The 72,089-nt window shown below is 42.4% G+C and overlaps 1 protein-coding gene and 2 pseudogenes across 1 annotated transcript; 1 reads left to right on the forward strand and 2 right to left on the reverse strand.

Annotated features, from left to right (window-relative positions):
• Positions 1-25,041: 25,041 nt before the first annotated feature.
• Positions 25,042-26,150, reverse strand: LOC119921658 (annotated as a pseudogene).
• A 6,599-nt stretch (positions 26,151-32,749) lies between these two features.
• On the reverse strand, positions 32,750-38,502 carry LOC119921693 (annotated as a pseudogene).
• Positions 38,503-42,332: 3,830 nt separating this feature from the next.
• Positions 42,333-43,247, forward strand: LOC119921694 (olfactory receptor 10AG1-like). The gene has a single exon (XM_038741769.1). It carries the CDS (start codon positions 42,360-42,362, stop codon positions 43,245-43,247), a length of 888 nt encoding a protein of 295 aa, XP_038597697.1. The 5' UTR covers positions 42,333-42,359.
• The last annotated feature ends 28,842 nt before the right edge of the window (positions 43,248-72,089 follow it).

Raw genomic sequence — 72,089 nt, forward strand, 5'->3', positions numbered from 1 at the left:
GGGCTCCAGGAGGGTGACCAACACCAACTTCCTCGAAGCATCCTGGAGCTTCTACTAGTACTACTAATAATAGTAATTGTGGTATTTGTTAAGCTCTTACTACGTGCCAGACACTGCACTAAACGCTAGAGTGGGGACAAGCAAATCAGGGTGGAAACAGTCCCCTGTTCCGCATGGGGCTCACAGTCTTAATCCCTATTTTACAGATGAGGTAACTGAGGTGCAGAGAAGTGAAGTGACTTGCCCAACGCCACAGAGCAGACAAGGGGTGGAGCCGGAATTAGAATCTATGATCTTCTAACTCCCAGGTCCATGCTATATTCATTCATTCATTCAATCATATTTATTGAGTGCTTACTGTGTGCAGAGCACCTTGGCTTCAAAGACCCCATCCTCTCCTGGGTCTCCTCTTATCTCTCCGACTGTTCATTCTCAGTCTCCTTTGCGGGCTCCTCCTCCCCCTCCCATCACCGTATTGTAGGGGTTGCTCAAGGGTCAGTTCTTAGTCCCCTTCTGTTCTCTATCTACAATCACTCCCTTGGTGAACTCATTTGCTCCCACGGCTTCAACTATCATCTCTACGCTGATGATACCCAAATCTACATCTCTGCCCCTGCTCTCTCTCCCTCCCTCCAGGCTCGAGACTTCTCCTGCCTTCAGGACATCTCCACCTCGATGTCTGCCCGCCATCTAAAACTCAATATGTCCAAGACTGAACTCCTTATCTTCCCTCCCAACCCCTGCCCTCTCCCTGACTTTCCTGTAACTATAGACGGCACTATCATCCTTCCCCTCTCACAAGCCCGCAACCTTGGTGTCATCCTCGACCCCTCTCTCTCGTTCACCACACACATCCAATTCGTCACCAACCCTGCCGGTCTCACCTCCACAACATTGCCAAAATCCGCCCTTTCCTCTCCATCCAAACCGCTACCTTGCTGGTTCAATATCTCATCCTAACCCGACTAGTCCCTTCTAGACTGTGAGCCCATTGTTGGGTAGGGATCGTCTCTATATGTTACCAACTTGTATTTTCCAAGCGCTTAGTACAGTGCTTTGCACACAGTAAGCGCTCAATAAATACGATTGAATGAATGAATGAATGAATGACTGGATTACTGCATCAGCCTCCTCTCTGATCTTCCATCCTACTGCCTCTCCCCACTTCAGTCCATACTTCACTCTGCTGCCTTTATTATCTTTGTGCAGAAACGCTCTGGGCATGTTACTCCTTTCCTCAAAAATCTCCAGTGGCTGCTTGTCAACCTACGAATCAAGCAAAAACTCCTCACACTCGGCTTCAATGCCCTCCATCCGCTCACCCCCTCCTACAGCACCTCCTTTCTCTCCTTCTAAAGCACAGCCCTCACCCTCTGCTTCTCTGTTGCTAACCTCCTCACTGTACCTCATTCTTACCTGTCTCAGCCCACGCTCTTCCCCTGGCCTGGAATGCCCTCCCTCCGCACATCTGCCAAGCTAGCTCTCTTCCTCCCTTCAAAGCCCTACTGAGAGCTCACCTCCTCTAGCAGGCCTTCCCAGACCGAACCCCCTTTTTCCTCTCCTCCTCCCCATCTCCCTAACCCTACCTCCTTCTGCTCCCCACAGCGACCGTACATATACTTGTACAGATTTATTACTCTATTTATTTTACTTGTACATATTTAGTATTCTATTTATTTTGTTAATGATGTGCATATAGCTTTAATTCTATTTGTTTTGACGATTTTGACACCTGTCTCCATGTTTTGTTCTGTTTTCTGTCTCCCCCTTCCAGACTGTGAGCCCGTTGTTGGGTAGGGACCATCTCTATATATTGCCAACTTGTACTTCCCAAGCGCTTAGTACAGTGCTCTCCACACAGTAAGCGCTCAATAAATAAAACTAACGAAGGAATGAATAACAGAGCTTTATGAAACACCCATAGCTGAGAGAGGAAAGTTGACACAGTCTGATTTAGAATACAAGCAATTGGACCGACTCTGACTAGGACAGATTTTAAGAATTTCTTGTCTGATGCTTTGTCCTCATGAATTCGATTAGTCTTAGAAAGTGAATCTGTGAACCCCGAAGCTAAAGATAGATTATTGACAACATAAGAAATTTTGTTGAGCTTTTAGCTTATTGGTCTTAAAAACTTCAAAATCTTTATAAATTGTATTGTATTAATTATATTGTTTTCTCTGTTCATTCAATCATATTTCTTGAGCACTTACTGTGTGCAGAGCACTGTACTAAGCGCTTGGGAAGTACAAGTCAGCAACATATAAAGACGGTTCCTACCCAACAACGGGCTCACAGTCTAGAAAGTTCTTTCTGAACTACTTTTCATGCCTTTGAATTCTGTTACTTTATGGCTCTCTGGCTCTGACCTCGTCTCTGTCCATCTGAGATTCTGTTTTTGCCTTTCTGAATCCCTCTGTGACTCCATTTAGGCCTCTCCTTCCCCTTGCTTCCATGTTTGTGTGTGCTTTCAGTGGCTGTGTGAGGCTTTGGGGAGGTGTACTCTTACTTCCTTAGAAATCCCCGATCCACCAACCCCTTATTGCTGCCAACTTCTGTCATAGTGTAGTTGATAGAAAATGGGCCTGGGAGTCAGAAGGCTCCAACGCCTGTCTATTGTGTGACTTTGCACAAGCCACTTAGCTTCTCTGTGCCTCAGTTATCACATCTGATCCTAATGTTTAGGGACTTTGTAACATTCCTGTCTTTTCCCCATATGATCATAACTTTCCCTCTAGTGTAACCAATTATGAATGACCTGTCTACAAATTGATTCAAATCCTTCTTAAAGCTCCCAACACTCTGTGTCTGTACAACGTCCTGTGCTCAACAAATGTGCATCAGTTGCTGCATGAAGAAGCATTTCGTCTGAGTTGTTTTGAACCTAGCACCTTCATGCTTTGATGGGTCTCCCCACATCCTGGATTGAGGGATTTAGTAAATCCCAAGGAGAAGAGTAATGAGAAGCAATGTGACCTAATGGACAGAGACTGGGTGTCAGGAGATCTGTGTTCTAATTCTGACTTTGTTATGTTTTTTTATGGTATTTATTAAATGCTTACTCTGTGCCGGGCACAGTACTGAGTGCTGGAGTATTTGCAAGCTAATCAGGTTGAAACCAGTTCTTGTCCCACCTGGGCCTCACAGTCTTAATCCCCATTTTACAGATGCGATAACTGAGGCACAGAGCAGTGCAGTGCAGAGAAGCGGCAGAACTGGGATTAGAATTCAGGTCCTTCTGACTCCAAGGCCCATATTCTATCCACTAGGTCACACTGCTTCTCATGTCTGCTGTTCCACCTTCCCCTATCTAGAATAGAGACTGTGACCCGCCTAATTATCCTGTATTTACTAGCGGAGTGTGCGACACATAACCATTATTATTTTTATCATTATTATTAAGTCATGCAGGTTTCCTTTCTGGTTGGTGTTAGATTTACAATTCAAGCTAAATTTTTAGGAGTCTTTTTAGAACTCTCGTAAATATTAGTCATAGGGTCCATTTCTGGAGCCACAAATGCCACAACTGGCCACAACAGGCAGGTAAGAGAACAGACAAAAGGGAAGTTTGTTTTCTATGGAAAGGACTCTGATGTGAAGGCTACTGTATGTTATCAAGTTGACTGTATTTCACAGTTCGTCCAGGAAGGTCCTGATTTTGGATGCTTCCTAGCTGTCCCGTTTAATTGCTGAAGGATATCAGCAAGTTCTAGCAGTACCTGCAAGGTTGGGATCTGGAATGGGTTATTTTCCAACTGAATTCAACTCCAAATTGCATGTTTCTGGGAGGAAAGAGACCCAAGAGTACCCTCCCTACTGCCTTGATCCAGAGAGGAAGGCAGGATAAAAACGGACGGTCTCACACTCTGAATCCCATGATTTTGGGAGGGGGTGCCATAAGGCCACACCTTCCTGAATTCACAGTCCCTGAGACTTTGTAAAGAAATTAAATCCAAGAATATGAACATTGAGCTGGATTATGGTGAGCTGGCTTTAATCCCCACTTTCAATAGTGGCCCGTTGGACGTTGGTAAAAGACCATGAGCAGAGAAACAATTATCTAAATATTCCAGTGTGAAAATGACCCCAGCCCTTACAACTATACTTGGCATATAGTGAGCCCTTAATAAATACCATGATTAACAAGCTAGGAACAGTAAAACCAATCTTGAGGAGAGCTTATGGAAATTTGAACTGCAGTGGTTGAAACAAAAACTCCTCACTATTGGCTTCAAAGCTCTCCATCACCTTGACCCTACTTATCTCACCTCCCTTCTCTCCTTCTACATCCCAGCCCTCACACTCTGCTCCTCTGGTATTCACCTTCTCACCGTGCCTCCATCTCGCGTATCCCACCATCGACCCCTGGCCTGGAACACCCTACCTCCTCAAAACCACCAATCACTCTTCCCCCCTTCAAAGACCTACTGAAGGCTCACCTCCTCCAGGAGGTGAAAGCCCTCCTTATCCTCAGTGCCCCTTCCCTTGTGTATCACCTTGATTCACTCCTTTTGCCCTTCCCCCGGTTCTCATATCACAGCACGTATGTGTATATATATGTGTTTATCTGTACATCTATAATTCTATTTATATATATTGATGCCTGTTTAATTGTTTTGATGTGCATATATCTATAGTTCTATTCATTTATTTTGATGCCTGTTTACTTGTTTTGATGTCTGCCTCCCCCTTTCTAGGCTGTAAACTTGATGTGGGCAGGGATTGTCTCTCTTCATTGCTTAATGGTACTTTCCAAGCGCTTAGTGCAGTCTATAATTCACTCTGCTGCCCAGATTATCTTTGTGCAGAAACGCTCCGGGCATGTTACTCCCCTACTCAAAAATCTCCAGTAGCTGCCTGTCAACCTACGAATCAAGCAAAAACTCCTCACTCTCGACGTCAAGGCTCTTCATCACCTCGCCCACTCCTACCTCACCTCCCTTCTCTCCTTCTACAGCCCAGCCCGCACTCTCCGCTCCTCTGCCGCTAAACTCCTCACTGTACCTCGTTCTCACCTATCTCATTCATTCATTCATTCAGTCGTATTTATTGAGCGCTTACTGTGTGCAGAGCACTGTGCTAAGCGAATGGGAAATACAAGTCGGCAACATATAGAGGTGGTCCCTAACCAGCAATGGGCTCACAGTCTAGAAGGGGGGAGACAGACAACAAAAAAAAACATGTGGTCAGGTGTCAAGTCATCAGAATAAATAGAAGTAAAGCTAAATGCACATCACTGACAAAATAAATAGAATAGTAAATATGTACAAGTAGACTAAATGAGGTAAAAAATCTGTACAAACATATATACAGGTGCTGTGGGGAGGGGAAGGAGGTAGGGCGGGGGTGTTGGGGGGGAGAGAAAAAAGGGGGCTCAGCCTGGGGAGGCCTTCTGGAGGCGGTGAGCTCTCAGTCGGGATTTGAAGGGAGGAAGAGAGCGAGCTTGGCGGCTGTGCGGAGGGAGGGCATTCCAGGCCAGGTCTCGCCATCGACCCCTGGCCCACGTCCTTCCCCTGGCCTCGAATGCCTTCCCTCTACACATCCACCAAGCTAGCTCTCTTCCTCCCTTCAAAGCCCTACTGAGAGCTCATCTCCTCCAAGAGGCATTCCCAGACTGAACCCCCTTTCATCTCTCGTCCTCCCCATCCCCCCCGCCCTACCTCCTTCCCCTCCCCACAGCGCTTGTATATATTTGTACAGATTCATTATTCTGCTTATTTTACTTGTATGTATTTCCTATTCTATTTATTTTGTTAATAATGTGTATATACCTATAATTCTATTTATTCTGATGGTTTCGACACCCGTCCACATGTTTTGTTTTGTTGTCTGTCTCCCCCTTTCAGACTGTGAGCCAGTTGTTAGGTAGGGACCGTCTCTATATTTTGCCGATTTGTATGTCCCAAGCGTTTAGTACAGTGCTCTGTACACAGTAAGCACTCAATAAATACAACCGAATGAATACATGAATGAATGAAAGTGTTTTGAGTTCCTTTATGAAGCGTCATTTAATCATCTCAAGACAAACCTAACAAGGATCATCGTTCTGTTTACCAAATCTGCAGCTCCTACTTGTGAACTTATTGCCTACCTCGAGCTGATGGATAATGAAACCAGTGTGAGAGAATGCATTCTGATGGGACTCACACAGGATCCAAAGATGCAGAAAATTATCTCTGTTGTGTTTTTAATAATCTACATCGTTACCGTGATGGGAAACCTGATTACTGTGGTACCCATAGCTTCCATTCAGACTCTGGATTCCTCCATGTATTTCTTTCTGGCTCATTTGTCGATCATTGATGTCTGCTATTCCTCAGTCAATGCACCTAAACTGATCATCGACTCCCTCTCTGAGAAGAAAATCATCTACTTCAAAGGCTGAATGGCCCAGGTCTTTGGAGAGCATTTTCTTGGTGGGGTTGAGATCATTTTCCTCATGATGATGGCCTCTGACCATTATGTGGCGATATGCAAGCTGTTGCACTACGCAGCCATCATGAGTAGACATCTCTGTAGCTCACTGGTGGCCATGGCCTGGGCTGGAGGCTTCCTTCAGGCCACAGTGCAGATTCTCTTCATGGTGCATTTACCATTCTGTGGCCCCAGTGTCATCGACCATTTCATGTGTCATTTATACCCCTTCCTGAAACTGATCCACTCTGTTACACACACCTTGTGCCTGCTGGTTGCTGCTAACGGTGGTGGCATGTGCGTGTTAATCTTTTTCCTATTGATGATTTCCTATGCCTTCAACTTGCACTCCCTGAAGACCCACAGTGCTATGGGTAGCCTCCAAGCTCTCTACCTGTGCCTCCCACTTCACTGTTGTCATCTTCAGCTTTATTCCATGCCTATTTGAATATGTGCAACACACAACTACCTCATCCATTGACAAGGCTGTTGCAGTATTTTATACTCTGATATCCCCCATGTTAAATCCCTTCATCTACACGTTGAGACGTGCAGAGTTAATAAATGCCATTAGAAAGCCAGTGAGCAAAACAGTGACCTTTTGCCTCAAATAAGTGGCAATTTAGGGAAAGGGTTATTAATACAAATTAGGAAATCAGCTGCAGAGTGTTCTTCCCCTCTTTTTTGGAGAACACACACTGTGTTGATCAAGGGAAACTTGCTCAATGGTTTTCATTGATTTTAGGTCAGAGGTCAAATGAACATCATTCCTTTGATAATTTGGAAATCTTCCAGTTTTAGATGTTGTTTTACCACCCTCCTCTGGCAACATGTCGTTCATTTATAGCCTTTCCTAATGCAAGAATAGAGAATAAAGGAGAGGAGTGTCATTAAAGGATGAGGAGTATGGTCTAATGGAAAGAGCAAAGACCTGGGAATCAGAGGAAGTGGATTCTAATCCTGGCTGTGCCAATAGCCTATTGTGTGACCTTGGACAAGTAACTTAATGTCTGTTTCCTCATCGTAAATTAGGGGTGAAATATCTGTTCTTCCTACTACTTAGGCTGTGAACTCCATGTGATACAGGGACCGTGTCCAATTCGATTAGCTTCTGTCTACCTCAGCACTTAGTATAATAGTTCACTCATAGTAAGCACTTAAAAAAAATAATAATGGACACTGCGGGAACTACTCTGACAAAGTATTTATTGAACACCCATTGAGTGCACTCTACTAAACGCAGTTCACTGTGCTAAGTGCTTGGGATGGGAAAATGTAAAGAAGCCTTCCATGACCACTGGTACCATATATTCTAATTCAGTGAGAGATGCACATTAATGTGGGGGTGGCTTTACCCTATTGTTTTATGCTGTCGAGTCATCTCCAACCTATACGAACTTCCAGATCGTCTCATCTCTGTCTGCAATCGATCTGGTAATGTGCATAGGTTTTTCTTGGTAAAAATATGGAAGTGGTTTACCATTACCTTCTTCTTCACAGTAAACTATTCTCTGCCCTTGACTCTCTCCCATGCTGCTGCTGCCCAGCAGAGGTGAGTTTTGAGTTGTAGCAGATTGCCTTCCACTCACTAGCCACTGCCTAAACTAGGAATGGAATGGGTATGCCTCTGCCTGACTGTCCCTCATTCATTCATTCAATCATGTTTATTGAGGGCTTACTGTCTGCAGAGCACTGTACTAAGCGCTTGGGGAGTACAAGTTGGCAACAGAGACAGTCCCTACCCAACAACGAGCTCACAGTCTAGAAGGGGGAGGCAGACAGCAAAACAAAACATGTGTTCACTTGTCAAGTCATCAGCGTAAACAGAATTAAAGCTAGATGCACATCATTAACAAAATAAAATAAATAGAATAGTAAATATGTACAAGTAAAATAGAGTAATAAATCTGTACAAACATATATACAGGTGATATGGGGAGGAGAAGGAGGTAGGGCGGGGGGGATGGAGGGGGGAGAGGAAAAGGGGGGCTTTGTCTGGGAAGGCATCCTGGAGGAGGTGAGCTCTCAGTAGGGCTTTGAAGGGAAGAAGAGAGCTAGCTTGGCGGATGTGCGGAGGGAGGGCATTCCAGGCCAGGGGGAGGACGTGGGCTGAGGTCGACGGCGGGACAGGCGAGAACGAGGCATAGTGGATACGTGCAGTAGTCCAGTCGGGATAGGATGAGAGATTGAACCAGCAGGGTAGCAGTTTGGATGGAGAGGAAAGGGCGGATCTTGGTGATATTGCGGAGCTGAAACCAGCAGGTTTTGGTGACGGATTGAATGTGAGGGGTGAACGAGAGCAGAGTCGAAGATGACACTAAGGTTGAGGGCTTGTGAGATGGAAAGGAAGGTAGTGCCATCTACAGTGATGGGAAAGTCAGGGAGAGGGCAGGGTTTGGTAGGGAAGATAAGGAGTTCAGTCTTGGACATATTGAGTTTTTGATGGCGAGCAGACATTCAGATGGAGATGTCCTGAAGGCAGGAGGAGACACAAGCCTGAAGGGAGGGAGAGAGAGCAGGGGCAGAGATGTAGATTTGGGTGTCATCAGCGTAGAGATGATAGTTGAAGCCATGGGAGCGATTGAGTTCACCAAGGAAGTGAGTGTAGATAGAGAACGGAAGGGGACCAAGAACTGACCCTTGAAGAACCACTGCAATAAGGGGATGAGAGGGGGAGGAGGGTCCCGCAAACCCTCCCATAGCCGAAGTTGTTAGAGTAATGAAAATTCTCCAGATGCAAGCATAAGAGGGTGCTTTGCCCTATAGCTCTACTGAATAATGGTTCAGAGAAGGTTCCAAGATCAATCAATATTATTTACTGAAGGCTTACTGTGTGAAGAATACTGAATTAAGAACCTGGAAAAGGACAATACAACAGAATGGGTATACATGATTCCTGTCCACAAGGACTTTACAGTCAATAAGGCGAGACAGACATTACACTTGTAGATGAGGTCACTGAGGCATAGAGAAGTTAAGTGACTTGCCCAAGGTCACACAGCAGACGTATGGCAGAGCTAAGATTATAACCCAGGTCCTCTGATTCTCAGCCTTGAGCTCTTTCTAGGAACCACTTCTCTAGGATCCACTTGTCAACAAACTGTTGTGGACTAGCAATTAATTTTAAAATCAAGGTTATTTAACACCCTACATACAAACAATAATCTCCAACAGTGACAGAGACCTACATACTGACCCTCAATTCTTCACATCCTTAATCAATCAATCAGTCAATCAATCGTATTTATTGAGCACTTACTATGTGCAGAGCACTGTACTAAGCGCTTGGGAAGTACAAATTGGCCTTAAATGATGCAAAATTAGAAAAAAAGAAGTAGAAAACAGAATCAAGACCATTAATGCTTACTTTAAGAAGTGGGAGCCTAAATGGCAACCAGATCCAAAAGAATCGGAAGGTGGATAGAGGTATTACAATACAGCAACTACTCGCCTGTCCCGCCGTCGACCCCCGGCCCACGTCATCCCCCGGGCCTGGAATGCCCTCCCTCTGCCCCTCCGCCAAGCTATCTCTCTTCCTCCCTTCAAGGCCCTGCTGAGAGCTCACCTCCTCCAGGAGGCCTTCCCAGACTGAGCCCCTTCCTTCCTCTCCCCCTCGTCCCCCTCTCCATCCCCCCATCTTACCTCCCTCCCTTCCCCACAGCACCTGTACATATGTATATATGGTTGTACATATTTATTACTCTATTTATTTATTTATTTATTTTACTTGTACATTTCTATCCTATTTATTTTATTTTGTTGGTATGTTTGGTTCTGTTCTCTGTCTCCCCCTTTTAGACTGTGAGCCCACTGTTGGGTAGGGACTGTCTCTATGTGTTGCCAATTTGTACTTCCCAAGCGCTTAGTACAGTGCTCTGCACACAGTAAGCGCTCAATAAATACGATTGATTGATTGATTGATTGATTGATTACATGAAAGAGACAAACCGCATGGTCTATTGGAAAAACCATGGAGCTGGGAGTCAGAGGATCTGGGTTCTAACCCCAGCTCTGCCTTTTGCCTGCTGTGTGACCTTGGTCAAAGCACTTAACTTTTCTGTGCCTCAGTTCCCTCAATTTTAAATAGGGATTCCATGCCTGTTCTCCACGTACTTTGACTGTGAACCCCATGTGAGGCAGAGACTGTTCCTAATCTGATGTCTACCTACCCCTGTGCTTAGAACAGTATTAGACACATAGTACGTGCTTAACAAGTACCACAATGAACAGATGCCACATCTGACTTCTAGAAAAGTTCCCACAACCCTGCCTATGAACCATACTTAGTATCCAATGACAAGAACGGGTCACAAACAATGTAGTCCTGGAAAACAGGCAATCCATCCGTATCAAAGTATCACACTCTAACAAACGCTTACCACATTGCTCCTTATGTAAATGCTCGATAAATACCACTGAGTGATTGATCAAAGCGATTCTGGTCCCTTTGTTTTTTTTCACTGGGTCGGACTTTGTAGGAAAATGGATGACCCAAGAAACCCAAACCGCTGCTCTTGGGTGAGCTGAAATAGGGTAACAATAAGCAGGGTGGGCAACAGAATCAATCCATTAATCGATCGATCAGAAGTAGAAATGATTTCAAGATCAAGTGAAAATCCTCACTATTGGCTTCAAAGCTCTCCATCACCTTGTCCCTTCCTACCTCACCTCCCTTCTCTCCGTCTACAGACCAGCTCCGCTCCTCTGCCACTGACTTCCTCACCGTGCCTTGTTCTTGTCTGTCCCGCAGTCGACCCCTGGCCCACGTCCTACCTCTAGCCTGGAATGACCTCCCTCCACACATCTGCCAAACTAGCTCTCTTCCTCCCTTCAAAGCCCTACTAAGAGCCTACCTCCTCTAGGAGGCCTTCCCAGACTGAGACTCCCCCCTTATCCTCTGCTCCTCCTCCCCTCCTCACCACCCCCACTCCCTCCCTCTGCCTTACCTCCTCCCCACAACACTTGTGTATGTTAGTACATATTTATTACTCTATTTTATTAATTATGTGTATATATCTATAATTGTATTTATTTTTATCATATTGACACCTGTCTGCTTGTTCTGTTTTGCTGTCGGCCTCCCCTTTCTAGATTGTGAGCCCGTTGTTGGGTAGGGACTGTCTCTATACATTGCGTAACTGTAGTTTCCAAGCGCTTAGTACAGTGCTCTGCACATAGTAAGCCCTCAGTAAATACGATTGAGCAAATTAATTAATTAATTAAGAAAAAACTACATTGGAGAGCCGAGACTTTTGCTGCTGGCTTTGGTTGTTGTGATGAGCAAGTTGCCAGTCATAGTAATGCTGTAAACGGCTAAAAACACTACAGATATTATTTTCTGCATCTCTGGATTCTTTGTAAGTCCCAAAAGAATGAATTCTGTCATACTGCTTTCATTCTCCTTTCAGTCTAGGGGGATAGTGAACACACTGATGAGAGTCACTTTTCCTGCCAAGAAAACACAAGGATAATCAACATCCTCACTATTGACATCTAAAATTTATATGAGCTACTTGTCCATGGAGCATTAGATCAGTCTGTCCTGCTGTAATCTAGCTCAAATGCTCCATTAGTGGCTAATCGAGAGAGACAAAATTACCTCTGACCCCTGGTGGGCACTCCTTTCATCAAAAAACAATAATGACAATTGTTTAATATGTGTCAAGAACTGTTTAAGTATGATCAGGTCAATATCAATATGATCAGGTCAGACGAAGTCCTTTAACCCATACAGCACTCACAATTTAATTTGGAGAGAGAACAGGCACTTAATCTCCATTTTACAAATGAGGTAACTAAGACACAGAAAAGCTAAATGATTTGCCAAAGGTCACACAGCAGGCATGTGGCAGAGATGGAATTAGAACCCAGGTCCTCTGACTCTCTGGCTGGTGCTCTCCTAATGCTTAGAATCATGTCTGGCACGTAGTAAGTGTTTAACAAATACCGTAACTTTAATGATTATTTTTTCCACTAGGCCGTGCTGATCCTCAAGCTGTGCTAATCTTGATTGAAGAGACCCATGGACAAGGACTGTGTCCAACACTATTACCTTGTATCTAGCCCGGCTCTTAGAACAGTGCTTGGCACATAGTAAGCACTTTTCGAACATTATTATTATTATTATTGTTATTATTATTATCCATACACCAAATGCATGAAACAAGGCTGCAGTTTGATCAAGTCTCAATCAAAATCTCTTCAACCGAAGATAAGGTACTCATGGTCTGGGAACATGTCATCAACTCTGTTATTGAGAAGCAGCATGGCTAAGTGGAAAGAACCCGGGCTTGGGGGTCAGAGGTCATGGGTTCTAATCCCAGCTCTGCCACTTATCTGCTGTGTAATCTTGAGCAATTCACTTAACTTTTCTGTGCCTCAGTTCCCTCATCTGTAAAATGGGGCTTAATACTGTGAGCCCCGTGTGGAGCAACCTTATTACCTTGTATCTACCCCAGTCCTTAGAACAGTTCTTGGCACATAGTAAGTGCTCAACAAATACCGTTATTATTATTATTATCATTATCATTATTATTATTGTTATTATTACTCTCCCAAGCACTTAGTCCAGTACTTTGCACACAGTAAGTGCTCAGTGAATATGATTGAAGGGTCTTGAGCAGCTGTAGCTGAGGTTCCCACCAGATCCAGTACTGGCTGCTAAGGCTGTAGAGCAAGTAGAGCAGTCAGATAGGGCAGACACCAAATCCTCAACCTCTCGAGCCTCCAGCCTTACGTTTAACAATGCTCAGTCTTTATGATAATAATAGCCATTATGGTATTTGTTCATTCATTCATTTATTCATTCAGTTATATTTATTGAACGCTTAATGTGTGCAGAGCACTGTACTAAGCGCTTGGGAAGTATAATTCAGTAACAGAGACAATCCCTGCCCACAACAGGCTCACAGTCTAGAAGGTGTTTACTGTGTGACAAGCACTGTAGTAAGCACTCGGGTATACATAAGATAATAATAATTATTATTACTATGGTATGTGTTAAGTGCTTACTGTGTACCAACCACTGTTCTAAACGCTGGGGTAGAGACAAGTTAATTAAGTTGGACACGGTACCTGTCCCACATGGGGCTCACACTCTAACCCCATTTTACAAATGTGGTAACTGAGGCACAGAGAAGATAAGTGGCTTGCCCAAAGTCACACAGCAAACAAGTGGCACAGCCAGGATTAGAACCCAGGTCCTCTGACTCCCAGGCCTGTGTCCTCTCCATAGATCATGATGCATCAACATCCTTTCTTCAAATCTACCCAAAGGCAGTGACCAGTTACTTAGCCCATCAAAAGAACTGAGTGTAGCTACAAATGGCAAAATGTGTACAGCCCAAGCCTGGGAGCCAGAAGGTCTTGGGTTCTAATCCTGACCCCTCCACTTGCCTGCTATGTGGCTTTGGGCAAGTCACTTACCTTCTCTGTGCCTCAGTTACCTCAACTGAAAAATGGGAATTGAGCCTGTGAGCCCCACATGGGGTAGGGCCGGGTTCAACCCAACTTGTGGGTACCCACCCCAGCGCTTAGTACAGTGCCTGCCAAAGAGTAAGTGCATAATAATAATAATAATAATAATAATAATAATAATTATTATTATTATTATTATCTACGGAACAAGGAGGGTCAGGTTTGCAGACACATCAATGCCCACTATTTTAAAGTGAAGCAAGACCAGCATGTTTCAAAGGTCAGCCCAGCAGTGAACCATGTGGCACCTCCTTCCCAAGCAATTTCTCTTTGCTGACCCACCAGGTAGTCTGGGGACAAGGGAGCACTTACTTGGCCACAGATTATGTCAAAGGTCTTCAAATAAAACCAGCTGTGTTTGGGGTCAGATAACATTGAGAATTATTCTGTGAATTTATACATAATTACATACTGATTGGGTTGCTCCAACTGGCTGAAAGATTTAGTCCTTTTTTCAAGGATGAAAGTTATTTTTTTACAGCAAATTTTTTTATTAAATTTTTTTTTTTACCTACAGCAAATTATAGCTTCTCCATAATGAGAGAATCCCTCCAGGTCAGGGTGTTGCAAAGAATGTATAAGCAACAGAAGGATGCAAAAACATTTTGAAATTCTACATTGAATAAATTGTTCTGTTCTCCCTATTCCCTTGTTTTATATAAATATCACCACTCGTGAATTTTTTTTCAAAATCAGATTTATTTTTTGAATCTAGTATTAGTACTCAGCATTTAATAGAAGTGGCACTGTACTTCTACAAATCATGAGACTGTAAATCATAACATTTATTCAATGCATTTCTGCAGCCATGATGTAGGATGCAACGAGAAATCTGGATGCAAGAATTTGAACATGCCTCCACTCCTCGGAAAAACTCTCCAATCTCGACAGATTTTCAAGAGTATTGCAAGTCCTAGAGATAATTATTCAGGAGCTGCAGCATATCCATGACTGTACCCTAGAGTTTCACACCCAAGAATGGAAGTGAAAATGATTGCAAACCACTTCTCCAAATCAATCTGACTTTCCAGATTGATAATCGGATACAGCATGAGCCTGGGAGTCAGATGGTCATGGATTCTAATCCTGGCTCTGCTACTTGTCTTCTATGTGACCTTGGCAGTCAATTCATTTCTCTTTGGCTCAGTTACCTCATCTGAAAAATGGGGAATAGAGACTGTGAGCCCCACATGGGACAGGGACTGTTTCCAACCCTATTTGCTTGTACCCACCCCAGTACTTAGTAAAGTGCCTGACACATAGTAAGCACTTAATAAATACCAGAGTTATTATTATTATTATTATTATCAACCAAAGGCTGAAGAAATGTGAGGTAATGTATCAGCCTGCATCATATTATTTGAACGTACAATCAAAAATCTACATTGACGACCTAGAGGTAAAAACTATATCCCAGAAATCCATTACCTAGACTGTACACTGCCTAAAGCTTAGAGAGCAAATAAGAAAGTGGAACAATAGAATCTACTGTTAGTGTGGAAAAAATGTGGTATCAGGCTCCAGACCAAACTAAAGGTCTTCAGAGCCATAATATAGTCTAACCTTCTCTACAGCAAGGATTCCCACATCACTCATGTTTATGTGGATATGACCTGGAGATCAAGTACTGGGTTTTCTACCTCCTTTGTAACTTCTTTAACAGTGTGCATTACGTACAATGCCAAATCTCCCTAAGTCAATGAGTAAAAAAACTACAGGTTTACAATGTCATGCACGTCAATGTCTACCTATCAGGTTGTCTCTCTACCACTCCTAATGCCCCACACTCCTTCCTTTCCCCTCTACTTGTGCTTTTTTAAATCACTTTAACCCCCATCATGGTTTGTTGCTACAGCACTCATTCATTCATTCATTCATTCAATTGTATTTATTGAGCACTTACTATTTGCACAGCACTATACCAAGTTCTTGGAAAGTACAATTCAGCAACAAATAGAGACAATTCGTGCCCACAATGGGCTCACAGTCTAGAAGGGGGGGAGACAGACATCAAAACAAGTAAACAGGAATCAATAGCATCAATATAATCAATATAAATAAATAGAATTCTAGATGTATATATATATTCATCATTAATGAAATAAATGGAATTATAATTATGTACATATATACACACAAGGGCTGTGGGCCAGGGAAGGGGGTATAGCAGAGGAAGGGAGTTGGGGAGATGGGGAGGGGAGGAAAGGGGGAGAAGAGGAAAAAGCCTTTCCTATTCCAATAACCTTGATTAGACACAAAACACACACACACACACACACACACACACACACACACACACTACTCTTTACCTGCCTCTCTGGTCAGTATAGGCCTCAGGGCTTGCATATTTAACAGAAGAGATGAGAGTTATTTGGGGCACAGGCCTGATACAAATTCACCTGCTCCACTAATCTGGGTGACATCTCTGAACCAGAGTGCTCAGAGACACATTCTACATATGCTCTCTCCACTTTACCTCTATGACTGTACTGAATACTTGAAATATTGATGCACAATCATCACCAACTTTCCCAAACCAATACTAAAAAAAAAACCAAAACCCCAAAAACAGAGCTTGAGTGTAAGTGATATCTGGGAGAGTTGACATAAAATGCCAAAAGGTTGGAACACTTACAGAAGCTGCATTTCTGGATGCTGATTACACCCACTGATTTGGGGAATTTTTCCATCCCTGTAAACCTTTTGAGAAAAAAGACAGAACTCAGCTTAGAGGTGGGTAGTCTGGATGACGCTATGAAGAGGCTGGGAAGTTGGCAAGTTGTCAAGAGGTTGGCCAGTGCTGGAATTCTTTCCATTATAAAGCACGTTTTGGAAAATCATTCCACATCCCATTTTCTGGAAACTTGCGTTCAGCATGGAGATGAGGAGAACTCACTGATCTCTTTTGCATATTTACAACCACAGAAAACAAGAGCATAGGGTAGGAAACCCCGATGAGGTAGCAATCTCTAGTACCATCTGCTCCTACATGGCATGTGTTTTTTCTCAGGCTACTGAGAGCTATTAAAATTGCGTTCTCTTAAAGGTCAGGAACCTAGTGCAGTGAACTGCAGCTCTATAGCTCTGAGGAATTACCTTTCTCCTGCATAGCTCTCAAAAAACCCCCACACGCAGCCTGTGTTAATTTGGCCAATTGTGTGGGGAAAATATCTGGACCAGTGCCTAATTGGTTTCTTTCATTTTGACCTGATAACACCTTCCAGTCTTTGTCTGAGAAAGCTTCATATCAGGTAGAATATAGGGCACAAGGGTCAGAGGCTTAGCACCCTATGGATATATTTCGAATAACAACATATGGGTTTACATCACTGGAATGTTCCCAGTGTGACCCGAAGTGCATTCAGTCCCCCAATGAATTTATCACCTTTCCGGACGTGAATCTGCCAGGGTTTCAGTGTCACTAGATCCACTTAGAGGTGAATTAACCAGCTGGATGAATAGGATTCTTTACCGTGGATAAATATCTACAAGCAGGTAGTCCAACATGAAGTTCACAAAGGAAGTTCATTCTATCCTTATACCTCCCGCTAAGGGATCCTAATACAGCAGTAAATCTCAGAATATTTACTGGAAAAGTTGTAGGGTGAGTAGTGGTCCAGTTTCGAGCCATCAGGTTTCCACCTGGTCTGCCTCTGGGTCCCTATTTGTATATTAAGCAGCTGCCCTTTCTATTTCAGCTTTTGCCACTGAATTTTGCAGCTCGGAAGTGGCACCCAGGTTTTGAAGACTCTTAGAGGGGAATTAACCAACTCTAGATGAAATGGATGGGTTAGGGGGTCCCCCATCCCCAGGATAAATGTGGCATGTTCAGGTGACCTTGGAAAAACTTCCTCAAAATGGTACATAGGACATCATTATGTTAACCTGCATAAGGGATGTAACATCTTTTGGGTATCTTTGTCTACCATTCACGAGGGTCATCAGTGGCCACCCTAAAAAGGGAAGTTTTCAGGAAGTACATGAGGGGGAATCTGGAAATCAATGGTCTCAGTGGAGGGGAATTAGGTCTTGAAGGAGGGAGAGATGTGGTTGAGGTGGCAGGTAAAGAGATTATGAGCAGAAGGGGCAATTCAGAGCTGGAGGGGTAAAGGATGGAATTTAGGACAGCAACGCTGGTGTGGCATCGGGCAATTAGAAGCCCCTGAATGTGTGACTAATGTTGCTGGGATGGTGTTGGAAGTCATCAGAGTTGAGCAGCAGGCAGAAACAAGAGGTCAGGGAGTCAATAGAATTACCAATGTGAATCTGGAAGTTTCCAAAGGTCAGTGCAGGTGACTTTAAGCTCACTGTGGGCAGGAAATGTGTCTATTTCCTGTTCCATTGTACTCTCCCAAGCATTTACCACAATGTTTTGCACAGAGTAAGCACTCAACAAATAAGACTGAATGAATTAATGAATGAAGTGATGTGAGTGATTGTGATTGACTGATGATGTAATGTGACTGGGATAGTCTGATTGCATTGTCTCTACCCCAGTACTTATTACAGAGCTTGTTACATAGTAGGTGTTTAATTTATCATCATTATCATTATTATGTGGTTTATGGTATTTGTTAAGTGCTTACTAAGTGTCAAGCACTGTTCTAAGTTATGGAGTAGATAAAAGTGAATTGGGCTGGACACAGTCTGTGTCCCAAAAGGGGCTCACAGTCTAAGTAGGAGGAAGAAAAGGAGAACTGAGGCACAGAGAAATTAAGTGACTTGCCCAAGGTCACACAGAAAACATTTGGCAGAGCTGGGGTTATAAGCAGGCCCTCTGAATACCTGGCCTATGCTCTTTCTACTAGGCCGTATTGCTTCTGATTGAAAAGAGGAAGGTGAAACAATAATTAAACTCAACTGGAAATGCATCAGGCCTAATTGGGCTTAAGGAGCTCAGAAATAATGACCAGTAACAGAATCCTTGAGTCACCAACAGAGCTGGACTGTTGGTGACTCAAAATGTCATCCAAGTGTCTACCCATAATAATAATTGATAATTGTAACATTTGTTAAGTGCTTACTATGCTTTAGCCACTATTCTAAGCACTGGAGAGGCTACAAGAAAATCAGGTTAGACACAGTCACTGTCCCACATGAGGCTCACAATCTTAATCCCCATTTTACAGCTGTCATAGAGAAGCAGCATGGCATAGTGGGTAGAGCACGGGCCTGGGAGTCAGAAGGTCATGGGCTCTAATCCCAGTTTAGCCACTTGTCTGCTGTGTTACCTTGGGTAAGTTACTTCACTTCTCTGGGCCTCAGTTACTTCGTTTGTAAAATGGGGATTGAGACTGTGAGCCCCACGTGGGACAGGGACTGTGTCCAACCCAATTTGCTTGTATCAATCCCAGCGCTTTGTCCAGTGCCTGGCACATAGTTAAGCTCTTAACAAACACCATCATTACTATTATTGTCATTACAGATGAGGTAATGGAGGCAAAGAGAAGTGAAGTGAGTTGTCCCAGATCAAACAGCAGTTATGGGGCAGAGCCAGGATTAGAACCCAGGTCCTTCTGACACCCCAGTACCTGGTGGTACCCTATGATTTTTACCCTTTTCCAAAGAGGGGGATAGAAAGCAGTCCCTAACCCTGCCCCTCAGTGACATCATGCTGATCATCAACAACCCCAAGAAGTCTCGTCATTGAGTCCTCCCCACAGCAGATTGCATCCCAAGGTGGATGAGGTGGGGGTTGTCCAACCCTGGTCATGGGGTCTATCTGTACTGGGGAGTCAGTGTTGATGGGGACAAGATTCACCTAAGCCAAATGATGGGGAAAATTGAGGAATTGAGAAATAGCATGGCCTAGTGGATAGAGCACAGGCCTGGGAGTCAGAAGGACCTGGGTTCTAATCCTGACTCTGTCACTTGTCTTTTGTCTGACCTTGGACAAAGCACTTCGCTTCTCTGGGCCTCAATTCCCTCATCTGTAAAATGGTGTTTGAGACTGCAAGTCCCATGTGAGACAGGGACTGTGTCCAACTTGACACAGTTGGCTTGACTACCCCAGTGCTATAGTACAGTGCCTGGTATGTAGTAAGTGGTTAACAAATGCCATAAAAAATTACCTGGTTGATCTGACTAGATTAACTTGTATCTACCCCCAGCGTTTAGAACAGTGCTTGACACAGAGTAAGCGCTTAACATCATAATTATTATTAATTACTGATTCACTTCCCAAAGGTAACACAGCCAGAGGAATTTCCTGCGTGGATATGCTAGATCCAGGATAGATCCATCCATGTATGGAACCACTCAATCGATGCTATTTATTGAGCACTTACCGTGTACAGAGCACCATACTAAGCACTCGAGAGAGTACAATACAAAGGAATTAGCAGACAGGTTCCTGGCCCGTAACAAACCTACAGTCAACATTGAAATCAACAGTGAAATTGCTCACTCACCCACTTAACTGAGGCAGTGCATACCCTCTTGTTCACTTTTCTCTCAGCAACTGTGATTGCTCCTCAACCCACCTATCTCACTATCTCCCCAGCATTCCTCCTGTTCCATCTCCACTGTAATAATCATACTATTAATAATAGTGATATCTTTAACCCCTTACTAAATGCCAAGCACTGTACAAGATACAAGATAATCAGGTTGGACAGAGTCCCTACCCTACACGGGGCTCACGGTTTAATGGAAAGGAAGAACAGGTATTTTATCCCCATTTTCCAGATCATCTGTCAGTGGTACTTATTGAGCACTTACTATGTGTACAGCACTTATGGGGATAACAAGGAAGTTAAATGACTTGTGCAAAGTCACACAGCAGGCAAATCAGGGAGCTGGGATTAGAAACCAGCTCTCAACTCAGAGGCCCATGCTCCTTCTATTGTCACATTTATCTCTGCCATATACTGAGCTCTTCCTAAGTGCTAACATACAGGGTGAGCCTCGATCCCTATGGTAATCACCTTTGGAGGTAAATAACCCTGAGGCAGGGTGAGTCAGTGGCTGGCCTTCCTCCTTCCTTGTGCCCTCTGGCAAATACAGCCTCACCTGGTTCTTGTCCCTCTGAGATCTACACTGGCCCACTCCAGGAAGACTCTCAGATGAGTGGGCCAGTGTAAAACTCAGAGAGACAAGCACCAGTCAGCCAATTAGTCATGCTACCACACACGCTCCCTCAGACAAATATGCATGCTCCAACTCATGTCATGCAGCTACACGTACACTAACAAATACATAAAAATTCAGAAACTGATTTCTGTCAAGTAATGGCTGGGAGTAGTTATACTTACCTGTACCATGGTGATTACCATTCATTCCCATCCAAGAGCCTTTTCGTGGGAACAGAGGAGAAAATCTGGACAAGTGAATAATCCCTCCCAATCACACCATCGGATTGGCGATCCTGAATCCATCTGCTCATTAATTCACTTATGTATTTTATTTAGACCTATATCTTGCTCTCAGCTGTGGAAAGAGCCATCAATTCATATCTAATCTATCTCCCATTATATACTAAGCTTCTTAATAATAATGATGACATTTGTTAAGCGCTTACTATGTGCAAAGCACTGTTCTAAGCACTGGGGCGATACAAGGTGATCAGGTTGTCCCACGTGGGGCTCACAGTCTTAATCCCCATTTTCCAGATGAGGTCACTGAGGCTCAGAGAAGTGAACTGACTAGCCCAAGGTCACACAGCAGACATGTGGCAGAGTCGGGATTCGAATCCATGATCTCTGCCTCCAAAGCCCGGGCTCTTTCCACTGAGCCACGCTGCTTCTTAAGGGTAAGGACAGCAACTTTTACATCTTTGGTAGGATCCCCAAACATCTAGTAAATACACAGCTCTGCATTCAGTAATTAAGTTGTGACTGCATCCATGAAAGAGAATCTCTTGCACATTTTGTCGCAGGAGTGAACGTTTTCTGGCACCTTTCCATACGGTTGAACATGGCTCGAGCACCAATGGCCAAGGTTGAAGAGTTGGATCTGAACTACCAACAGATCATGGGTGTGGTTTGTTTTTACCATAGTGGCAGTGGTTTGCACGGAGTCATCCACAGTCTTTCTCCTCTGACAAGCATTGTGAGATGACTGCTAGGTGGAACAGGTGCAGTCTCCCTAAACAGAACCACTCAATTCAAACTTTCGACACCATTGCAAATAATGTTTCACTGAAGTTCTCCTGCCACTATTGCTCTACTCCAATCAATTCTAATGATGTTGGTTTTAATAAGTGGTAATCCTCTGTGATTTTCTCTGTGTGTGTGTGTGTGAGTATGGATATAGAGGTAGTAATATTTATTGACTTCCAGTTGGTGCAGTGTACATGGCTTAGGAGAAAGAGCATGGGCTTGGGAGTCAGAGGACGTGGGTTCTAATCCTGCCTCTGCCACCTGTCTGCTGTGCGACCTTGGGCAAGCCACTTAACTTCTCTGTGCCTCAGTTTCCTCATCTGCAAAATAGGAATTAAGACTGTGAGCCCCAAGTGGGACAACCTGATTATCTTGTATCTATCCCAGCACTTAGAACAGTGCTTGGCACATAGTAAGCGCTTAACAAATAACATGATTTGTTTATTTATTTTTTACTTGAGCAGTACCCAGTAACAAAGAGATATATATTTCCCAACTACAAGAAGCTTACACTCTAATGAATGAGACAAACATAAAAATATTTACTACTAGAGAGAAGGGAAAATACAGAAATGATAAGCTCATACCCATTTCTACTACTGTACTTATCCAAGTGCTTAGTTTAGTGCTCAGCACATTGTAGGTGTTCAGTACATACTCTTCACTGAGAGTTGGGAAGATGATGTGTGTCTGAATTGGGGGACTTAGGTTTTGGGCTCCAGAACTATGGGGTCAGTGAGAAGCAGCATGGTCTAGCATGAGTCTGACAGTCAGAAGGACCTGGGTTCTAACCCTGACTCAACTACTTGTCTGCTGTGATACCTTGGGCAAGTCACTTAATATCTCTGTGCCTCAAGTACCTCATCAGTAAAATGAGGGTTAAGACTGTAAGTCCTATGTGGGACCTGGACCATGTCCAGGCCTGAACAAGCTAATCAGAGAGGACATGGTCCAGAACAGTGCTTGGCATATAGTAAGCACTTAACAAATACCATCATTATTATTCTACCTCAGCACTTAGCACAGTGCCTAGGCTAGTAAATGCTTAACAAACACCATTTAAAAAAACCCAGAAAAATTGTAGGGTCTGTGTCAGCTACCTACGTAAATTGTTACTTCTTTCTGTCATGAAATTACTAAAGATGACTCAAACTGAAATTACAGCAAGGGTGGGGAATGAAGGGAGGTGGGGACAGAATGACCAGAGGGAGAGGCAGCCTTCCACACACAGGTCTGGCCCACTTAGGGAAAAAGTCTGGGCAATGGCTAGTCTGGAGATCAGACCACCAGCATAGCTCTGGCTCTGGGTCAGACATTTAAGTACCTGATTGCTGCTGCTGTTGTTGTTGTTGCTGCTGCTGCTACTGGAGCCACTGGGGTTAGTTACAAACACAAGGTGTGCCATGGTGGCAGGATACAGGACAGCCCAGGAGCCCAGTAAATGGTGGGAAGGTCCTGGTGATGGTAATCCATGGACGCTGCCACCCAATGACCTGACCTAAGGAGCTTTGATCAGCCCTGGGAGATGGGCTGAGGAATCAAAGTTCAAACCCTCCCTCTTCCTTCATCGTGGGCAGGGAATGTGTCTCCTGTCTCTGTTATACTGTACTCTCCCAAGAGCTTAGCACAGTGCTTACAGTAAGCTATCAATAAATGCAATTGATTGTTTAATTGAATGTGACCTGGAGTGAACGGTGGCGTAATGAGAGGGTCAGGGAGGCTGTAGGTACTCGGGCTCTTCTAGGGCTACTTTCTCCTCTGCACGCAAGCCAGGGGCTCCATTGGCCGCCTCACCTAGCTCTACTCTGCTCCCACCCAAATATTACCAGGCAGGAAATTGCAGAAATGTAAAGTGTTTCTGTCTTCTCAGGACACAGATGCTACAACAGGATACACATCACTGTTTGTAATCACTCATAAGGGCAATTTACATGTTTTTGAGAAACAATGGAAATATCTACAAACTGCTTCAAGGGCTTCAGCAATTCAGGAGATAGGTGGGGGGGAGGTGGGAGGATTTGTGGTAGCAGGGACAGCAACATACTGGATGGTGGGAGAAGAGGCCAGAGAGAGTTGGGGGTAGAAGAGACAGAGGACTAGTGAAAGACTAAACCAATAGGTTTTCTCATTCTGCCAACTTCCCCAACCTAACCCCACCTCCCAGCTTATAAATCTCTCCCTGTCTCTTCCGCCCTACCTCGTGCTGTGTGTCCTGGACACAGTAAGCACTCAATTAATACTATTAATTTATTGACCGATTGACTGACCTCAGTGGGATGGCAGGATGATCATTCATAATGCAGTAATTTCTTCCTCAGGCCCTATCAATTTTATTTATTGAGCACTTACTGAATGCTGAACACTCCTCTAAGTTCTTGGGAGAGTACAGTAAAACAGAGTCAGTAGACACATACCTTACCCACAACAAGCTTCTTTTCACCCACCAGAGATACAAACTCTGCCATTTCACAAGAAAACATTGAATTTGGTTTCATATAGTTTTTAAATCTGTCTTTGCAGTCAACATCAAGTCCCAGTTTTTGTTACTTTCACCAAAATGCCTACAGAGAAAAGTCATCTTAGATTCTTACCAACATAATCTACCCATTACATCCAAACTCATCTCTAAACTGTAAACTCGTTGTGGGCAGGGAACGTATCTATCAACTCTGTTGTACTGTACTCTCCCAAGTACTTAGTAATAATAATAATGATGATGATGTTAATTGTTAAGCACTTACTGTGTGTCAAGCACTGTAGTAAGTGCTGGGTACAGGCTCTGTCTCACATGGGGCTCACAGTCTTGATGCCCACTTTACAAATGAGGCATCTGAGTCACAGAGAAGTGAAGTGATTTGCCCCAGGTCAAACAACAGACATGTGGTGGGGTCAGGATTAGAACCCAGGTCTTTCTGACTGCTAGGCCCATGCTTCATCCACTAGGGCACTCCCGCTTCAGTGCTCTGCTCACACTAAGCACTTGGCAAATAGCACTGATGATAAGGAAAACCCATGCTGACCACAGCGTTAATTTTCCCCCTGAAAACACACTTCACCTCCTCGATTTCCTCATAGAGCCTTTCCGCTTGGCGTTCCTCCGGGTGTAGATGAGGTGATTGAACATCAGAGGAATAACAGTGTTAAATTAAGTGGCCATCTTATCCACTGCTAGAGTGCGAGAGGGACGAATGTACACGAAGAGATGGGTAAAAGAATAGGAAGATCACGGCAATGTGAGCCCTGCAGTTCGAGAGAGCTTTCTGCCTCCCCTCAGGCGACTGGGTCCTGAGGGTGAACAAGATGACGGTGTAGGACATGACCAATCAATCAATCAATCAATCAATCGTATTTATTGAGCGCTTACTATGTGCAGAGCACTGTACTAAGCGCTTGGGAAGTACAAATTGGCATCACATAGAGACAGTCCCTACCCGATAGTGGGCTCACAGTCTAAAAGGGGGAGACAGAGAACAGAACCAAACATACCAACAAAATAAAATAAGTAGGATAGAAATGTACAAGTAAAATAATGTACAAGGATGAAGAAGGCCACCACGAGATCATCCCACTGTTGGCCACCACCATCAGGCCCACCACAGAGGTGTCGGTGCAGGAAAGCTTCATCAAGGGATTCACATCGCAGAAGTAGTGTTCTAGCACGTTGGAGCCGCAGAAGGGAAGCTGGATGGTGAGGAGGGACTGAACGATGGAGTGTAGAAACGCACCGCCCCAGAGGGTGGTCACCATGATTTGACACACTTGCTGGCTCATGATGATTGGGTAGCTCAAAGGTCTGCAGATGGTCACACACCAGTCATAGACCATCACTGTGAGGAGGAAGATCTCTGAGCCGTAGAAGAGGTGCATGGCAAAAAGCTGGGTCATACAGCCACTGGACGAGATGGTTTTTCTCTCAGCAAATAGGTCGGCCATCATCTCTGGGGTGGTGGTGGTGGAATAGCAGACAAAGGAGAGGTAGCCGAAGAAGAAGTACATGGGAGAGGCGGGGCGGGGGCTGACATTGATGGTTGTCATTATGAGGTGATTTCCAAACAATGTTACCATGTAGAGGACAAAGAGGGCAAACCAAATTCTCTGTAACACCTGGTTCTGCAAAATTCCCAAGAAAACAAATTCTGTCACATTGTTCCTCTTCTCCATATGTTCCCTTTAGTTGGGTTGAGCAGAGGGGAAATGCATCTGCAACAAAAACCAATAAGAAATAATAATGAAGGGAACAAATTCAGTCAAAATGCATTGTTTTCCCCAAAATATTCTCCCTGGAAATTCTTCAGCTCCGAAGAGTTGTCCATGGTCTGTGGAATGTTTTCTCTGATTCTATGCCCTATTATCCATCCTCTTGGAGCTCCAGCATGGGAGTTGGACAAAAGGAGGGTATGAACAACATCTAATCAATGGTATTTACTGATCGCTTACTATGTGCAGAGCACTGTACTAAATGCCTAGGAGGGTACATTACTAATGAATTGTTAGACATGATCGCTAACCACAAGAGAAGCATTTTGTCCTAGTGGATGCAGAGGGGCCTGGGAATTAATCAATCAATCAATGGCATCTACTGATCACGTACTGTGGACAGAACACTGTACTAAGCACTTGGGAGAGTATAATAAAATAGAGTTGGTAGACACATTCCCTGACCACAAGGAGCTTTCAGTCTAGAGGGAGCTTGCAGTCTAAAGGGATCTCACAGAAGGACCTGGGGTCTATTCCCCATTCTACCACTTGTCTGTTGTGTGACCTTGGGCAAGTCAATTCATGTCGCTATGCCTCAGTTACATCTTCCATGAAATGGGGATTAAGACGGTGAGCCTCTTGTGGAACATGGAGTGTGTCCAATCTGATTAGTTTGTATCTACCCCAGTACTTAATACAGTGCTAAGTCTCTTTGGTCCCAGCTCCAGCTCAACCGAGACTCATTTTGCCCCATGCTGGGTGGGAAGGTCATGGTGTTAACTGCCACCTTGGATCCTCTCCCTGGTTACGGTGTCTCTTCGTGGTCGAATAGCACTTAGCAAATACTATATTTTTTTTAAAAGGAGCTTATCCCCTGTAGGGGGAATAGACATTAAAATAGATTACAGACAGGAGCAATAAGGATATTTGCATCAACCTATTGGTCATATTTATTTAGCACTTACTGTACACGGAGCACTGACTAAGTGCTTGGTAGACTACAATATAACAGACACATTCCCTGCCCACAACGAGCTTACAGTTCGAGGACCAGGCAATCACACCCCGACCTGCTCCCTAAAGGATAATCCATCCCTTAAAAGGTATTTCACAAGTTCTGTTTGTTACAGGGAATGTTTCTACCAACTCTATCGTACTGCACCCTCCCAAGGGTATAATACAGTGCTCTGCACATGGTTTACACACAATAAATACCAATTATTGATTGATTGTGTTATCTTGTCTTTTGCTGTCGATTCATTTCCAACCCATAGAGATGCCATGGACATATCACTTCCAGAATGCCCCAACTCCACCTGCAATCGTTCTGGTAGCGTATCCATAGAGTTTTCTTGGCAAAAATACGGAAGTGGTTTACCTGGTAAAAATAAAAAGTGGTTTACAATTGCCTTCTTCTGGGAAGTAAATTTGGGTCGCTGCCCTTGACTCCCTCCTATGCCTCTGCTGCCCAGCATAGATGAGTTTTAACTTGTAGCAGATTGCCTTCAACTCGCTAGCCACTGCCCAAGCTAAGAGTGGAATGGAATGCACAGGCCTCTGCTTGACTCTCCCTCCAGTAGTCGAGAGTGATAGAGTACTGGAAACTCTCCATGTGCGACCCTGAGAAGGGGATTGATTGATTACAGGGCATCAAAAACTGGTGAGGATTAAGTCCATACCATTTCCAGGTTAATAATACTTAAATGTAATAACCATGTTGGTCCTGGGAGCCACAGAATCCAAGACCTGGCCCTTACAGAACTGTCCCCAAAGAAGCAATGTGGCCTGGGAGCACTGGTCTGGGAATCATAGGACCTGACTTCTAATACAGGCTGTGCCACTCGCCTGCTGTGTGACCTTGGGCAAGTCATTTAAATTCTCTGTGCCTCAGGTCCCTCATCTGCAAAATGGGGATTCAATGTCAATTCTCGCTTCTACTTAGACTGTGAGCCTCTTCTGGGACCTGACTTTCTTGTATCTACCCCAGTGCTACAGTGCGGTGCTTGGAACATAGTGAGCATTTAACAAATACCACAATTATAATACCTTTCATATTCAATACCTTTCATCCGTCATTTCATCCTGAAGATTTGTAAAATTCAGCCAAAATGAAGTCTCTTTTACAGAAATAAAAAATAAAATGTGTCACCTACCCGTATGATATTGATTGGTTAACATCCATTTTTACAAGTGGGAGGGAGGAGAGAACCAGGGTTCAACGAGATTTAAAAAGCAAAAGTCAGGGAGGTATTATAATCCTCTCGCTCTATTGTCAATTTGAGGAGGCAATCAGATTTCCCATTCCATTTTAAGCTTATACAAAATGTTCCAGCACCATTTAGAAGACCTTTCAAATCAGATAATGTAGTTCCTAGAACCACGGAATGGGCACTGCCTTAAAAGGACCATATCTCTCTCTGTGGGATTGTTTCTAACAAACACCGTTCTGAATCGAACTGGTAGAATGACTGCTTTGATATACCAAGCCCTTCTAGGTGTGACTGAAAGTTTGTTGGTAAAAGTTCACGGAAAGCAAACACACAATAACCACAGGAGAGATTTTCCATTGTCCGTGCCTGGAATAGCGTTTTCCACCGTAAAACTGAGAATTCTTCAATCAGAGAAAAACCAATAACAGGAATTGTAAGAAGCTGGAATCGACAGGGCAGTATGGAATTGCTAAGGGCAGAGAATTTCCTTGACTTACCCCACTGCATTTGTAAAAGTTACTAAAATGTCTTTATTCCACACTCCTTAGTTCCTCAGCTCATTCTTTCAGTGCCATCAAGGTGAAATATAATCAGAGGCAAGGACCGGTGAATAGAGCACAGGACTGGGAGTCAGAAGGACCTGGATTCTAATACTGGCTCCACCACTTGTCAGCTGTGTGACCTTGGGCAAGTAACTCCACTTCTCTGGGCCTCAATTACCTCATCTGTGAAGTGGGGATTAAGACTGTGAGTTCTATGTGGTACATGGACTATGTCCAAACTGATTAGTTTTATCTACCCCAGCGCTTATTACAGTGCCTGACATACAGTAAGCACCTAACAAATACTAATAAAAAATCTTTAACGTTTCTATTTTCTGACAATAGACATCAAATTGTTCCTTTTCAATCGAAAGGCATAGCTCATAATTTTATATCATGAATATGAGAGTGCATAATGAAGATGTGGTGATCAGTTTAATTTGAAATGTTCATTGCTGAATTCTGACAAATCAGGGTGAATTTGCACATCTACCTACTAACCACTGGCACCATGAGAAAAATATTATATCAGAGAAAATAATTTAGCATAATTAATAAGATTAAAACTACAGCAATGACAGCATTATTACTGCAAACCATTCAACTTCTCAAAAATCAAATAGACTTTTCTTTAATCACTTTGTTATAATCTTTGTTCATTCATTAATTTAGCAGGCATTTTATATGAATATTCTATGAGTTATTTTGTTTATATTTTCACAAATTAGGGTGCTCCTTGTAATCATTTCCTGTGACTCCATGTAATCTATCCATGGTCTGGGAGTTACTCAAATAATGAATAGTTCTTAAAAACATTTGCCACTGAAATATAAAATAAGAGTGTAAAGAGGGCAATCAGAATCAGAATTTGAGTTACATGTTTCTAATCCTGAACAAAAGAAAATATCCAGCGTTTAGAACAGTGCTTAGTACATAGTAAACATTTAACAAATTCCATAATCATTATTATTATTATTATTGTCAAATATCAAATTTTCCACCACTTCCAAATGACAAATTTAATAACAAAAAAAGAAAATCCAACTTCATTTTAACAATTATAGTCAGATAGGCAGTCTGATTTTATTTTATGTTTGCTTTTTACTAGGACAAAAGAGAACCATCACATTTTGTTGTTATTCTTGCTGTTATTAAAATAAAACAGCTGTGATGAAAAACGCAGAGGGATGAATTAGAAAATATCAAAGATTTCTTGGATGTTTTGTGATTTGATCCACCTCTCCTAATAATCTCCCTGGTCTTGGTGCTTAGGGCTAAAAGATTAGATTTAAGATAAAAATTTGAATTCAGGCTCATTTTCCACTATAAAAAAGCCAGGGTCTTCAGGAATGATAGCTAGAGCTGCAAGACCAGTATCCAAATGGTCCAAACTAGAGTCATGCTCAGACCAGCTCTGGTTAGCAGGAACTGATTCAGCAGAACACAGGGGGAAAAGTTGGTTCCAAAGTGTTCGTAGTTGAAATATTAAACCATCAGTCTTCCAGAGCCTCTAACTAGATCATCCAATCTGGTCCTTGGAAAACTTTCCCTTTCTCTGACTCTAACATAGCATACATAGGAGATACCCTAAAGTGATTTACCAAAATGTCTTAAAGCTAGGAAATTGAACTTCCAAGAGTAATGGACTCCAATAGGAATAATCTGACGTAGAAGAAATTATAAACATTATTAAATGAGGTAATTTAGAAGCTGACTAACCCTAATCTACAAAAGAACAGAGAAGAAAAAAGGAGGGCAAATACAAAATGGCCATTTTGGCTTTGATTAGCAGTTCCCATTAAAATGGTTAATAGGAGAAGGGGTTGAAACTGTTTTGTATAAAGTACAGTTTGGGATTATTTGTGGATTATCTGTGGATTTCATTTATCTTTGTCACCCTATCTCTCATTAGCCCAGGAGTATTGGCTGAATCTCTCAATGTCAGTCTCAAAGGGAAAATCTCTGGTACTTTTATTTTCCAATATAGCTCTTCAGTGATGACATAATCATAACATCATCACAGAGAATTTTCTAACCCAGTCAACCAGTGATTGGTGCTTATCGAGCACTTCCTAAGTTTGAGGCACTGTTCTAAGAAATTGGGAGAGTATCAGAGAAATAAAATGCCCATTCCCTGTCCTCAATAGATAACAATAGAGAAAACTCAAGTTTAAAAAAGAGGAATTGAGGCAGGAATGAGGAAGGAGGAACACAGTACAATATTCCCACCATGGGAAAGAGGGTTCTAGATGAATGAAGATCCGAACTCCCAGTACAGGTTGAAGGATATTGGGGGATCATCCTTAATTCTGCATCTGCATCTGACAGGATGCCATGATCAATCAGTTGCATTCATTGAGTACTTACTTTGTGCACAGCATTGTTGTAGTACTTCACTGTGTACAGCCAGTGTTGTTCATTGGTTTGATTTTAACACGAGGCTTGTGAATTGTTGCTCACTTATTTCTGAGGACACACTGATTTCTCTCTTTTTCAGTTTTTTTTTTTACTCTGGGAAAAGTTCCTCCATGTTATTTAGTGTCTTCAAAGTGTCCCAGAGATGCTCATCACAATCTGAAACCAACCTCTCCTCTTCTTCTTCCTGTAATCCCGGAAAAGAAGAAGTTGTCCAGAAAGGAATGCAGAAAAGATTTGAGATCCTGGAGCTAGAAAAGCTTTGGCTAGAAAAAGAGGAGTTGGAACTGCCCTCTACGGAAGGCTCTAGATAGCCTCTTTATGGTTGGATGAGCGGAGTCCTCTGGTGATATGGGTTTTTGGGATCACTGAAATCTGGCATCAGGGTCATTGGGAGGGAGCCACCAGCCCGAGTTAGACTGATATTCAATAAGTCTCCCTTTCCCTGTCCCCACGCTCTTTGCCTCTCTCCAGCTCTTATCACCACCCTCCACCTCTGATCTGTTGATCCCTCGGTCCCCTTCTGTCTCCATTGAACTTTTTCACTTTTCCAGTCTTGCCTATTGGAGGTGGTTTGTAAGAAGTATGAATTCTTTCCCTATTAAATTAATCTTTTTACAGCAGACCAATCAATCAACGGTATTAATTGAGAGCTGTGTACAGAGCACTGTACTAAATGCTTGGGAGAGTATACCTCATCAGAGTTGGTAGTAATGTTCCCTGCCCACAACGGGTCTACAATCTAGGGGAGGAGACAGACATTAATATGAATACCTAAATTGCAGGTATGTACATAGCTGATGTGGGGCTGAGGGTTGAGGCTGGGGTGAAAACCAAGTACTCAAAGGGTAAAGATCCAGTAAAATGGCTGCCATTGAGCAAATCCTTCGAAAACTCATAGCAGCTTAATAAATTATTCTTAAAACAATGAAAAGAAATAATATTGGTGAATAGAAATGCCTTTAAAAATGTCTTGCAAGTAGGGAATTGGTAGGCAGGGTTTCTATGAGGGCAGGCATAATGACCCAAGATTAAGAGAGGGAGAGAGAAATGGGGGAAGAGGAGGGAAGAGAAAGGGATGTGAGGAAGAGAGAAAGGAAAGGAGAGAGAAAAGAAGAGAGAGGGAGAGAGGTGATGAAGGAAATAGAGAAAGCGAGGGCAAGGTACAGGGAAAACTGAAGAGTAGAGAAGGTAAGAAAGGGTGAAGAAGAGGATGAGAAAGTGGGAAGGAAGGAAGAGGGAGAAGTAAACATTCTCTCTCTCTCTGACACACACACACACACACACACACACAAGTGCACCTACTCTCTCATACTCATTCGCTCATACACATACAATCCCTCCCTTAACCACACACACAGCCCATAAAATTCCTTTTCCCTCAGATAATGTTTCATCACAAATCACCAATCTTCTTCCCATATTGTCTTTCATTTTCTCCTCCTTTTATCTTTATGACCCATAGTCCCCTCATGGCATTTTTCATTTCAGTACTTCTCAAACAGCAAAGAATCGGGTTCAACACAGGGGTGCTGACAGCCACCATTTTGTCGACGGAAAACATGGTGGAGGGCCACATGTACGTGAAAATGCAAGGTCCAAAAAACAAGGTCATCACTGTGATATAGGAGCCACAGGTAGAGAGGGCTCTGTGATGTTCTCTAGAACCTCATGTCTTTAAGTGGAGTAAGATAATAACATATGAAACAACCAATACAACCAATACCAAGAAGCTGACCACAGACAACATCCCACCATTAGCCACAATCAGCAAGCTGATGACAAAAGTGTCCTTGCAGGCAAGTTTCACCAGAGGGAGCAAGTCGCAGAAATAGTGGTCAATCACATTAGGTCGACAGAAGGGAAAGCAGAATATGAGGATAACTTGAGCCACTGAATGCACATAGCCACCCATCCAGGCCATCCCAACCAAAAGGGCACACACATGTCAGCTCATGCAGGAAGTGTAGTGCAGGGGCTTACAGATGACAATGTAATGATCGTAGGCCATCACGGTGAGGAACAAAATCGCGGTTCCACCAATGAAATGAATGAAGAATAGTTGAGTCACGCAGTCATTCAGGGAAATCCCTTTCTTTTCAACGCCTAAGTCTAGAATTAGTATGGGAGCAGTTGTAGAGTAACAGATCTCTACAAAGGACAGATAGCTGAAGAAATAATACATGGGTGAGCCCAAATTCTTATAGGCATTAACAGTTGCTACAATGTGAAGATTTCCCAGAACAGTGGCTTTATACAATCGCAGAAATATAGGAAAACATACTTTCCGAACCACCTTATTTTGAGAAAGCCCTAGAAAAACAAATTCTGTAACGTAACTGCCATGAACTCCATTCCATAGGAGAATGCACAGGATGTTATTAAAGATGTTGACTTTGTAATGACAACAGATTGGGGTTCTGTAGCTCAGCAACAGTTTCTGTATCCTTTTCTTCATTTAAATCCTCCTTGAATTCTTTCACTGCCTGAAGAAGTTTGATCTTTTTCCTTTTCCTAACTCCCTTCCCTGTTAGGGGCTTGAACAACTCAATTTTCTCCAGGGGCTTTCCCATTTTTTCTATTTGCCTCTTCAGAATCTTCTCCAGAAGGCATTCACCTCTTCTTCTCACTTGTTAACTCTTTTTCTGGGGCCTTTGCTCTCCTGTAATCGCCCTCTCCCTCAACCCACTTATTAAGCTCATCCACCATCATGGATTCAGCTCCCACCTTTACCTTAATGATTCCTCAATTCACCTCTTCACTATCACTGTCGTCAATGGTATATATTGAGCACTTACTAAGTACAGAGTGCTATATTAAGCGCTTAGGAGAGTACAATGCAACAGAGTTGGCAGACACATTCCGTAACCACAAAGAGCTTACACCTCTTCATAAATGACATCTAGTCTTATGTTCATCAGAAGGCCAAGTGATCTACATATTTATTTATTCATTCATTCCATCGTATTTATTGAGCGCTTACTGTGTGCAGAGCTTGTACTAAGCGCTTGGGAAGTACACGTCAGCAACATATAGAGATGGTCCCTACCCAACAACGAGCTCACAGTCTAGAAGGGGGAGACAACAAAACAAAACATGTAGACAGGTGTCAAAACCATCAGAATAAATAGAATTATAGCTATATGCACATCATTAACAAAATTAATACAGAAGTAAATATGTACAAGTAAAATGAATAGAGTAATAAATTTGTACAAATATATGCAAGTGCTGTGGGAAGGAGAAGGAGGTAAGGCGGAGGGGAGGATGGGGAGGTGTAGGGGACTCAGTTTGGGAAGGCCTCCTGGAGGAGGTGAGCTCTCAGCAGGGCTTTGAAGGGAGGAAGGGAGCTAGTTTGGTGGATGTGTGGAGTGAGGGCATTCCAGGCCAGGGGTAGGATGTGGGCCAGGGGTCGACGGTGGGACAGGTGAGAATGAGGCACAGTGAGGAGGTTGGCAGCAGAGGATTGGAAGGTGTGGGCTGGGCTGTAGAAGGAGAGAAGGGAGGTGAGGTAAGAGGAGGCGAGGTGACAGAGAGCCTTGAAGCCGAGTGAGGAGTTTTTGCTTGATTCGTAGGTTGAGAGGCAACCACTGGAGACTTTTGAGGAGGGGAGTGATATCATCATCATCATCATCAATCGTATTTATTGAGCGCTTTCTATGTGCAGAGCACTGTACTAAGCGCTTGGGAAGTACAAATTGGCAACATATAGAGACAGTCTCTACCCAACAGTGGGCTCACGCCCCAAGCATTTCTGTACAAAGATAATCCGGGCAGCAAAGTGAAGCATAAACTGAAGCGGGGAGAGACAGGAGGATGGGAGATCAGAGAAGAGGCTAATGCAGTAATACAGTCGCGATAATGATGAGAGATTGAACCAGCAAGGTAGCGGTTTGGATGGAGAGGAAATGGTGGATTTTGGCGATGTTGTGGAGGTGAGACCGGCAGGTTTTGGTGACAGATTGGATGTGTGGGGTGAATGAGAGAGTGGAGTCGAGGATGGCACCAAAGTTGCTGGCTTGTGTTACTGGGAGGATGGTAGTGCCATCTACCGTGACGGGAAAGTCACAGAGAGGGCAGGACATATTGACATATTGAATTTTAGATGGCGGGCAGACATCCAGATGGAGATGTCCTGAAGGCAGGAGGAGATATGATCCTGGAGGGAGGGGAGAGCAGGGCAGAGATGTAGATTTGGGTGCCATCAGTGTAGAGATGATAGTTGAAGCCATGGGTGTGAATGAGTTCACCAAGAAAGTGAGAGTAGATAGAGAACAGAAGGGGACCAAGAACTGACCCTTGAGGAACGCCTACAGTAAAGGGATATTCAGTCATTAGAGTTCAAAAATAAGAGCCCCATGGTTCTGACATCTTTAATCCCCGGGATACTGCATTTATCCCCAGTAAGAAACAAAGTGACTGACAAACTTTTTAAATGTGATTTATTACAATTTTTACTTGGAGGTTTTAAAACAAAAAATACCTAATTGCAGAAAATACTTTTTCTTTGTAAAGATATTGTACATTTCACAGACCAGGCAAAATTACCCAACACCCACAGAATAGTACTGCAGACTACGGAAACCAATGGATCAATGTTAGGTGCTTTTTTAATACCATTTGTTAAGCCCTTACTATGTGCCAAGCACTGTTCTAAGTGCTGGGGTAGATACAAGGTAATCAGGTTTTTCCTCGTAGGGTTCACAATCTTAATCCCCATTTTATGATGAGGTAACTGGAACGCCAAGAAGTTAAGTGGCTTCCCCAAGGTCACACAGCTGTAGGAAGCACCACCATCCTTCCTCTGTCACAAGGATGTCACTTTGTTGTTAATCCTGAGTCCTCTCTCTCTCATTCAACCCACATATTCAGCCTGTCACTTAATCCTGTCATTTCAAACTTCACAATACTGCTATAATCTTCCCTATCGTCTCCATCCAAACTGATAACATGTTAAGACAAGTACTTACCTTTTCCCAACTTTATTACTGTATCATCTTCCTTGTTGACCTCCCTGCCTCCTGTCTTTCCCCATTCCAGTTCACACTTCAATCTCCTACCCAGAGAAACTGAAACTCACCAGCTCTACCTAGAACCACATTGAACAGGAAATTTGAGATGTTCTCTAAATGGTTCTAGCTGAAAAGAAATCTTATTATTGAGGGGCAAAGTATTCTTTACCAATAGTAGCAGCAATATTCAGCTTAAGCTTATGAGTCACAAAAAAGTCAAGGTGAAAGTAGATTGGCTACCAGTACACTAGAGAAATCATGCATATTCATGGGAATACTACTAGTACTAACAGTAAAGAAAATAGCAATTGTGACATACTATGAGAAGCAGCGTGGCTCAGTAGAAAGAGCCCGGGCTTTGGAGTCAGAGGTCACGGGTTCAAATCTCGGCTCTGCCAATTGTCAGCTGTGTAACTTTGGGCAAGTCACTTAACTTCTCTGTGTCTCAGTTACCTCATCTGTTAAATGGGGATTAAGACTGTGAACCCCACAAGGGACAACCTGATCACCTTGTATCCCCCCAGTGCTTAGAACAGTGCTTTGCACATAGTAAGAGTTTAACAAATACTATTATTATTATTATTCATTCATTCATTCATTCATTAAATCGTATTTATTGAGCGCTTACTGTGTGCAGAGCACTGCACTAAGCGCTTGGGAAGTCCAAGTTAGCAACATATAGAGACGGTCCCTACCCAACAGTGGGCTCACAGTCTAGATTCATTCATTCAATCATATTTATTGAGTGCTTACTGTGTGCAGAGCACTGTACTAAGCGCTTGGGAAGTACAAGTTGGCAACATATAGAGACGGTCCCTACCCAACAGTGGGCTCACAGTCTAGATTCATTCATTCAATCGTATTTATTGAGTGCTTACTGTGTGCAGAGCACTGTACTAAGCGCTTGGGAAGTACAAGATAGACAATCAGGACAGACACAGCCCCTGCCCCATATGGGGCTCACAGACTAAAAGCAAAGGAGAACAGGTAGTCAAATCCCCATTTGACAGGTGAGGAAACTGAAGGCTAGAGACGTGGAGTGAGCTCACGGCTACTGGCCTCCAGCTTGAATGAACTGCTACCTTCATCTAAAAATAAACACAAATAATGCCGTGCTTCTTAAGTAGTTACTATGTGTCAAGCTCTGTACTAAATTTCCTTTAATAAGGAACTGGTTAAGCACTTACTCTGTGTTAAGCACTGTATTTAGTGCTATTATTATTATTATTATTACTATTATGTGCCAAGTATCAAGCTAAACTCTTGGGAACATACAAGACAATCAGGATCAATACAATCCTTGTCTCTCCCAGGATTATCAGGAGAGGACAGTGTCAGTGAAGCCGAGGTAGGGTAATGCGTCCAAGAGAAGGAGGTAGTTCACAGTGGGAGGGAGATCAGGAATTGAACTCCTATTTTAAAGAGTAAAGTGAGGTGCAGAGAGCTTCAGTGGCTTCCCCAAGGTCACCCAGCATGAAAGCCAGGATTATAACCCAGGGCCTCCAGATCCCAGGTCCATGCTCTCGCTTCTAGGCCACATTGCTTCTCTAAATTACCCTCCCTGACTGCCTCTATCTGTGAACACCGGGTGTCATTTAGGAGCCCGGCAAGTTGTTCTGAGATCACTGCCTTGGATTTAGTTCCCTCCCTCCCTTTTTACAGCATATTTAAATTCCCACCTCCTCTATGAAGTCATTTATGAAAGTTGAGTCCAGCTCAGCTTTTTACCAACCTAACTTCCAGTTTCATAAAAACATTTACTAAATACCTGGTAATAGATGTATTCCTTCATTCACTCATTTTACTTGCTCCATAGCTAGCATATCTCATTTCAGAAGAACCCAGTATAATTAAATACTAGTCAAAAGGTAAGCTCTCTTCAGTGAAACCATAGAAAACTTTTGGCCTCTAAGAAAATCATAGGCATTTTAAACAATAATTTGTAATAGCAAAAGCAAGGGTTTTTTCAATTATGATGCAAGCTGTGAGAGTAGCACTAAATAAATAACTTAATAATAATTTGGTACATACATGCAAATAGTGGTTAAACAGTTAAGAAGATTTGGAGTATCGATTAGTCAGGAAATGGTACCATGGAAGGTTCATTTAAAGAGTTACTTGTCTTCAGAAGTAACATGGTCTAGTGGTGAAAGGGAAAGCTACCCTGGGAGCTAGGATACCAGGGTTCTAATCCCTACTCTGCCACTTGCCTGTTAGAGATCCCAGACAAATTCTTCTTGTCTCAGTTTCCTCATCTATAAAATAGGAGATCAAATATCTGTTCTACCCCAACTCTTAGTAGAGGCCTTGGCCAATAGTAAGCACTAAACAAATACCACAATTATCATCGTCTTATTACAAGCAGATACGACTGGCACTATGCAAATTTGGCAAACTCTGTAGTAAAACTTTATAAAAGAAATGGAATTCTCTTAGGAGTGCCAGAAAAAGTTTCAGTTTGGGAATTGAAATTAGAGAACAATCTGTTCCCTATCTATGTACTTTCAGGTAAAAACTAATAAAATCATTTCTTACATCAGAAAAAATGTGGTTATTTTAGGGTGAAACTGTTCATCCATCAGAGAGTCAGATGACCGGGAATTTCCGTCTTTCTGGCTGCTAAACTTAATTTTGGCAATTACTGCTTCATCTTCCACTGACGTTGGAGTTAAAATTTCCTTGATGCATTTAAAGCCTTACTGGAATCAAGCAATCAGTGGGATTAATTGAGCACTTACTCTGTGAAGAGCACTGTACAAAGCACTTGGGAGCGTAGAAAGTAGACATGATATTTGCCATCTAGGAGCTTACATGGTAATTAGTTTAGAATGAAAAGATTGTCTCCTCTAGAGGAGGTAGAAAAAACACAGTTGGAGGAACTGTATTATTGGGCCCTGATTAAATCAAACAGTAACCACCCTGGCTTCTTGATTTATTGCTCTTGAGTGAGGGTTGTGTATTTTGAAGTTTGGGAGATTTTCTAGAGAAGAACAGTTGGCAGCAAATGGCCCTGCCAAACCAGGAAAAACATTACTTCATTAAAACTTTCAAGGTTGCCAGAGGGTTGGAGACATCCCTAAGGAATGGAGGGAATTTTTTTGATCTTACCTTTCATATTTAAACATTCCCAGCTTTGAAAACTACCTGCCCAGGATGCAACTCATTCTCAGTGTGACATGTACTCACAAATTAAATCTCATCGTCAACACTGTTGTCTTTAAATGGGATAGCTCCATGTATTCAACTGAAATTAAAGATGCTAGGCTAATTAAGAGCTACAAGAACAGAATGGTGAATTATATGCCTAGATTTCTTTTAAGTGACTTTTATGAAGTAGTTAAATGCAGTGTTATTCTAATAGAAAAAAATACCCAATAACTTAGTTCATATATTGCCTTGTCTCAGTCTTTCAGGAGAACTGTCATTCCATAGGTAAGAAGCTTCAAAAACATATGGAGTGCTGTAACAATGCAATTTTTTTGGACTTATTAACGGTCACATTTTTTTTTCAAAATTGAAGCCCCAAGTGCTTAGCATCGTCACTACTTTGACAAGTAAAATCAGTCCACATTTTTACCACGCATCAGCTCTAACCAAAATGGGAGTCCAGGATCTTTAAAGTACGTTATACATATGCTAGCCATGCTTGGAATGAAGTATGCATCTTATGCTTAAAGGAGCACATTATGGCTACAGCTAGGGAACTACTCACCACAGTCCGGAAGATTACCTAAAATTCATGGCTCAATTGATCAGCAGAGAAAACCTCCAAATTCAGAGAAGAATCCTTCTTTCCCCTTCACTGAGGTGAGTGGTTAAGATCAAAAGTTGTTCACTAATGCATATGTATTAGAGACTTTTGTTTGCCTCCTTCCTGTGGTTGTAGTAGTAAACAGTTATTCTAATTTTTAGCTTTATTAATGTTTTTATATTATTTTTTTGGATCAAATGTTAGTGAAAATCAAATCATATCACAATTTCTTTCTGAGAAAATTGCTGGCAGTTGGAAGAGATTCAAGCACATCTAGCTATTTAATGGAGCATATAGTTCATTCATTCATTCATTCATTCCTTGTTATATTTATTGAGCATTTACTGTGTGCAGAGCACTGTACTGATCACTTGAGTAAGTACAATATAACAATAAACAGTCACATTCCCTGAACACAAATTTACAGGATTATGTTTTTTAAGTTTATTGTATAAACTATTAATTTTGATGTTCATAATATTGATAATCTGAGTCATCTGTCAGAATGTTTCCTCAATTTCTCCTTTGAATTCTTAAAAAACACTTATTTTTATCATTTCAGACTTTTGGTTAGATTTGGGAGGAAACAGAGCAATTTCTAGCAGATCTTTGTAAATTTAATTCCAAATATATTCCTTTGTTAATATGGATCCACAGACAATCGTTTCAGAGGGAGTACATAACCATAACATATTTATACCATTGGCTATCTTCCCCTCAAGACTATATGCTACTCTGGGCTAGGGAATGTGTCCGCCAATTCCATTATGTTATACTCTCACAAGCACTTGGCACATTGTTTGACACACAATAAGCACTCAAAAAAACCCAAAAGTGATTGATTGATTTTATGTTTTCATAAAAAAACTGGAAAAATAACTCTGGTTCAGGATTCTTGCCATTACATGTGTTACTTAATTTGGATATATGCTCCAACCCGTTTTCTGCTTCATCTTTCCAATTCCTTTAAACAGAGTTTATAAACTCAGAAAATAAATTTGTAACTTTTACCCTTAACCAGTTAAACTTAGGGGTATTTTCATTATGGAATTGTGCTAATTTGAATAATCAATCAATCAATCAATCGTATTTATTGAGTGCTTACTGTGTGCAGAGCACTGTACTAAGCGCTTGGGAAGTACACGTTGGCAACATATAGAGACAGTCCCTATCCAACAGTGGGCTCACAGTCTAAAAGGGGGAGACAGAGAACAAAACCAAACATACTAACAAAATAAAATAAATAGAATAGAATAGAATACAAATGCTTACACATATGCATGCACTATGTGAGTATGACTGATAAAATTAATGCGGGACTATTAATTCCTCCAAAATTGAATACATGAAAAGATTGTTCCTGGAAGCATTGGTGCATTTGCAATATTTTAGTTTCACCCTCTGTCCCCTGGGTTTCTTGAAACCTCACCTCTTAGAGTCACCACATTTTTAATGTCTGCACACTCATCTGATCTGTCCTCCTGCTTCTTCCCAAATGTCCATTGTCAATCCCCTCTTTGAGGTTTTGTTTCACTGCATCTTTGAAAGATTTCATTTTTTTAACCTCAATTTAGAGCTGCTACTGTCATTCCTTCTCACATGTCTTACCAGCTCAAGGCATAACGCATTCATCGTTGCTTCAGTGCTAGAAAATTAACTACAGAACCTGAAGAAAGGGACTTCTGGGTTATGTTAGGTCTATCTTCACTTTCACACTCAAAAGGAGATTAATAGCCTAGTTCTTACCCAGGCAACAAGGAAGAAAAAAGCCATACTCCAAAAATCCTACCCCCCGCATAACATTTTTTAACCTAATGCAATTAATCCCATCTCCTTTCATAATTATTTTATTGCAATTCTTGCTATTTATGTCTATGGACTTGGATCTGTGACTTTTAAATATTTCCTAATCACCCTAACCCCAATCTCACGACACTTATGTACATATCTTTAAATTTGGTATTATAAATTATTTACTCATATTGATATCTGTCTCTGTCTCTAGAATGTAAGCTCATTATGGGCCCACTGATTCTGTTGTATTGAACTCTTCCCAAGTGATTAGTACAGTGCTCTGCATATAATAAGTGCTCGATAAATCCCATTGATTGATTGATTGTGTTTCCTCTTCTATTGAGGATCAGTTCATGATGCTTTGTCCTGACTTGCATTCTTTGACACTGCTATTTCTACAGATGAAACTTACAAGTCAAAATCACACCACAGTGACAGAGTTTGTTCTGATGGGATTCTCCAACACTCCCAAATTTCAGAGTTTTCTTTTTGCAACATTCTTAGTCATTTACATGATGATCCTGATGGGAAATAGCTTAATCGTTTTAATAACCAAAACCGATCGAGCTCTCCACACCCCTATGTATTTTTTCCTTAGGAATTTGTCTTTCTTAGAAGTGGGTTACACTTCCATGACTCTCCCCAGAATGCTGGCAAACCTTTGGACACAAAGTAGAACAATTCCTTTCTTAGCCTGTGCCACTCAGATGTATTTCTTTCTTATGTTTGGAGTCGCGGAGTGCTTCCTCCTGGCTGTGAAGGCCTACGATCGCTACGTGGCCATCTGTAACCCCCTACAATATTCAATCATCATGGATGACAAGGCATGTCTCCAGATGGCAGCTGGTTCCTGGATCGGTGGCATTCCAGTCCAGATAGGGCAGACGTATCAGATATTCTCCCTTCCCTTCTGTGAATCCAACAAGCTGAACCATTTTTTCTGTGATGTCCCACCGGTACTTGAACTGGCCTATGGGGACACAGCTATGAATGAACTTTCAGTTTATGCTGAAGCTCTGCTCTTTGTAACAGCCCCATTTCTCTTGATACTCGTGTCCTACATCCAAATCATCTCCACCATCCTGAAATTACCTTCAACCACGGGGAAACACAAAGCCTTCTCCACCTGTTCTTCCCACCTCATAGTTGTCACCTCATTCTTTGGATCTGCTATCATCGCATATCTACGGCCCAAGTCAAGCCACTCAGCGAATATGGATAAATTTCTGTCTCTGTTCTACACCATTGTAACACCAATCTTAAACCCCATGATATACAGTCTGAGAAACAAGGAGCTGACTGTTGCCCTGAAAAAGTTTCTGTCACAATTATTCTAAAGTCACTTGAACTAGGAAGCTGTTTCCCAAGTGGGTCATCATGCATGGATTCCAAGAAACTCTATTCCTGTTCCCTTAGGAAGCCACCTTCTCGTTATTTCAATCACCCAAAGAAAATATAGATATGCCTTCAATACTCACTCTTTTCTGTACAGGGTGACATTGTGTCAAAATATGGAATCTTTGCCTATTTCACATGCAGAAGGTATGTGGGAACTTGCTTTTACTTCTATTTGCTCCTCAATTAAATTCATTTTTTCAATCGTATTTATTGAGCACTTACTTTGTGCAGAGCACTGTAGCAAGTGCTTGGGAAAGTACAATACAGTAATAAAGAGAGACAATCCCTGCCCACATGCAGCTCACAGTCTGGGGGGTGGGGTGGGGTGGGGAGACAGACATCAATACAAGTAAACAGAAGTTAAATGTAATAATTCATAGACTAAAGAGCAAAAGAGTAAATAAATAATAAACTACACTGAGTCTGGTTGAAACTGGCTTCTCATTATATTTTACATAACTTTCTTTTTACTTTAATGCATTCACTCAACCATATTTATTAAGTGCTTACTGTGTGCAGAGCACTGTACTAAGCATTTGGAAAGTACAATTCGGGAATAGAGACAATCCCTACTCAACAACGGGCTCACAGTCTAGAAGGGGGAAGACAGACAACGAAACAAAACAAAACAAGTAGACAAGCATTAAAAACGATATAAATAAATAGAATTGTATATGTACATGCCCATCATTAATAAAATAAATAGAATAATGAATATGTATATATTTACACTCGATTAAATCCCACGAAACAAATATGGTTATTTGATTGCCAAGTCTGCTTAGGGCAGATATAATTTCTTAAAGGATTTTTTTCAGAAGAAAAATCAATTTGGGATCCAGGTCCTCACAAATATTTCAAGCACCAAATGGCTGGTTGCAGTAGTTGAACCTTGTAGACAGAACTAAAGTTTCTAGAGTCTTAAACCAATAGTTTAGATGTTCCTGAACAGTTACAGTCCCATATTCCCAGGCCAATGATCCAAAGTTAGGGGGAGGGGAAGAAAAAGGTAGGAGAGAAAATCTGAATCAGAGAGAGAGTAATAATGGGATTGGTTTTGGTAACAATTGAAATTTCTACATTGAATTTTTTATCATCTAATTTTTGAACAACCTAATTTTATTTTTTGTACTTTTGATGGCTTGTTATACCTCTCTGTATCAGACTTTGAGCTACAGCTGTTTTATTTAATTAGCAAATCTACTGGGAATAAATTACCATGTTACATCTTTGAGTAATTTAGCCATTTTAATGTGATGTTCAATTCATTTAGCTTAGAGGATAGAGCATGGGCATGGAAGTCAGAAGGACCTGGGTTCTAATCCTGACTCTGTCACTTATCTGCTGTGTGAACTTGGGCAGGTCACTTCATTTCCCTGGGCCTCAGTTATCCCATCTGTAAAAATAAGGATTAAGACTATGAGCCCTATGTGGGACAAAGACTGTGTCCAACCTGATTAGCTTCTATCTACGCCAGCACTTAGAACAGTGTTTGACACATAGTAAGCACTTAACAGAACCCAACATCATTATTATCATTATTATTATTAACATTGGAAAATGTTATATGGACCATGTCCTTAATGTTACTACCAAAAACACATCTATTGTCTTATAGAAGCATTCCTATATCTCATCAAACTGGTGACAAAACGTCATGCTTTATACCATCAGGTATGCTAAATGTTTTGAATCAGCCTTAGCAGTTTATTGTCTGTCTTATGCTGTCGAGTCATCACGTACCCATAGCGACTCCAGGGACACATCTGTCCCAGAATGCCCCACCTCCACCTGCAATCATTCTGGTAGTATATCCATAGAAGTTTTCTTGGTAAAAATATGGATGTGGTTTACCATTGCCTCCTTCCTTGAATCTCCACCCTCCACTCTCTGCCATGCTGTTGCTGCCCAGGTCAGGTGAGTTAGGACTTGTACCAGATTGCCACTTGCAGAAGGTATGTGGGAACTCACAAGCCACTGCCTAAGCTAGGAATGGAATGGGTATGCCTTTGCCTGACTTTTCCTTCCATAGCAAACACTAGTAGAGTACTGGAAACTCTCCAGGTGCAATCCTGAAAGGAGAGACAGTTCATTATATAGACCAATTTCTAGAGTCATGTCTCTAAACCATTTCATTATATAAAGAGGACTATTTGGTGTGCCTGCCAATGTTTTGTGAGACTTTCTTGGATTCCAATACATTTAGCTAAATCTTCCTCTATATTGAATAGCAATGACATCCAGCTCAGTCACATGCCCCAGAGCGGAACCTTTTGGTTTTGTTTGCTTTCTTTATAGTATTTGTTAAGTTCTTCTTATTTGCCAGATGACATACTAAGCATAGGGATAGATCCAAGCTAATGAGTTTGGACACAATCCATATCCTACATGGGGCTTATAGTCTTTATCCTTACATTACAGATGAAGTACCTGAGACACAGAGAAGTGACTTAATAATAATAATGACGGTATTTGTTAAGTGCTTATTATGTGCCTGCCACTGTACTAGGCCCTGGGGAGGATACAAGGAAATTGTGTTGGACAGAATCTCGGTCCCATGTGGGGCTCACAGTATTATTTCATTCAATCGTATTTATTGAGTGCTTACTGTGCAGAGCACTATACTAAGCTCTTGGGATATACAAGTCGGCAACGTATAGAGATGGTCCTTACCCAACAACGGGCTCACAGTCTAGAAGGGGAAGACAAAACAAAACAAGTAGACAGGTGTCAGCACAATCAGAATAGAGTTATAGCTGTATATACATCACTAATAAAATAAATATAGTAAATATGTACAAAAAATAGAGTTATAAATATGTACAAATATATACAAGTGCTGTGGGAAGGGAAATGGCATACGGCAGAGGGAGGAATGGGGGTGGTAGGGAGGGGAGGAGGAGGAGAAGAGGAGGAGGGGTCCTCAGCCTGGGAAGGCCTCCTGGAGTGGGTGAGTTATCAGTAGGGCTTTGAAGGGAGGAAGAGAGCTAGTTCGGTGGATGTGTGGAGGTAATGCATTCCAGGCCAGAGGAAGGGGTAACTGAGGCCCAGGGAAATGAAGTGACTTGCCCAAGTTCACACAGCAGGGGAGAACAAGGTACAGTGAGGAGGTTAGCGGCAGAGGAGTGGAGTGTGCGGGCTGGGCTGTACAAGGAGAGAAGGGTGGTGAGGTAGGAGGGGACGAGGTGATGAAGAGCCTTGAAGCTGAGAATGAGGAGTTTTTGCTTGATTCAAAGGTTGACAGGCAGCCACTGGAGATTTCTGGGGAGGGAAGTGACATGTTTTGAGCGTTTCTGTACAAAGATAATCTGGGCAGCACAGTGAAGCATAGACTGAAGTAGGGAGAGACAGGAGGATGGGAGATCAGAGAGGAGGCTGATGCAGTAATCCAGTCGGCATAGGGTGAGAGATTGAACCAGGAAGGGCTACCGGTTTCGATGGAGAGGAAAAGGTGGATCTTGGCGATGTTGCGGAGGTGAGACTGGCAGGGTCTGGTGACAGATTGGATGTGTGGGGTGAATAACAGAGCAGAGTCAAGGATAACACCAGGGTTGCAGGCTTGTGAGATGAGAAGGATGGTAGTGCCTTGTACAGTGATGGGAAAGTCAGAGAGAGGACATGGTTTGGGAGGGAATATAAGGAGCTCAGACTGGGACATCCATCCCCATTTTTAAGGTGAGATAACTGAGGCACAGTGAAGTTACTTTTCCTAGGTCATATGGCAGACAAGTTGCTGAGCTAGGATTAAAACCCATGACCTTCTGACTCCCAGTACTATGCTCTATCCACCATGTCAAGATGCTTCTCGCCATGCTGACTTGCCCAAAGTCACCTAGCAAACATGTGGCAGAGCCGGGACTAGACACCAGTCCTCTGACTCTGAGGCCTCTGCTCTTTTCACTAGGTTATGCTACTTCTCTAAAGTTGTAATCTATTTCAAGTGTTGCATCCCACCTCATTCCAATGAGCCACCTTAAACTCTGGGAGAATCGAGGTATCAAGCAGTTCTAAGATCTCAAAACTTTTACTTGTGTTTGAGAGTTTTGAAGACTATACATATGGGAAAGGAGAAATGTAAAAATTGAATAATGGCTAGTCCTTATTCTCTTTTATATATCTCCCTGGGCCCATTTAATTGACTTCTCTTCTTTAGATGTACCTCCTGCAGTTTTATGTCACCATGAAGTTTAGCCTGTTTCTCCCCTCACTGAGGTTCTTTCTAAATAGGTAGAATTATAATTTGAATATCCCCCTATGTAAATCATATATACCTAATAAAGCAATATACCTAATATAAATCCCTCCCTGACCCTCAGCCCCGCAGCCATTAAATACATATCTGTAATTTATTCATTTTTTTATATTAGTGTCTGTCTCCCCACTGGACTGTAAGCTCACTGTGGGCCGGGAATGTACTTACCAACTCTTTTATATGGTTATATTAGTCTCCAAAGCACTTAGTACAGTGCTCTGCACACATAGCAAATACTCAATAAATACAATTGATTACCAGCACAATAAGTATTGGTAATGAATAAATTCTTCTAAATAAAGAGTTGTAATAATATAACAGCGCTTGCCACATAGTAAGTGCTTAACAAATACCATCATAACTATTATTATTATTATAATGACGAATTAGAGGCCCAAGCAGTTATCTTAGGAAGAAATACGCAATCACTGTTATTGCACCCATCCTCTAATCAATTGATATTCTGAGCAATCACAGAGGTTTTTAGGTTACTTTCAGAATGCAATTGATGTGCATAGTTATCTTACTGGACTGAGAGGTGAGATTGTCAGGAGGAGATGTGATTCATTCATTTATTCATTAATTTATTCAATCACATTTATTAAGCGCTTACTGTGCGCAGAGCAGTGTACTAAGAACCTATATTAAGCGCTAAGTGATGTGAAATGATGTCAATGCATACTGACCACAGGCTCAGTCAAGAGTCAAGCTGCTCTGGTCTCCACCTCTAGAATGCAGAGTGCATACCGGAGGGCTTTGCCCTTTTGGAGAACAAGGGGTGTGAGCTGTGCTGAGCCCAGGGAAGACTGAAAATACTGAAACCAGTCTGAACCACAACAAGTGACAAGTGCTTCAGGAACAACAGCAGAAGCCAAAGTCCACAGGAAGCTGCATGGTCTAATGGAAGGAGCCCAAGTCTAGTAGTCAGAGGATCTAGGTTCTAATCCTGATGCAGCCACTCGTCTACTGTGTGGTCTTGGGCAAGTCACTAAACTTCTCTGTGCCTCAGTTACCTCATCTGTAAAATTGGGGTTCAATAATCCTTCCTCTGATAGACTGAGAGCCCCATGTGCAACAGGGACTGTGTCTGACCTGGTTATCTTCTATCTGCTCCACTGCTGAGTACAGTGCCTGGCACATAATAACTGGATAAATACCACTTTCACTATAATTCTTATTATTAATCTAAATCATATTGTGTATTGTATATATGATTTAGATTAATAATAGAATTATAGTGAAAGTGGAGTGCTTAATGTGTGCAAAGCATAGTACTATGCACTTGGGAGAGTACAATTTAACAGTGTGGTAGAAAAGTTCCCTAACCATAAGGAGCTTATAGTCTGAGTGATTTGGCTAATATGAATTTAGCATCTAAGATCCTCATCATCAACACTCATCAACTGCACTGCTCTAAGTATCACTTCACTGGGGAAGTTTTCATGGAGTTATTTTAGACAACATCTATGGATATTAATTATGGTATTCATTTAGTGTATGTCAAAGCATAAGCTAAGCCTAAGGAGGCATTGAAGTAGACCAAATCATCACTACCAATGTTATTTATTGAGCACTTACAGTGCGCAGACCAATGTACTAACCACATGGGAGAGTTAGTAGACACATTCCCTGACCACAGTGAATATACAGAGTACAGTGGGAGACAGGCATTAATAAAAATCAGACACTAATCCTTGTCGAACATAAGACTCAACACCTACTAAGTTACTAAGTTAACATCAATCAGTGGTATTTACTGAGCCCCTACTATGTGCAGAGCACTGTGATACAACAGGAATAGCTGAAAGGTTTGCTGTCCACAGTGAGCTTACAACTTTCACCCATGTTCCCGGGATTGTGAGGATAAACTAACATAGAATATATGTAGAAATATCTTCAATATTCCTGAATGATTTGCATAAATCTTGGGAAAGATGGAGTGGATGACTGATCCAGGGGTGTGTAAAATTGTTCCAATTAATCAAGATGACTTGAGGAATATGTAAGTTACAAGATATTTATTAATGAATTTAATGATAGAAACCTTGAATTGCATGTAAAAAGTATATGAAATGCATTAAAGGCTAATAGTATAAAATTAAGAATATTTCTGTTCTCATTGACTCTCAATTCAAGCATTCTTTTCCTAAGTTCCAACTTTGGACAGTTCCATTTTGCAGATGAAATACAGATAGATCATGGGCCTGGGAGTCAGAGGTCATGACTCTACCGTTTCTCTGCTTTGTGACCTTGGGCAAGTCACTTCATGTCTCTGTGCCTTCGTTCCCTCATCACTAAAATGGAGATTAAGCCTGTGAGCTCTTTGTGAAACAAGGAACTGTGTCCAACCCAATTATCTTTTATATACCTCAGCACTTAGAACAGTGGTTGGCACATAGTAAAAACTTAACAAATACCATAATTTTATTATTATTTTGTTGATGGGAAATCATACCAAAGTTATGGAATTCATTCTTGCAGGATTTTTCCAGTGTTCCTTAACAGCAGGGGCATCTTTTTGGGTTATTCTTGGTCATTTGCATGACTATTACTCCAGGGATAAAACCAAAGCCAAACACTCCACGTTCCCATATACCTCTACTTTAGAAATCTGTTACCCACAGTTACTCTCCCCAGAATGCTGGTGGACCTCTGGACACAGGACAGGACTATTACCTTCCCTGTTTGTGCTTCTCTGCTGTATACTTTGATTTTTCTAGCTGCTACAGAATGTGTCCTCCTGACAGTGATGGTATATGATTTTTATGGTATTTGTTAAGCATTTACTAAGTGCCAGGCACTGCACTAAGCATAGTTATATATACAAACTAATCAGGTCAGAGCCAATTAATGTTACAAATTGGTCTAATAGTTTTCATCACCATCTTTTTCACTGTCATTCATTCAATCGTATTTATTGAACACTTAATTTGTGCAGAGCACTGTACTAAGCGCTTGGAAAGTAAAATTCAGCAACAAATAGAGACAATCCCTACTTAATAATAGGTTTCAGACGTGAGAACTGAGACAACGAGAAGTGAAATACCCAGCCCAAGGTCACACAAGCAGATGAGTTGCAGAGCTGGGATTAAAACCCAGGTCCTTCAGACCCCCAGTCCAACATTCCCTCCACTAGGCCATGAGACTGCTCTTGTTGCGTGGCCATATGTAATCCCCTGAGTTACTCACTTATCATGAGCTACAAAGTGTGTGTACCCCTGGTGGCTGCTACGTGAAAGGGCGCTTCCAGTCCAGATAGAGGAAATACATTGAGTCTCCTCACAGCTCTTTGTGATTTGAATAAAATTAATCATTTTTTTCTGTGACTTGCATCAGTATTGAAGCTGACCTATGGGGAAACCTTCCCCAGTAAGCTTCTGCCATAAGATGTGACTATGCTGAATGTAGTGGTTCCTTTCCTGCTGATACTCCTGTACTATGTCAAAAGCATCTCCCCTTCTTTCAGGCCACAAAGCCTGCCCCATCTGCTCCTCCCACCTCATTGTCATTACCGTTGGATCTCCTGCATTAATTATGTATTATCTGGCCAGGTCAAGCCACTCAGGTGATGTGGGCAAGCTGCTGTCCTTCTTATCTACTTGTACTGATACTCTGATTGTCTGAAAAAACAGGAGAAGACCACAGCTCTTAAACTAATACATCAACAAGTGGATTCCTAAGCCAACCCCCTAAGCCAAAGAAGAATTTTTATTACAGGTAGCTGCATATCAAAGTTCAAAGGGCATGGGTCTGGGAGTCAAAGAACTTGGGTTCTAACCTCAGTTCTGCACATTTAGTTACTGTGACCTTCTCTGTGCATCTGAAAAATGGGGATTCAACACCTGTTCTCCTTCCTCTGACTGTGAGCCCCATGTGAGATTTGATTATCCGTCCAGGCTCTTTCTTTCAGTGTGTTACTTTCCTCTAATCCCTCTTGAATTTCTTACCGTTGTTCATGAAACACCTTCTAAAGGCTCAAGTTTACCTTCAATTCTATTTCAATTTACCAAATGATAACCCTACCCAAAACATGAGATGCACAATCTTGTCTAAATAAACTGAATTGAGAAGCAGTGTGTCCTAGAGGATAAACCATGGGCCTGGAAGTTAGAAGGACCTGGGTTCTAATCCCACTCCACTACTGGTCTACTGTGTGACCTTGAGCAAGCCACTTCACTTCTCTGTGGCTCATCTTGTCTCATCTGTAAAATGGGGATTAAGTCTGTGAGCCCCATGTGGGACATGACTATGCAAAACTTGATCAGCTCATATCAACCCCGGTGCTTCATTCATTCATTCATTCATTCATTCATTCATTCATTCAATCGTATTTATTGAGCGCTTACTGTGTGCAGAGCACTGTACTAAGCACTTGGGAAGTACAAGTTGGCAACATATAGAGACGGTCCCTACCCAACAGCGGGCTCACAGTCTAGAGGGGGAGACAGACAGCAAAACAAAACATATTAACAAAATAAAATGAATAGAATAAATATGTACAAATAAAAGAAATAAATAAATAAATAGAGTAATAAATACGTACAGACATATATACATTATACAGGTGCTGTGGGGAGGGGAAGGAGGTAAGATGGGGGATGGGGAGGGGGAGGAGGGGTAGAGGAAGGAGGGGGGTCAGTCTGGGAAGGCCTCCTGGAGGAGGTGAGCTCTCACTAGGGCTTTGAAGGGAGGAAGAGAGCCAGCTTGGTGGATGTGCGGAGGGAGGGCATTCCAGGCCAGGGGGATGACGTGGGCCGGGGGTGGATGGCGGGACAGGCGAGAACGAGGCACAGTCAGGAGATTAGCAGCAGAGGAGTGGAGGGTGCACGGTGGGCTGTAGGAGGAGAGAAGGGAGGTGAGGTAGGAGGGGGCGAGGTGATGGATGGCCTTGAATCCGAGGGTGAAGAGTTTTTGCCTGATGCATAGGTTGATTGGTAGCCACTGGAGATTTTTGAGGAGAGGAGTAACATGCCCAGAGCATTTCAGCAGTGGCAGCGGCATGAAGTATGGATTGAAGTGGGGAGAGACAGGAGGATGGGAGATTGGAGAGGAGGCTGATGCAGTAATCCAGTCGGGATAGGATGAGAGATTGAACGAGCAGGGTAGCGGGTTGGAAAGAGAGGAAAGGGCGGATCTTGGCTATGTTGCAGAGGTGAGACCGGCAGGTTTTGGTGATGGATTGGATGTGAGGGGTGAATGAGAGAGCGGGGTCGAGGATGACACCAAGGTTGCGGGCTTGTGAGACAGGAAAAATGGTACTGCCATCAACAGTGATGGGAAAGTCAGGGAAAGGGCAGGGTTTGGGAGGGAAGATAAAAAGTTCTGTGCATCTGAAAAATGGGGATTCAACACCTGTTCTCCCTCCTCTGACTGTGAGCCCCATGTGAGGCCTAGCTCATAGTAAGCACTTAGTTCCAGCGTTTAGAACATTGCTTTGCACATAGTAAGAACTAATCAAACGCCATCATTATTATTAGTATTACCATTAAAATAGTCTTATAAAAGGAACTGAATAAATGGTAGATCTTACTATTCAAGGAGCTTATTTGTTTTTTTCTTTTGGAATTAGAAGAATACTTTCCCTGAATTCTTTCAGATGCAGACAATTACTAGATGTCACTTTATCTATGGTTTTACTTCAAAAATAAAACCCATAATTAGATTTTCAGACATGGGCAGCATCTGTTTAAATACAAATGGGGGAGTATTCCCTAGAAGAACAGGGTAGTGATTCTGGAAATAGGAGTGGATCGGGAGCATAGGAACCTGTCTGTGAGATGAAAAATCAACCTACCTTCAAATTACAGGAACTCCTAAATATTGTTTTCTCATCTTCTCTTCAAACTTTTAAAATAAAACATTAAACATTAGTACAAATTAGTAATTCTGTAATGCTACAAAAGATTGTCCTCGTGCTCTGCAAACATTAAGCCCTTTATCAATACTATTAATTGCTGGAGAAAATACCCAGTTTTACGTGTTGATGTCTTGGTATTTTATTTCTTCCTAGCCTGAGTTCTTACTGGTGTAGTCTGTTTCAATTCTGAGAACAAGGAATGGGCCTCTGACACTTCCCCATGGTCTTTCGAAGACCCCAGACTATTCTGTGAATACAGTGAGCCATAAGCAACTGATAGAGACCAACACTATGAGGGAGTTTCCTATTAATGCTATTAGGTATACTACAAGGAAAATCATAAGCACGATGACCTGAAATTCATGGAGATTGGAAAAACCCAAAAGAATGAATTCAGTTACAAGTGACAGATTGCCTTCCCTCATTCACATGTTATATTTTTGGCAATGTAAGTACAGAAATATCTGGGCCCAAAATATGTCTTCCCCGGTCAGGAAAAAATAATCAGTAGCATCTTTTTTTTCAGAGTCTAAGTCTTCTCTACAAACATTTCTCAAAATGAACTTTGGTAGCTTGTTTGGTCAAGGATCAAGGAGGTTATCATAGCATGAAATATATGGTGTCTATGTTCTCAGTGTCCAGAAGAACAAGATCAGGAGACTGTGGAGGTAGTGAAGTTAGTCAATAATACAAATTCTGCAAAGGAATAAAGAGTTTGATTTCATCATCACTTGCTATTAATATTTATCATTATTAAACCCACATTTTTCCCACCACACTACATGTTATCACCTTTATAGGGCCTAAGTATGCTGGGGGAATTAAATAATCACAGATTCTCTGCAGGGAACAAAGCATCCCAATCCATGACTCCTACACAGAAATTTCCTCAACTTCTGGTCACACAAATACACCTCCACACACCGATCTGCAACCCCACACACATAACCATCTGTACATAAACACAATTACACACATGCATACAGCCTGGGTGTTCATGTGCCCAACGATGACTGGGTGAAATTTTTTCACGGAAAAACAACAACCAAAAATCTACCCAGTTGTCCATACAACCTTTTCTCTCTCAAGTCCCATCCTTAAGGAAGTAGTGTTATAATTTCAGCATTGTGAGGATTTTTTGTATGGCATTTAAACACTCTGTGACAGGCACTGTTCCAATATCTGGGGTAGATACAAGCTAATCAGGTTAGACACAGTCCATGTCCTACATGGGGTTCACTTTTGTAATCCCCATTTTATGAATGAAGTCACTGAGATATAGAGAAGTGAAATGACTTGCCCAAGATCACACAGCAGACACGTAGCAGTTGGTTTGCAACTAGGTGGTCCCAAAAGAGAAAGATACCTGTCTTCCCCTTCTCAAGTACCTGGAAATCCTTCCATACTCCTCTTTTCTTCACTTTAGTAAATGACAAGAAGAACCGCTTAGTACAAGTGCTCGGTAAAGTGTTCTGCACACAGTAAGCGCTCAATAAATATGATTGAATGAACTGGTATTATCAACAGGATCGTGGGGAAGGAAGGAATAGTTCAAACTCAGGGAACCAAGAAAATTATTTAAACTCCCTACAGTCTTAGTCTTTCCATAACAAAGGTTCACTGCTGTCTTGATTTTTTAAAATATAGAATTTCATTTTTGAATACCTTTAGTGAAGTGAAACAGAAGAATAAAACGAAAGCCCAAAAGTATCTTGAGACTCCTTCCGTTGATATCCCTATAGTGTGTAAGGATCAGTTCTGTTTTCTAGGAGCAGTTTAATTGCTTATATGTATTTGAAACATGAGACCACTAATCAAATGGCCAACTGTGTGGTAGTCTAGTTAAACTAAAAGCCCTGGGTAAATTATCTGGCCTTTCAAAATGGAATTTCCAAAAATATTAGGATGCTTTCTGTTCACATGCCATGTTTATTTTATTGGGCGTTGTGGGAAGAGTGCTCTATCTGTGAAGTCACCGCCCCCCTCCCCCCCACTTGAGCAACCCACAGCAAGGACACGGAATTGCTACACCACAAGGTTGTGGAATGGGAACTGTCCCAATCAGATAGACATTCCAGGAACGCTGGGAGAGCTAACTGGTATGAGGGGGCTTCGCACACAAACGCATGATAAGTAGGGTATATAAGAGGCATTACTGCAATCATTAGCTGTAGGCGTTTCGACTGAGCCCTGCAGAGCCTGCCCTGTTGATTAGGACTCGTTTCCCCTCCTTCATTTGCTGCTTCCCTACAGCTATGTGAGTACACCCAATTAAGAGGCAGAACTGATCACTCTGGCTCGGTGTCTGGTCTTTGGCTCATCGTCATCCAATCTAAAGAACCCGGAGCAGCCCTCTGGTTGGTGACTTCAGCTGAATTGGGGAGCATCTCCCCACACCATCACATGAACAAAAATATTTTTATATTTATTTATTCATGCTTTTGATGTCAAGATTCCTTATCCAAATTTTACAGATTCTGAAATCGAAATTGTTACCAAATCACTAAAAAGCTGCCCGGGAACAGTACATAACACTCCAAATCCTCCTGTATTCTCCCAAAAGTCCATCTGACTTGTATGGGGCAAATCAGCTGTTAGTTAGCGAATTATTTTCTGGTGCAGGTTCGAGGTCCTTTCCCCCTGTAAAATTATATGATTTGTCATCCTCTAATGGCCGAAGCTAAAATGTGGAGCATCCAGGAAAAAGAGCCGGCTCAGTGCTAACATAGCTGAAGTCCTAGGCTTCAAACAAGCTCTTATGTCTCTAGCTGAAACTGTAAAGTGAGATTGATCCCCATTCACTGTGCTTTAAAATCTTGCCTTGAAGTAGAAATGAAAAACAATTTCCCCCAGCCCCGCACTTCTCTCTGGGTGTAATTTAGGCTTTAGAAACTGTTTTCATAGTTTCAATTCACTCAGAGTATCACTTAGAGGTCTTGGCTTCGGAAGAACCTAGAAGGTTAATGCAGCTTCTAAAGAGATCAAGGGTGGTTTCTTAGACATTGGGAAAATCTGATTCACTCCCCTGAGTCACATGTGAATGTAAAATGGGAATGGTTTCTCATTCTTGGGAACAAGGTGATGTGGAATGCCACGCCAGATGCAGTAGGAGTCCCAGGGCAGTGGTATCAAATGTGAACACTAGGAAGAATGTACGGTATCATCTAGTATGGAGGTTACATGGCAAAGATTCATTCATGCTCAGGCTGCACTGGGAGGAAGGGCATATCTACCTCCAGGTGAAGCCCCGGGGGAAAATAGCCTTCCTTGTGTCACCATATCTTGACAATCCAGAATTACCTGTGCATTTATAATCATCTCACAGCAATCTCAAGAGATAAAAATCAAGTGAGTCAATAGAGATGAGTTCGATTTGCCACCCAAGATTCAACTCATCATCTAATGAAAAAAAATAATGATAGTAATGAATGTGGTATGTATTAAACACTTACTGTGTGTCAGGAACTGTACTAAGCACTGGGGTAGACACAAGATCATTGGGTTGGACACAGTCCCTGTCCCACATATGATTCACAGTCTAAGTACAGCAATTATGTAGATATTCATAATTTATTCATTTATATTAACGTCTGTCTTCCTCTCTAGACTGTAAGCTCATTGTGGGCAGGGAATGTATCTACCAACTCTGTTGTATTGTACTCTCCCAAACTCCTATTTAGCACACAGTAAATGCTCAATAAATGCAATTGATTCTTTGACTGACTGATGAAGAATGAGAGGATTTGAAGTTGCCGCTATATTCTACAAATCACTTCATTCAACCAGACTTGTCTAGTTTGTTATGTAACAGAATTTAAGATCATTCACTCCTACAAGTTCCAGTCCAATATGTCAGTTCCATTAGTTGACAATCCTGAGCTTATGCACTCTCCTCCCACCAGTTTTCTGGAGTTCACAACCACAGTAGTGGAAATGGTATTGATCTAAACTGTAACCTCCTCTCTTGAGCTATGTATATATCTTAATGTTTATCTATAAACATACATATATCTATATGTTTATTTATATTATTGCCTGTCTCCTCCTCTAGACTGTAATCTCATTGTGGGCAGGGAATGTGCTTGTTATGTGGTTAAATTGTACTCTCCCAAATGTTTATTACAGTGCTCTGCACTCAGTAAGCGCTCAATAAATGTTTTTGAATGAATGAATGAATAGACTATAAGCTCTATGTGGGTAGGGAACACATCTACCAGCTCTGTTGTATCGTACTCTCCCAAGTGCTTAATTCAGTGTTCAGCACAAAGTAAGCACCCACTAAATGAGATTGATAGAGTGCACTGCATACTTAGTACAGTGTTGTGACCAAGGTAAACATTCAATAAGTGCCACTGATTTATTGATTAATTGATTGAAATGCTGGGAAACAGAAGCACATTCCTGTCACAGGAATCTTACCACATGTGTTTCTTGAGGAATTATAGCCATATGAATCTCCTTCAAGGAAATGGAAGGAAGATATCCAACTATAGTAGAAATAGCAGTCACATAGAGTATATAATACTTCGACTTACTCTATGACAAACACTGAACTAAGAACTGGGGGAAATAGAAGATAATCAGGTCACATTTGAGGCTCACAGTCTAAGTAGGGGAAAGCAGATACTGAATCCTGATTTTTCGTGCATTTGAAGGAATTGAGGCACAGAGAAGTTAAGTGACCTGCCCAAGGTCACACAGAAGACAAATCAAGAAAACACTAGTCTAGAACACTCCTTAGGGTAGAATGGAGCATGGAGCTATATAACTTATGAAGTGATTTTCTACATAATTTTCTTGCCTGAAATTGGCATGAGGCTTGGCAAAGCCTAGGAGAGAAAAAGCATGAGCAATTGGTTCAGATAGGGGGCTGTGGTTGTTGAAAATGTATGTCTGGATCTGAGGTTTAGCATCAGGTTTGGGAGGAATGGGGGTGGGATTCTGAGTGCTGCAGACACAGGTTGCTTGTTGAACTCGGATGAATTTGCTGCACTATTATTCAGGGTGAAAGAGATTAGATGGCCATTCCTTGGTAAGTGTTAATATTATTCTAAAAAATTGTGATACCCTATATCCTTTTAAAAGGGAAAAGTACATGCTTATGTGTACTTTGATCCCCTTTTCTGTAAAATGTGCAAGGTGAAAGAACACCCCTCTTTCTGGCACCCTTGTACTAAAACAATAGCATTTTTAGTGGTGTCATTAAACATTGATCACTAGTGGGTCCCTATTTGCTCAGGGGAGTGGTTTTCTGCCTGAGATCCCCCTTTTTGTGCATTTTGCTTGTTTGTGATGTGACTAATCCCTCTTTTGAATCACCCTAATTTGCTCCCTTTATTCATTCCCCCTCCCACAACACTTATGCCCGTATCTGTAATGCCCGTAGACTGTAAGCTTTTCATGGGCAGGGAACGTGTCTGTTCATTGTTATTTTTTTACTCTCCCAAACACTTAGTACAGTGCTTTGCACACAGTAAGTTCTCAATAAATATGATTGAATAAATGAAAGGGAAGACCCATCTTGAAAAGATCTCTTTCTTGAATGATTCTTGTCCCACGCTAACTCTCCTTGCAGCAGATATTTATAAGTCAATATGGTTGATTCTCAGAAGGACCAAGAGAAGAATCCTCTTTCACTCTGAAGTAGCCAGTATCAAAAGAATCCATGAGATTTAGAGACACACTTGGATTAAGTGCTATTCCCAGGAGGCTGCAGGATGGGTTTGCTCATCACAGGAATTCTAACTTTCCCGAAGTTAACCCAATCAAATATTTTTGTATCGCTGCCTAGGTGATGAAAATATTCATGGTAGGTTGTGGCCTTTTCATGTTTTGGTGTCCATCAGTTCTGGGGGAACAAACACTCCCCTATGTAGTAGGTTGAGGAATTTCTTCACAATAATGATTAATAGTATATGTTAAGTACTTACAATATGCTAAGGACTGGACTAAGTGCTGAGATAGATGCCAGATGATCTGGGGCTCACAGTCTAAGGGGGAGGAAGAGCAGGTATTGAATTCCTAATTTACGAAAGAGGAAAATGAGGTGCAGAGATGTTAAGTGATTTGCCCAAAGTCACACAGCAGGTCAGTTGCAAAAGAGTGATTAAACCCCACATCGTCTGACACCCAGGCCCATGCATGGCTTAGTGGATAGAGCACGGGCCTGGGAGCCATGAAGAACTTGGGTTTTAGTCCTGACTCTGCCACTTGTCTGCTGTGTGACCTTGGGTAAGTCGCTTGACTTCTCTGGGTCTCGGTTCCCTCATCTGTAAAATGGGATTAAGACTGCGAGCTCCATATGGGACAGGGACTATGTCTAACTTGATTAACCTATACCTATTCCAGCGCTTAGAACAGAGCCTGGTATATAGTAAGTGCCTAACAAATACCATTAATCAAAAAGATTCTATGAGGACCAAGCCAAGATATCCACAAATCAGTTGAACAATATAGATTGTAGCTGGGCTAAGTTAGTCCAGTCAAACCTTATCCAGAAAGCCCAGATCTACAGAGGATTAACGAGATTCAAGTTATAAAGGAATTTGGAGTACATTTATAGATGAGTCCTTTACCTTCTGCGGAAGTCTCTGAGTGGCATTTACATTTGCTCTTACAGAAAGGAAATGTCATAGAATCCCAGTTGGAGAAGAGATCCAGCGGTCAACTAGCTTAGCCCCCAGCCTCGAGGCCAGGGTGTACCTTAACCAGCCAACATAAACAATAAATTATCCTTCCTCAGCAATCTGTATTAGTATTCCACACCTGCTCTCAAACCTGATCCCAATGGATATCTACTTTACTGTGAACCTCATCTGAAGATCATCTGCCTTGAGAAGCAGCATGGATTAGTGGAAAGAACATGGGCTTGGGAGTCCTAAATTGTGGGTTCTAATCCCAGCTCTGTCACTTGTTAGCTATGTAACTTTGGGTAAGTCACTTAACTTCTCTGTGCCTCAGTTACCTCATCTGTAAAATAGGGATTAAGACTGTGAGCCCCACGAGGCACAACCTGATTACCTTGTATCTCCCCCAGCACTTAGAACACATAGTGGTACATAGTAAGCACTTATGAAATACTATTATTATTATTATTATCATTATTATAAAGCATGGGCCTGGGAGTTAGCAGGACCTGGGTTGTAATCCTGACTCTGACACACGTATGCTATGTGACGTCGGACAAGTCACTTAACTTCTCTGGTCCTCACCTATGTCATCTGTAAAATGAGGATTAAGAGTGTGAGGCCCATGGGGAGCAGAGACTGTGTCCAACCTGATTAATTTGTATCTAGGCCAGCATTTAGTGCAGTACTTGGCACATAGTGAACACTTAACAAGCGCCATAATTATGAATTATTATTATATGTCCTAGACTGAAGTCCTTATCTTCCCTCCCAAACCCTGCCCTCTCCTTGACTTTCCCGTCACTGTAGACGGCACGACCATCCTCTCTGTCTCACAAGCCCGCAACCTTGATGTCATCCTCGACTCTGCTCTCTCGTTCATCCCTCACATCCAATCTGTCACCAAAACCTGCCAGTCTCACCTCTGCAACATCGCCAAGATCTGCCCTTTTCTCCCCATCCAAACAGCTACCTTGCTGGTTCAATCTCTCATCCTATCCCGACTGGATTACTGCATCAGCCTCCTCTCTGATCTCCCATCATCCTGTCTCTCCCCACTTCAGTCTATACTTCACGCTGCTGCTCGAATCATCTTTGTGCAGAAACGCTCTGGGCATGTTACTCCCCTTCTCAGAAATCTCCAGTGGCTACCAGTCAACTTACACATCAAGCAAAAACTTCTCACTCTCGGCTTCAAGGCTCTCCATCACCTCGCCCCCTCCTACCTCACTTCTATTCTCTCCTTCTACAGCCCAGCCCACACCCTTCACTCCTCTGCCACTAACCTCCTCACTGTACCTCGTTCTTGCCTGTTCCGCCATCGACCGCCAGCCCACATCCTCCCCCTGGCCTGGAATGCCCTCCCTTCCCACATCCACCAAGCTAGCTCTCTTCCTCCCTTCACAGCCCTACTGAGAGCTCACCTCCTCCAAGAGGCCTTCCCAGGCTGAACCCCCTTTTTCCTCTCCTCCTCCCCATCTCCCCCGTCCTACCTCCTTCCCCTCCCCACTGCACCTGTAGATATGTTCGTACAGATTTATTACTCCATTTTACTTGTACATATTTACTATTCTATTTATTTTGTTAATGATGTGCATCTGGCTTTACTTCTATTTACTCTGATGACTTGAAACGTATCCACGTTTTGGTTTGTTGTCTGTCTCCCCCTTCTACACTGTGAGCCTGTTGTTGGGTAGGGACCATCTCTATATGTTGCCAACTTGTACCTCCCAAGGGCTTAGTACAGTGTTCTGCACACAGTAAGTGCTCAATATATACGATTGAATGGATAAATTACCTCTACTCTGGGCAAGACCCAGATATCCAGAGAGCTCTAGTCCCCAAGCAATCTTTCTCCTCTCTCCATGAAGTCTACCTCTGCCTCTAGCCCGGTTGATGTCTTATATAGCTGCTGTGTCTTTTTTTGTTAGTAACTAGGATCCATGTTTGGGGCACTGTACTCTCTCAAGTGGTTAGCACAGTGCTTTGCACACAGTAAGTGCTCAATAAATGCAATCAAATGAGTGAATGAAGGAAAGGTGCTATTTGTTTTTGCTAGTCATTCTGCGTGAGCCACCAGTGATTCTGGGAATGATGGGGGGCAGAAAAAAATTCTTTAATGGAGTTCTCAGGATGAGTTTCCAAATCGACACAGCCTGGTGCAAAGCACAAATATTGTTCTTGGCTCACGTGAGAATTCTCAGGTATCTTCCAGAGTTCTTGGCCTGATTTGTACCTCTATTTGTTTCCATTTTCAATGGTCCTTCCATGACTGCTTGGCAAAACCTAAATAACAAATCACCAATTAGATACTCTAGCCAGCTATTGACAGGAGTGGTTTGATTCTCACCTTAACATAGCTATGCTGGATGGGACATGCGAGGAGAATGAGTGACAGTGGGATGCTTGGAGAACTGCCATATGACAAACTGAAATCTGGAAACTGAAAGAAAGAAGGGCAGGGGAAATATTTTAAGGACAAGATAAAACAAATCTTCAGACAATGCTACATCCGGGCTGAAAACTGGGAGTCCATTGCTGAGGAGAGACCACCATGGTGCACTGCCATCAAGGAAGGGCAGTCACTTTCTTTGGGCAAAACCTTTGTAAGTAAAAAGAGAAAGAGACAAGGAGGCAAAAGGAGTAAAGAAGCCTGAATGGCCTAGTGGAAAGACCCCGGGCCTGGGAGTCAGGGGACCTGGATTCTAATCCTGGCTGTGCCACATACTTGCTGTGTAACCTTGGAAAATTTACTTAACTTCTCTGTGCCTCGGTTACCTCATCTGTAAAATGGGGATTAAGACTATGAGCTCTGTGTAGAACAAGGAATTTGTCCAACTTGATTATCTTGTATCTGCCTTGGGGCTTAGTGCAGTGCCTGGCACATAGTAAGTGATTTACAAACACTATAAAAAAGAGAATAAACAGTCCACAGTGTCGCAAACATTAAATAACACAACACAACAAGGGACAACTTTTTGGTGTACACAATGTTGCTGGGAAGTGGGTTCTTCAATGGTTTTTTCAGCCGTACACATATTTTGCCATCTAAGGGGTATAGATTATAAGCTCAATGTGGGCAGGGAATGTGTCTGTTGCACTGTTATATTGTACTCTCCCAAGTGCTTAGGACAGTGCTCTGCACAAAGTAAATGCTCAATAAATATGACTGACTGGCTGACAAATATGAAGGACAACCATAAGTGTATGTATGCATATTGGTATGAGCCACCGTGGAAAGACAGATCCAGGGCCTTGTGGATAGGTTTTCAAGAAAAGGGCAGGTGGGCTTACAAGGGCTTACCAGTATTAAGGTCGCATCTCATTAAGGTCACATCTTCTCCAAGAGGCCTTCCCCAATTAAGCCCTCTTTTCCCTGGCTCACTCTCCCTTCTGCATCATCTATGCACTTGAATCTGTGACCTTCGGATATTTCACCTCATCTCACCTCCAAATCCACAGCACTTAAGTACATATCTTTAAATTGTATATTATCAATTATTTATTTATTCATATTAATGTCTCTCTCCCCCTCTAGACTATAAACTCATTTTGGGCAGAGAACGTGTGTGCTAATTCCATTGTGCTGTTTTCTCCCAAGTGCTCAGTACAGCTCTCTGTACCTAGTAAGTGCTCAGTAAATGCTGATGATACTGATGATATTGATTGAATAAATGATGTGGGGAATTTCCCCCTGAGGGAGATAAAATAATAATAATAATAATAGTATTTGTTAACTACTTACTATGTGCCAAGCACCGTTCTAAGTATAGGGGTAGATACAAGGTAATCAGGTTGTCCCACGTGGGACTCACAGTCTTAATCCCCATTTTACAGGTGAGGTAACTGAGGCACAGAGAATTTAAGTGAGTTGCCCCAAATCGCATAGCTGACAAGTGGCAGAGCTGGGATTAGAGCACACAACCTCTGACTTCCAAGCCAGTGCTCTTTCCACTAAGCCACACTGGGATGCACAGACAAAGGGATTTCTACTGACAGTGGCAGCTAAGACCTTCTGACTCTCAGCCAAATCAACGGAGCAATCAGTTGGTGAGTGTGGGTGGCTAGGTGAGTCTGGAGGTGGCCAAAGGGGGGTTAGATACAATAATAATAATAATGGCATTTATTAAGCGTTTACCATGTGCAAAGCACTATTCTAAACTCTGGGGAGATACGAGGTGATCAGGTTGTCCTATGGGGGGCCCACAGTCTTAATCCCCACTTTACAGATGAAACCGAGGTGCAGAGAAGTTAAGTGACTTGCCCAAAGTCACACAGCTGACAATTGGCAGAGCCTGGATTTGAACCCATGACCTCTGGCTCCAAAGCCCGTGCTCTTTCCACTGAGCCACGTTGCTTCTCAACAAACAACACCCCCTCCTGAACCATAAATCCATTAGGCCTGGCCAGGAGAAATAGATCTATGCATTAGGGTAAACTTTCTAAGCATACCAGTGAAGGTACTCAAACTCCCAGATGAAATGAACTGTGCAAATGAAAAAACAATTTCAACCCCACTTGGCCTCTGACCATATAAATTGTGGGGCTCCGAAGACAGGAATTCAATGGGGCAAAGAGGCTGAGAGTAGGCAAGAGAAACAGGCCCAAACCTGAAGGAACCGTGTTTTCTGGAGCAGAGAGTGGGATTAGATGTGATGTTGAGAAGCAGCATAGTGTGGTGGATAGAGTCCGGGCCAGGGAGTAGGAAGACCACGAGTTCTAATCCCGGCTCTAACACTTGTATGCTGTGTGGTCTTGGGCAAGTCACTTCACTTCTCTGTGCCTCAGTTATCTCATCTGTAATATGGGGATTAAGACTGTGTGGGACAGGGACTGTGTCCAACCTGATTTGCTGTATCCACACAGAATTTAGTGCCTGGCACATAGTATGCACTTAACAGATACCAAAATTATTATTATTGTTGTTGATGTGGCTTGTGGCGGGTGGGCTTAGATATCTGATGTGAAAAAAGTGGAAAAGCAGAGAGAATAGAGACAGAGAAAGACTGCGCTATATGGAGGCTGCAAGGCAGAGACAGAGACAGAGAGCCACACACGTTAAAATAACACACACACACACACACACACACCATCACACAAACAGATGCTGCTTTAGGAGTTAGCATAGCATAATGAAAATAACATAGGCCTGAGAGTCCGAGGACCTGGGTTCCAATCCTGCCTGTGCCATTGCTTGCTACGAGAACTTGGGCAAGTTTCTTAACTTTTCTGTATTTCAGTTATCTCATCTGTAAAATGAGAATGAAATCCTCCTCCCTACAACTTTGACTGTGAGCCCCATGTGGGAAAGGGAGTGTGTTCAGCCTGATAAACGTTATACCCCAGGTCTTAGAACAGTGCTTGACACATAATAAGCACCTAACAAATACCGTTTACACCTGCAACAACACACAGTCACACCCACTAAGAAGCACTTACACATATGTTTTTCCCTTGAAGAAGCTGGCCAAGGCAGGAGCAAAAGTTTTAGCGGGTAGGGGTCTCTGTGTCTCATATATCTGCCCTCTCTCTTTCATGGCCTCTTCAAGGACATTAGTCACTTTGCTCTGGTGCTGTTGTCACAAATTTGCTACCACTGCAGAAAGGATTGTAAATTCTTTTCTGGAGGAATTTAGAATGTATGGAGGTCCAGCTATCAGACATCCCGCCAATCAGCAGTGTTCATTGAAGACATACTGTATGCAGAGCACACAGTAAGCATCTAGAAGAGTAGTGTACAAAAAAAATATATAGAGGTTATAGTCTTTAAACTCATTGTGAGCAGGGAATGTATCTGTTTATTGTTATATCGAGTCTCCCAGGCACAGTAAGTGTTCAATAAATATGATTGAAAGAATGAATGAATGATGTCTACCACAAGGGGTTTGCAGGTTAGAGGAGGAGCTGACAGACTATTCCTGATTCCAGCTCATGGCCTATTAGAAAGACTACAGGCCGGGGTTAAGGACGGAAATTGCCCCCAGGGTTTATGTGGAGGTAACACATTTCCAAAGTGGGTCTCATGTGGGCCGCTTCTCACTGGGCCTCTGCAGGGATGTCTGGTCAGGTCTCATGGGGCATCTTGAGGAGGCATGTCTCATGCTTTTGGGGATGCCAGAGTGAGGCCCAGTTAGCATGGGCCCAGAGGAGGGCCCTTGCCGTTTCCTGCCTCCCTCTGGCCTGACCTTGGGCCCGTTAGAGCCTTATGGTAATCAGGTCATCCCACGGGAGCTCACAGTCTTAATCCCCATTAGACAGGTGAGGGAACTGAGGCCCAGAGAAGGTAAGTGACTTGTCCAAAGTCACACAACTGACAAGTGGCAGAGCCAGTGTTTGAACTCCATGACCTCTGACTCCAAAGCCCGGGCTCTTTCCACTGAGCCACGCTGCTTCTCTGTAGCTGCTTCTCTTGTAGTCATCATCACTGCCTGGGAGAGCCACAGGACTGTGTGTGTGTGTGTGTGTGTGTGTGTGTGTGTGTGAGAGAGAGAGAGAGAGAGAGAGAGAGAGAGAGAGAGAGAGATTGAGCACGATGAAAATTCAAAGTGAGCCCTTTAAGGGCTAAGGACCGTATATCATTTGTATGTTGTATAGCACCATAGGTTTTTGATGCAGAGATACTGAGCACCATCATCATTCTGACTTTACATTAATTTAGTACCTTACCACACATTCTTCTTCCTCCTATTTAGACTGTGAACTCTATGGGGGACAGAGCCTGTATTCAACCTCATTACCTCTTATCTTCCCCACTGCTTAGTACATTGCTTTTTTTTCAGGAAATTTGCTAAGCACTTTCTATGTGCTAGGCACTCTACCAAGTGCTTGAGTAGATACAAACTAATCACTTTGGACACAGTCCTTACCCCATGTTGTGCTTATGGTCCTATGGTCCCCATTTTACAGATGAGGTAACTGAGGCACAGAGAAGTTAAATAACTTGCCCCAGGTCACCAAGCATTCATTCATTCATTCAATCGTGTTTCTTGAGCATTTACTCTGTGTAGAGCACAGTACTAATCACTTGGAAATTACAATTCTGCAACAATAGAGAAGCCGCGTGGCTCAGTGGAAAAAGCACGGGCTTTGGAGTCAGAGGTCATGGATTCGAATCCCGACTCTGCCACATCTACTGTTTGACCTTGGGCAAGTCATTTAACTTCTCTGAGCCTCAGTTACTTCATCTGTATAATGGGGATTAAGACTGTGAGCCCCACATGGGACAACCTGATCACCTTGTAACCTCCCCAGCGCTTAGAACAGTGCTCTGCACATAGTAAGCGCTTAATAAATGCCATTAAAAAGAAAAACTAATAGAGACAATCCCTGCCCACAAGGGGCTCACAGTCTAGAAGGAGTGAGACAGATATCAAAACAAGTAAACAGGAATCAATAGCCATGAGAAGCAGCGTGGCTCAGTGGAAAAGAGCACAGGCTTTGGAGTCAGAGGTCATGGGTTCAAATCCCACTCTGTCAATTGTCAGCTGTGTGACTTTGGGCAAGTCACTCAACTTCTCTATGCCTCAGTTGCCTCATCTGTAAAATGGGGATTAAGACTGTGAGCCCCGTGTGGGACAACATGATCACCTTGTAACTTCCCCAGCGCTTAGAACAGTGTTTTGCACATATTAAGCGCTTAATAAATGCCATTATTATTATTATTATTATTATTATTAGCATCAATATGTATACGCATCAAAACAAGTAAAGAGGCATTAATGTAAATGAATAGAATTATATATAAATATATATATGCATATATATGTATATATATCTGTATACATATATATACATATACTATATATATATTTATATATAATTCTATATATATACTTATATATATATATACACAAATGCTGTGGGGCGGGAAGGGGACAGAGCAAAGCGATTGAGTCAGGGTGATGGGAAGGGGAGGAGGAGCTGAGGAAAAGGGGGGCTTAGTCTGGGAAGACCTCTTGGAGGAGGTGAGCCTTCAGTAGGGCTTTGAAGGAGGAAGTGTGATTTTTGGCTGATTTGAGGAAGGAGAGCATTCCAGGCCAGAGATAGGATTTGGGCCAGGGGTTGACTGTGGGATAAGCGAGAACGAGGCACAGTGAGGAGGGTATCAACAGAGGAGCAGAGTGTGGGGGCTGGACTGTAGAAGGAGCGAAGAGAGGTGAGGTAGAAGAGGGTAAGGTGATGGAGAGCTTTGAAACCAAGAGTTAGGAGTTTTTGCAGCAAATTAGTGGCAGAGCCAGGATTAGAACACAGGTCCATCTGACTCCCAGGCCTGTGCTCTATCCACTAGGCCACATTTCTTCTCAGTGATTGGCACCTGGCAGGCACTTCACAATTACCACTTATTATTATTGTTACATATATAACGCACCCCCACCCCTCAAAAATAAATAGCAGTGAGAGCCTATCCATGCACACTAGTGAGACTGAAATGACTGAGGCTCAGCCAATGATAGATCCCACATTGGAAACACATGAAGAAAGTTTCTCGGCACGCCACAGTGCTTGGCACATCGTAAGCACTTAACAAATACCATCATCATCACCACTCTCACTGTATTTGGGAACCTTGAAACCTTCTCAAAATCTCTGGTCAGATAGTCACCCAGGGCCTGAACAACTCCTGTTCAGATTAGTACCCGATACTCCAAAGAAATTATATTTTTTAAGTATACTTATACCGGTAGAGATAAATCACTGGCGGCAATTTTGTGATTCAATTATTCATGGACTGGAGAAGGCACTCAAAATAAGAAATTAGCACCCTACACATAACCCATATCTGCCTAGAGTTACTGATCCTGCTCTTGCTTTCCATCTTCTGACTAGAATGAGGAATAGCTGCCTGAGCTGGAAAAAAAGGATATAATAATAATAATAATAATAATAATAATAATAACAATAATAATAATAATAATAAATGGTATTTAAGTAAGTATTATGTTCTAGGCACTGTTCTAGTTGCTGGGATGGATACAAACAAATTGGGTTGGACACTGTCTCTGTCCCACATGGGGCTCATTGTTTTAATCCCCATTTTACAGAGAAGGGAACTGAGGCACAGAGAAGTTAAATGATTTGCCCAAAGTCACACAGCAGAAAGGTGGAGGAGAGAAACAGTTGTATGAGGTCAGAAGCCATGGGATTCTTATTAATACTGGAGGAATGTCTGGTTTATAGCAGTAATAACTATGGAATTTATTAAACACTTACTATATGCCAAGCACTGTACTAAGCCCTGGGGTAGATAATTGGGTACCACATAAGGGTCACAGTCTAACTAGAAGGGAGACCAGTCATTGAATCCCCATGTTGTAGGTGAGGGAACTGAAGCACAGTAAAGTGAAGTGCCCCAAATCACACAGCAGGCAAGGGCAGAGATGGTATTAGACTACCTTTAGACTGTAAAGTCATTGTTGTCTGTAACTTCTCTTTAAAATGGGGGTTAAGACTATGAATCCCATGTAAACATGAACTGTGTCCAGACTGATTAGCTTGTATCTACCCCAGGGTTTAGTACAATGCCTGGGACATAGTAAATATTTCACAAATAACATAAAAAATATAAGCCACATTTGACACTTCAGGAGAATTCCAAGAGGCTTATTTGCCTACCTGGAAGTAATAGACATCTGTTCTGTTCTGTGCATTACTCAGGATATACAATATTTCATAATAATAATGATAGTATATGTTAAGCACTTACTATGTGCCAAGCACTGTTCTAACCACTGGGGGAGATACAAGATTGTCAGGTTGTCCCACGTGGGGCTCACATTCTTAATTCCCATTTTACAGATGAGGTCACTGAGACACAGAAAAGTTAAGTGACTTGCCCGAAGTCACACGGCTGACAAGTGGCAGAGCTGAGATTAGAACACATGACCTCTGACTCCCAAGCCCGGGCTCATTCCACTGAGCCAAGCAGCTTCTCCTATGACTTTGACTGTTTCCAACATGATTAGCTGGTGTCTACCTCAGTGCTTAGAACAACGCCTGGCACATAGTAAGCACTTAACAAATATCAGAAAAAAGGAACATTTAATGGAGAACTTCAGAACCTTAAAATAATAATGATAATAATAATTTTGGTATTTGTTAAGTGCTTATTATGTGCAAGGCACTGTTCTAAGCGCTGGGGAGGTTACAAGGTGATCTGATTGTCCCATGAGGGGCTCACAGTCTTAATCCCCATTTTGCAGATGAGGTAACTAAGGCATAGAGAAGTTAAGTGACTTGCTCAAAGTCACACAGCTGACAAGTGGCAGAGCTGCTTCAGAGTCATTATGTTCCCTTCTCAGATCCCTGTAACCATGGACACCACTTTGGAGTAGAAGGGAGCCTGAGAGTGTAATCAGTTAATCCCTCAATAGTGTTTATTCAGAGTTTACTCTGTGCAGAGCAATAGAATTAGTAGTCAGCAAGCCTTGCCTTCAAGGAGTTTATAGTCGAGGTTAAAAAAATACATGTCAGATAAAAAGATCTCTGGTGTTGTATCTATTCTGAACACTGGTGAGACTAGGTAAAAATAAAACCATCTGATATTAGACTGGATAAATGGCCAGTTTTCCTAAGGTGGTAGCCGTGTAACCCAAAGAACAGATGATTGTGTCCGTTTTTTGACAGATGTCTCTGAGAGAATAACACAAAGTCATGAAACTACAGTTAATCAGTGGTATTCACTGAGTGCTTATTATGTGCAGAGCACCGTACTAAGCACTTGGGACAGTACAATAAAACAGAATCTGTAGACGTGTTCCATCCCCACAATGCAGTTAGAGGGTATCCATTAGTAACAATAATAATAATCCTTCTAGACTGTGAGCCCATTGCAGGATAGGGACCATCTTTGTATGTTGCAGACTTGTACTTTGCAAGTGCTTAGTCCAGTGCTCTGCACACAGTAAACACTCAATAAATACGATTGAATGAATGAAGGAATTAATGAATAATTATAATTACAACATTTGTTAAGCACTTAACTATGTGCTAGGCACTGATCATTACACTATGTCTGACTGCTCTCTCCAAGATTGGATGGGCCGGGGTATGGGGGAGGCGGGGGGGGCTAGATGCGCTTTTATGGAGATTTCCCCAAGATTGCAACCTCTCAGGACTCAGAACAGGATGAGGAGGGTGTGCTGCCTGTGAGGATTTCAGAAAGGAGAAACAGTTGAATGATCTCAGTGAAGGGAATTGCCACTTTGAACCCTTCTATGTGTGATTATAGGCGATTCTGTTTCATTGCCTCACTTTGAGGCTGATGAGCTGGGAAAGCAGGAAAACACCTGCCAATCAATCAATCAATGGCGTTTACTAAGCGCTTATTATATGAGGATCCTCTGGCCCTGGCCCTGGGGCTGGTGATGGAGATTAAATCAAAGGCCTCATGTTGCTTTTTATTCTTTTTATTTGAAAACAACTGTGAAAATAATAATGATAATGATAGTGGTATTTGTTAAGTGCTTACTGTGTGCCAAGCACTGTACTAAGACCCTGAGGCGGGTGGAGGAGATGAAACCAGAGGCTTCACGTTGGATTTTTTCCTTTTTATTTCAAAATAACTGTGAAAAAAATAAATACTAATAATTGTATTTGCTAAGTGCTTCCTGTGTGCCAGGCACTGTACTAACACTGTCCCCCAGGGGGCTCACAGTCTCATTCTCCATTTTACAGATGAGGTAACTGAGGCACAGCGAAATGAAGTAATTTGCCCAAGGTCACATAGCAGACAAGTGGTGGAGCTGGGATTAGAACTCATGACCTCTGACTCTCAGGCCCACTGCTCTATCCACTATGCCATGCTGGTTCTCTGGGCCAGTGGTACTCCAGAGTAGGGGCAGCCCCCTCCACCTGCGTCTCCCACCTCCGACCTTCATAAGGACTGGGGAGCTCTGCGGCCCTGCCGGTCTGGAGGGGCTGTCCTTGTGCCTCCATCGAGGCTGAGTGAATATACATGGGAGGAAAGCACCAGGCTGGCATCAGATTGTATCATAGGACTGGCAGTGAGAGGTGTCACCGTGTTGTGTTGTAATTCAACCTCTTCTAT

Source organism: Tachyglossus aculeatus (assembly GCF_015852505.1).
Source record: "Tachyglossus aculeatus isolate mTacAcu1 chromosome 12 unlocalized genomic scaffold, mTacAcu1.pri SUPER_6_unloc_4, whole genome shotgun sequence".
NCBI classification, from domain to species: Eukaryota; Metazoa; Chordata; class Mammalia; order Monotremata; family Tachyglossidae; genus Tachyglossus; species Tachyglossus aculeatus.

Coding starts and splice junctions, on each gene's coding strand:
- LOC119921694 (XM_038741769.1), top strand. CDS start 42,360: ATGGGATTCTCCAACACTCCCAAATTTCAGAGTTTTCTTTTTGCAACA.